The sequence below is a fragment of the Pseudorca crassidens genome, chromosome 2 (genome assembly GCF_039906515.1).
Source record: "Pseudorca crassidens isolate mPseCra1 chromosome 2, mPseCra1.hap1, whole genome shotgun sequence".
In the NCBI taxonomy this organism is placed as follows: Eukaryota; Metazoa; Chordata; class Mammalia; order Artiodactyla; family Delphinidae; genus Pseudorca; species Pseudorca crassidens.
This window is the reverse complement of record NC_090297.1, coordinates 148,433,809-148,505,744: the sequence shown is the minus strand read 5'-3', so window position 1 is coordinate 148,505,744 and position 71,936 is coordinate 148,433,809. Positions and strand designations below refer to the sequence as shown.

At 44.4% G+C, this 71,936-nt stretch overlaps 1 protein-coding gene across 2 annotated transcripts; it reads right to left on the bottom strand.

The window, feature by feature from the left end:
- Positions 1-24,805: 24,805 nt before the first annotated feature.
- Positions 24,806-47,418, bottom strand: CD34 (CD34 molecule). Of its 2 annotated transcripts, none has more exons than XM_067729111.1 (8): positions 47,264-47,418; positions 37,443-37,625; positions 36,559-36,812; positions 35,446-35,526; positions 27,729-27,879; positions 27,440-27,492; positions 26,950-27,114; positions 24,806-26,245 (listed from the first exon to the last, which is right to left on the bottom strand). In XM_067729111.1, the coding sequence occupies exons 1-8, from the start codon at positions 47,340-47,342 to the stop codon at positions 26,060-26,062; spliced, it is 1,152 nt and encodes a 383-aa protein (XP_067585212.1). In that variant the 5' UTR covers positions 47,343-47,418; the 3' UTR covers positions 24,806-26,059. The 2 variants fall into 2 exon arrangements, with proteins under 2 accessions (XP_067585212.1, XP_067585213.1); XM_067729112.1 differs by lacking the exon at positions 24,806-26,245 and adding an exon at positions 26,256-26,399.
- Between the last annotated feature and the right edge of the window lie 24,518 nt (positions 47,419-71,936).

Here is a 71,936-nt window from a genome sequence, read left to right as displayed (position 1 = left end):
CAAAACACCGTGACATGAACCAGACCTTCAAACTGCCACGTTGCAAAATATGACCCATGATATTCTGAAACAATAAAATACACTCAATTGCATGGTTCTTACTAAAAAAGAATCATTCTTAATAATACGTTTCATTTAATTCCTCAGCAACATCAATCCACCTCTTAGATGTGCCAGGCGCTGTCCCATGCTCTGGAAATACAGCAGCGAACACAGACAAAAACCCCTGCCCTCATGGAGCTCACATTCCAGTGGGGAGAGAGAGAAAATCTATGAAGTAACGGAAGTGCACAGTTATGTTAAACGGTGATGGTGCTATGGAGAAAAAAACGCTGCAGGGAAGAGACGCAGAAAATGCTAGCAAGCGCGTGTGGGTAGGCAGGACCCTGAGAAGGTAGTATCTGAGCACAGACCCAAAGGAAGCGAGAGTCAGCTACGGGGCTCCCTGGGGGAAAGTATTCCAAACAGAGGGAACGGGAGGTGTAAAGGCCCTAACACCGGAAATGCCTCGTTTATCTGAGGAACAGCAAGGAGGCCAGTGTGGCTGGAGCAGAGTGAAAGAAGCTAAGAGCAGTAGGAGGGAAGGACACAGAAGCCAAGTGGGGCCAGACTAGGTAGGCCTGCAACCCCAATAAGGCAGCCACTGGGCACATGAGGCTGCTGAGCGTATGAAATGTAGCTGGTCCAAACTGCCACGTGCTATGGGCGTGACGTAGTACAAAAAGAACAACGAAATACACATCAAAAATGAAAACAGTTTTGACATACTGGGTTAGATTATTAAAATTAATTTCACCTACTTCCTTTTCCTTTTAAATTTAGCTACCAGAAATTGTTAAATTACACATGTGGTGGTCCTGTGTAATTCATTATATTTCTATTGGACAGTGTTCATAGGCTGCAGGGTCTTTGCAGACCACTCCAACCATGGCTTTCACTGAGTGCGGAAAGAAGCCACAGCAGGGTTTTGAGCGTGGCAGGCATGATGTGACTTATGTCTCGTGGGATCTTTCTGACTACTGTGAGGACTACAGCCTGTAAGGGGCAAAGGAGAAGCAGGCGAGAGATGATGGTGGCTTGGACCGTGGTGATGGCAGTGGAAGCAGTTCTGACTGGTCATAGTCTACGTATATTTTGCAGGTAGAGTCAACAAGATTTTTTTGATGGACTGAAAGAAGGACATAGAAGAGAGAAGTGAAGCATGACCATAGGCATTTTGGATGAGCAACGGGAAGGCTGGCATTCTCATAGCCAAGATGGGAGACTGAAGGAAGAAGATATTTGCATCGAAAAATCAGAAGTTCAGTTTTGGGCATGTTAAGTATGAAACTTCTATTAACATTCAAGTTGAAATGTTAAGTAGGCAGACAGACACATAGGACTGTACTTCAGGAGCTTGAGCTGGGCTTGAGAAAAATAACTGGGGGTCATCAGCATGTAGATTTTTTTCTAACTTTTCATTATGGAAAATTTCAAACATAAACACAACTAGAGAGAACAGCAGAATAAACCCCCAGGTATCCACCAGCCAGCTTCAACCATTATCAACTCATGGTCAGTCTTGTTTATCTCGCGGGATTACTCTGAAGTGAATTCTAGACAACATCCATACAGGTGGTATGTAAAGTCATGAGTTGGGAGAGGATCACGAAGACAAAGAAGAAGATAGACAGCAGGTGCCCCAGCCCTTCTAACATTCAGAAGTCAGGGAGACGAGATGCTGAGGAGGGACGGCCAATGAGACAGGTGGAAAACCAGAAATATATATCCTGGAAGTCAAGTGAAGAAAGAGCTTCAAGAAAAAGGGTATGACCAGCTGTGCCAATATCGCTGAAGCTACTTCGATGAAGACCAGGGAGGGGCCACTAGACTTAGTAATATGGAGGTCACCGCTGGCCTTGGCAAGAGCGCTGCTGTCCAGAGTGGCTGGGACTAGCCTGACTGGAGGGGTCTGACAGAGGAAGTGAAGGGAACAAGGACTGGAAACTCTTTGGGGCAGAGAAACGGGCAGCAGCTAGAAGAGGTGAGGTCAAAGAAGGCCTTTTTTAAGATGAGAAAAACAGCAGCATATGGAAATGATCCAGGAGAGAGGGGAGAAATGGTGATGCAAGAAGGAGAGGGAGGTGCTGGAGCGACGTCCTGAATACGTCTCAGGGTGAAATTTAGTGCAAACAAGAGGGGCTCCCACAGGACCATAAGTAGTGCAGACAGAAATACAATACATCCAGCTATTTTTAACTTTTTGTGTTTTGTAATGTATATAATGTATTAGCACGGCGATGCTGTATACATACACGCGTGTACACAAACACACAAGGAAACTTGTTCGAAAGTTTTAACCAACACCGGTGCATAATCAAAATAATTAAAGATTACGTAATTAGAAGAAAATAAAAACATAACACCGAACTCTAAACTATGTAGCCTTCAGTAACAGGACATGTATATCATGACATATTCATATATTCTGTATTATTATCTTAACTATATAATAAAAGACCTAGGAAAGGTGAAAGAATACTAGTCTTTGTATCTGGGAATATACTCATTTTTATTAACTAAGATTTTCTGTTAAAAGGCTCAGACACTATAATCCAGGAACTGCAATATAGCTGCATTTGCACTGGAAAAATACAATAAGAATCACGGACCACTCTCAAAATCAAAAGTCACAGTGTCCAAATAAGTCTGATTATTTATTCACAGAGAAATGCAAATCAGTGAAATGCCTTATTAACAAGACAGGCCTGAATTGTACCATTAGATTCTGCTACTGAGGCGGCAGTCACCCAGTACCGTACTGCTTGGCAAAAATACAGCAGGTCGAGAAAGCAGGCCTAATTAGGCAGGTAGCCTAATCATTATGGGCAAAAGCCCCAAAGCAACCGGAAGTCCACAAACACACAGAAACATCCGGCCTGCTCAAAGAACATGCCAGCACCATGGCATGCGCTGAGCTCTTTAACAGTTCTGAGCACCTTCCAGATGTTTTTACTCAACCCCTCTACAGTCTGCCAGTTAAGCAAGCTCTCCACGTGAACTCGCCTAGTTATGAAGGCTCAAGCCCAAGAGTGTCACATGGACACACGCAAAGTCACTTGGTGACACTGCTAGAATCCGTGGGCACACCTATGAAACAGGGACATGCCACAGAAACCACACCTGGCTTCGCCATCAGTACTGAGGACACCACTTATCAACCACATGAAAGGACAGCATGAGAACATGAATACCAAGCCCTAGGACGCGGCAAACGTGTCAGCACAGAAGTGATGGTCATGGTCACCCGACTTGGCTGGGATGAACATGGGGTGGGGGACAACAAGCAGACCCACAACAGCTCTCACGTGGTCAGACTGTAAGCTCCTTGAGAGCAGGGCCCAGCCTGTCTTTTCACCGCAGTATGCCCAGTGCCTGGTACAGTGCCTGACACATGGGAGGCTCCCGAGAAGTATTTATTGAAGGAAGGTAAAAACGACTAGTTACGTTAAACCACAAAGATGAGGAATAACGAAGAATGCTCAAAAATCACCAAATGGTTCAACAAAACTCAGGAAAGCTTTGGATGGCAGCTGAGTGGAGACAGAGAGGCGGCAGCTAAGTAAATCTAAAAGGTAGAATTGCAAAGCATCATTCTTTTCAGAATGAGCATAATCTTTATTAACAGAGACGCTGAGATCAATCATGAACTAAATGAAACACGGGGATCTTGTTTGGAGGCTGATTCAAACAAAACCAACTATTTAAAAAAAAAAATGGCAACAAGCAAGGGAAACGTAACTGAATGGATGACTGGTGACATTAAGAGTAACGGTGCTTTTGCAGGGGGTGATACTACTACTGGGATTGTGTTTTTTAAAATGTATTTCGTTTTTAGCGATTCATCATGAAGTATTTAGGGATGAAATATGATGTCTTGGATCTGCTGTAAAATAATCCAAGAAGGGAGTAAGGAATAAGGTCGATGAATGTACAAATGAAACAAAAGGGGCATGTGTTGATTACAAGATAAAACTGAGTGACGGGAACACTGAAGTTTCTTCTACTCTCTCTACCGTCATAGATATGTGAAAATTTCCATAGTAAGAATTTTAGAAAGGAGAATAACCATAATCTCAAACTCCACTTAATTTCCTTGTTTCTGCCCCAGTGCAGGGAAATGTGGTATTCTGGGTCATACCTGGACATGGTCATTTCGGAGGAGACCTGCAGGACAGAGCTGACAGTCACTGTCATCATCTTCACCTGGGACTCACCTGCTTCAGCTCTGCTTCCACCCTGGGCCTGAGACGCCTCCAGGCTTCCTCTCATGCTGGTTTCTGCTCTCCCGACTCAATCTTACCTTCCCTGCCACTGGCTGGCTTCTTTCTTCCCCAGCCCCTGGCTTTACCCAGTGATGTGGGGCTGGTTACCCACCTCTTTGTACCAGGTCATTCTCCTCCTTTCTCATTGTCCTAAGGCCAACGGTGTCTCTCATTCCCACACGGTCAACCGTTCTACATCCTTTCTCCTTAACAGCACTCGCATAACCAGTCCGTCCAGGTATGTCCATCCTTTGCCCAGATTTGTCACACACACTGCCGTGAGCTCCTCTCTTGCTCCACTTACCTCCTCAGATCCCTCCTGCACATTTCCAGGACACACACCAAACAGGGATGCGTCAGCCAGTTAAACATGTGTGTGCCTGCCATGTGCCGAGCACAGGACCCCACGCGGGGCCACGGCGGTGAACACGACACACACAGATGTGCTCACCTGAAGCTTATGATCTAGCACAGGTTCTACTAAAATTGGTTCAACTGCCCATACACCTTCCAGACCACACTGTGAATCCTTTATTTACCTCTGTATCCTCCAAGCTTCACACAATGCCCAACCCCGAAGAGACCCGTAATAAATCTGTAGTAAACGAGTGTTTCCCCAAGTCAGTGCACTTGTCTAAACATTCGCGTAAACACGTGCAGTCTGGGGTCACCCTAAACGGAAAGGTATTTAGAAAGGATTTCTGATGAAGACCTTTTTACTTTTTTCTTTGATGAGGACAGTCACAGGCCCGGCCTCTGGGGAGAATGTGTGTAGGGGAGGTGAGAAGTAAGGCCCCTAGAGCCAGGCTTACCATTACCAGCTAAAAGCAGCTCTGGGTGTGCTTAGCTTCTGTCTCCTTTGCTATTCGGGGTCGTCTGCTCCCTCCTCTCGCTGCCAGCCTCCTCCCTTCCAGCTGCAATGGGAATAAACCTCAGTTACCAACCCCCTGCCCCCCTCCTGCATGGCTCTGAGCACGCGGTTTCCTCTTGCTACTTCCTACCTCAGCCCTGAGCAGAAGTGACCCAACTGCTCTTCTGCTACTGTTTTATAAAAGCGAGAGCTTGAAATTCATCCTGTTCCTACCCAGGAGTTTCACCGAGACTCCAGCATGAGGCCCGAGTCAAAAAAGGTAGAGACCAGGACACAAGGGGACTCTGTAAGGTTGGCTGTAAGAATCCTGAGTACTGATTCCAGCCCCAAGCCAACACAGACACACACCCCACAAACCCCAGGCTGCAGGGCCTTATTCCGACAGCGGATGAGTGCCAAGTTCAGGCAGACAAACCAGGCTGGGTTGCAGGCTCTCTCTGCAGATGCATCTCCAGGGCCTTGGAACTAAAGGGCATAGTGAGGCCAGAGGTGACAAGGCAAAGGTATCAAGGGAAATATGCTGCAGGACTTGGCAGAACCAACGAGCCTCTCCTTCTCCTCACCAGACACTGGGTTTGGGTTGGTCCATTCTCCTCTGAATAGGCCTGGGAAATGAGAGGGAGGGTGGCTTGTCACACCAAGGCCACAAGCCTTCCCTGATGAGGAATGTAGGTCTCCGGGCTCAAAGAAGTATACGTGTGAGGGACTGCGGGGACAGGCACCCTCCAGGCTTCAGGAAGACAGATGAAAATGAAAGGGGTTTCCCAGATCCAGGCTCACTATCTTTGGGCTGACTCTAAGAATCTACCATCTCAATTGCCACGTCATCCTGTCATAGGATCACAAAGGAAGGCCCAAGGCAGAATCTTCAAGAACCCTAGGAATCTGGCCATAGTAAGCATCCCCAGTGGTGATCCAAGCACTTTTCTGGTGGTCTAGGACAGAGATTAGCAATTTTTTTTCCTGAAGGGCAAGACAGTAAAGACTTTAGCCTTGTAGTCATACAGCCTCTGTTGCAACTACCCAACTGTATCAATGTAGCATGAAAGCAGCCATAGATGTAAACAGTGAACATGTCTGTGTTCCAATAAAACTTTATTTACAAAAGCAGGCATCAGCCCATGCATGCGCTGTAGTTTTCCAACTCCTGGTCACTGGGAAAACCAGCTCTTCTAGCACTCCCAAGCTCCCAAAAGGAACAGGGGCCACCCTCTACTTGGAGGGCTCCCGCCCCCTCTGGAGACAGGGGCCTGCTCTAGGAACCAGGCCTCCATTCCCCCTACTCCCTCCCACAAGACTCCAAAGAAATCTGGGCTGCTGGTTTCAAAAGCCTCACCTGCATCGGAAACCTGAGCAAAAGTGGAAAAAACTTTGGAAATCATATCTGAAGGCTTTAGATCTGGAAGAAACTAGACCCTTAGACTAGACGCTAAGGCCTGGAAAAGGAAGTGACTTGTCCAAGATCAGGTAGTTGGCAAAGGCCTCCTGACTCTGTCCAGGGCTCTTATTCCTCTAGAGTGATGACTGGAAAGGAACCAGAACAAACAGCCTTGCTGGCGGAGGCTAAGGACCTCTGGCACATCTCTTTAGCACATCCCAGGGCCTCTCAGTAATTTATAAGTGAATGGTATAGCAAAGGTCAAGGAGAGAGCTTGGAGACGTAAATGTATATATCTATCTTTCCAGGACATATCCTCCTGGACATAGCTACTAGCGAGAAGAAAACTTAAACAGAAACCTGAACTTCAAAATGGGGTGTGGTTTGGTAGAAGACGTAGGCGTTCATCAGCAGAAACTGGTCCAGCAGTCTGGGCGGGCCCTGGGATAATAAACAAGTACAAGGCATACAGCCTCACCCAATTCTAGGCCGATGCCCCAGGCCCTGGGATCTCTCTCTACACTACCTTCTCAACAACCTCATACCTTCAAGGCTTCATAATACAATTTCCTCCAAACGTCTTCCCAGAACTGACTTCCATCGCAAATTTCATTTGTCCCAGCATAAACATTTCCATCAAGACACTCTGCCTCTGTCTTGGGCAATATGTCTAAAAGCAAATCAAACATGACTACCCCAAATAAGTATGAACCCTGATGTTTCTATTTCTGTCAATCATTAAGGCTCAAAACGTCAGCGCCTTCTCTTCGCCATGTTCTGTCCCCAAGCCAAAGGGGCTCTCTGAACTACCTCTTCCTCTGCATTCTCCATTCTCACACGCTCCACCCTAATCCATCACCTCCAGTCTGGAATATTGCCAATCTCCTGCCTGGAGTCCCAGATTCTGGGCTTGTAACAATGCCAGCTGATCTTCCCCCATATACCCATCCTCCTCTCATCTACCATGATCTCTTCAAGGTCAAAGCCCAGTCCTACTTACTTGTGTCTTCCCAGCTCCCAGAACCTTACCTAACATGGTAGGCACACAAAAAGTGCTGAATGAATGAGTTCTAACTTTCCTCAGGACCCACGACCACACCAGAAACCTCAGGGCCTTCCTATTTCCTACCACCACTGCAAGCCCAGACTGCCAGGTTCTGCAGGCCTTCCATCATCTCACCCACCCTTCCCACCCCAGGTCTTACCATCCCAGGAACAAGCCTCCATCCAGCTAATCAATGCCTGACCCTCCTCGTGTGCCAGTCATTCCTGTATCCACAGCTCTGCCCACGCTCTGCTCACCCTGCCCTGCAATGACGTCCATGCCCTTCCCCCTCCATCCAGTCCAACTCCTACGCAACTGCCAATTACTGAGCTCTGGGGGAGACAGGGGATGCAGGAAGGCGGAAGATGACAAAAAATGGGGAAGGGGGGTGCCTGATATGAACACGCTGGGGTCTCTGATCCCTAGAGCCATCACCCTCCCAATAGGTTGCAGACAATTAGAGAAGGAAGAGGCGGGAGGAGGAGCCAGATTTTTCCACTGAACGAAAGGCATGATTTTCATCACTGCTTCTGTTGCCCTGGCAACCAGGGACAGCCCAGTGGAGAGTACAGTAAAAGAACACCATGTTTATCTTTGCTGTCTGATCCACTTCCCTGTACACCCTTCCCTGACCATCCTCTAGCCCTTAGCCCTGCTCCAAATTTCTTAGAATGCCACCGCCATCCCATCCTTCTAGCCACTCTTGCCCAAAACCTCAAAGGCAGAGTTAATTTCTCACTCTCTTTATCCAACCTTATGTACCATGTATTCTTCCACTGCAACATTCTGGGGGTCATCTCACCACACCCATTTGCCGCGCCAGGGGACCTCAAGAACAAAAAACTGGCCTCAGAGCACAAGAATGGCATCCACTCCACCAGAAGGTGCACTGGGCAAGAACATGAGGAAGGCTGCCCAGCCAACCCCTCTTTCTCGGCCCCAGACAGCTGGGGTAGAGTGGGCCCCTGCTCTCCCATTTCCCCCTCCTGCAGTCAGAATCAGGAGAAGGAGCCAGGTTGAAGCTGAGGGCATAGAAGCGTCCACAGATCCTGACTTCCGCACGGACACAGTGTCTGTGTGACCTGAGAGTGGAGACACAGCACTCGCCCTGGGAGATTATATAAGCGTTATATAACATGGTGGCACCAATGAGCACATAGACGCAGTTGTTGAGTGCCAGGGACAGGCCGAGAGAACCAAACCCAAGGGGCCGGAGGTACAGCCCTCTCGCCACCGATGCCAAAGCAACGCCAGCCAGGCCCTGGCTGCCCCAGCCCTGTCTCTACCTGCTCTTTCCACCCCAGAGGACACAGAGGGAGACTTGCCTGGCTCTGCATTCTTCTTCCCACGCTGGGCAGCAGGGAGGGGCCACAGCACCATCACCACCCTGGCCCAAGGCAGCCTCTGTCCAGCTGCCCTTCTCACAGGGGAGCAGCAAGGGGGCCAAGGGCAGGGGAGGGGTGTGGGCCAGCAGCCCCCTGCTCTCTGTCCTTGCACCAGAATGTGTTTGTTTGGGGAACCAGTGCTGCAGCGGCTCCAGGATTGGCTGGGCCAGCCTTGCCTCTGCTCTGTCATTTGCCGTTCCTCTAAAAAACAAAACAAACAGAAAGAAAAAAAAAAAATTAAGCACATTTGGCAAATGCCGAATCCCACATTTTGGTCTATGGCTACAAACAAAGCTGGAAGGAGGGGGTCCTAAGGACATCACCCTCTTTCCCTACCGCTCCCACCTCCCACCGTATCCTGTCCAACCCAGCACCTATGAACTTAGTCTGCAGGCCTGGAGACTCCCTTTCACCTCCGGACACCGCCCCTCCACCCCCAAGACCTTCTCCCAGCCCCTATCTCTGCAACTGTCTCTGCTGCTGAAGCTTCTGCAATTCGACGGCAGCCCCCACCCCCAACCTCTGCAGAGCGCTCAATGCAAGCGGCTCCCAGATATGCACGAGAGAGCCAGGCGGCAGGCCTGGGGCAGTTCAACAAACTCCCCCACCCGCACCTCCACACCCACTTTATTAATTTGGGGGGGGGACTGAACAGAGACATTGCCCAGTGGCATCTCCGGCTGCGCCTGCCTCGCCCGAGCTAAGCCTCTGGCCTTCCCGCCTCCTCCTCCACGCGCACCTCCGCGCCCCCTGAAGAAGGGGGCAGAAAGAAATACGCATTAATATCACGAGCCTCCGCGCACCATCGCTCGCCCCCTCAACCACCTGTCTCTGCGCTCTCCTCCCCCACTGCCTTCCTCAACTCCGGGCACCCCCTCTGCAGCACAGGGGCACCACGCCCACTGCGGAGCTGTGAAACGGAAGGTGAGGAGCGGGCAGGGGCTCCCGGGCCGGGCCCAGGGGGCTGCTCATCCACCTCCCCCGCCCTGCTGGCCCCGGCCCCAGAGCCCAGGGACCGGCCCGGGCTGCTCCCGGCCCGGATCCGCTCCCACCCACGCGGCGAGGGCAGCTGCGCGGGAAGGCCGCGCCGCAGCGGGGGTGGGGGACGACCCGAGCCCGGCGGGCCCGGGGCATCGTCCCCAGGGGGCCCACCCCTGCCCGGGGCTCTCGGAGACTTCCCGCAGGCCCGGCCGCGGCGCCCCCCCCCCACATACACACACCCGCCCGGGGCCCCGCTCTTACCTCCGGCGTCCGCATCCCTCCCAGGGGACCGCACAACCTCCTCGGCGCCCCCTGAGCGCCCCGCGGGAGGCGCGAGATGCGCAGCCGCTGCGGACTCCGGCTCTGCCGTGGCCGCTTCCCGGGTGTGTGAGCTCAGCCCGCCCGCGCGCCCGCGCTTCCCACGCTCGGCGCCCGGCGCCGCGCCACCCACCGGCCACGGCCGGCACCGCACGCTGACGTCCGGGAAGATCTGCCGCAGCACCGCCGACTGGTTTGGAAATTCCCAGAATTTGACCGTGGGTTTGCAGTGGGGCGGAGGACCCCGCAGGCCGTTCTGACCTCCGGCCTTAGGGCGGAAAGGCTCCCACCCACCCCATCTCTGAGGGAGATTCCAGAGTCTTTGCATAAGTCCCTGAGTTTCCCCTCTGCTTCTCTGACCTTGCCTCCCTTATTTCTCTCAGGGCAGTGGAGACTGGTGAGGGTGGTGACTACTCATAAAATGGAGGTGGTGGGATCAAGGGTGGGCAAAGGGAGGGAAGCCCTGTGAGCTAGCATTTCAAGGTCTCCTTGGGCCTGTCTAGAGATCCGAGGTGTGTGCACCGGACAGTTCTTGAAAGAAATAAAAAAATAAAAAAAAATAAAATAAACGACAGATGCCTCAACCCACCTGTAAATTCTAATTCGGGAGATTTGGAGTACTGTTTTTTAACATTTTCTCGGCCCTAGATCCTTCAGAGAATTGAAAGAGAGCTGGGCCCCTCTCCAGAAAAGTGCACATTCATGCATAAACATAATTTTGCACCGTCAGGGAATTCTCAGACTTCTCAAAGCTCCATGGACCCCAGCTTAAGGAATCCCTCTCTGCCGTACCCAAGATAGCAAGAGATGGAGCTGGTGATTCCCTGTGCCCGCTGCCATCTTTGCTCATGCTGTTTCTTCCTTCAGGAATACCTACTCCTACCACAGTCCCACATTTATGCCTATAGAAGTTCCACATCTCCTTTAAGACCAGCTTGAATACCACTTCCTCCCTGGTTTTCCCATTCAGAAGTGACCTTGGTCTTCTGGGAGCATGTTCTTTATGCCATTTATGGCTATTAACACTATTCATGTGGACCTGTAATTATTTTTGTGGTTGGTTGTCCTATCGCTGCTTCTAGATTATAAACTCTTATAAGAAGAGTTTCCGCTCTGCAACTACGAAGCTGAGGTGGCTTACATGGTATGCCCTTGACAAATAGCTCTTAAATAATCAAAGGGAAGCTGGGATGAGGGAACAGGAGGCCCACTGGAGACCCAGGAAGATGAATGCCCTTGCTCCAGAGGAACCGGATGCCCCTCATACTAGATGTTTCACCATCAACATACATCTGCACCTTGGCACCTGGCAAGCAGAATTCTCAAGTTGGCAGGATCTTTTCATCCATTTCTTCTCCTCTGGGCAAGGCAAACATAATTTAGAGGTCCCTAGGTGAAATTGGGTTACAAGCTCATACAGGATACCCCTGACAAATAGCAGACATTCTACCCCAAGTGTCCCCTTGTTGAATAAGGGACATCACCACCCACCAGTTGCACATGCCAGAAACAAGCTAGCATCATCCTTGACTCCCCCCCCCCTTCCTTTCCTCCATACACATTCCCCATCGATCATCATGTCCTAAATTTATATCAGAGATTGCCCTTCTCTCCATCCCCATGGCCCCATCCCAAGCTCAGACCACCATTATTTCTTGCTTGAATTTCTGCATCTGTCTCCATCCTAGCTGGCCTACCTGCCTCCAGTCTCACCAGGCTCTGATCCAGTCTCCACATCCCAGCCAGAAGGATCTTCCAAAAATATCAACCACTTCTCTGCTGAAAATGTGTAGGCAGCTCTGCTTTTACTAAGAATGAGGTCCCAACTCCTTCACCCAGCTCTCTCAGCCTCCAAGCTCTGGCCCTCAGCTAACCCTCTGGCCTCCTCTCTTGCCCCTTCCCTCTCTCCCTTTGTGCTTCACTTGTACCAAACAACAAGCTCTTTCCCACTATGAGGTGAGAACCCCCTTGCCTGATTTGTGAGGCTATGCCCTACTCATTCTTCTGGTTTCCCTTCTGTCTCTGTCTCCACGTATGTCACCTTGCCCTTCCCCAGCTGTAACATTCATCACAGAGATTGTTCCTCACTTAGATGATGTCCACTTACCCCGCCACAATAGGAGCGCTGCAGTTGTATCCTCAATGCCGGGCACGATACCTGATAGGAACACAAATGTTTACTGCTTACGAGAGGAATGAAAGCTTTGAACATGACACACACAGGGACTCTGGGACAGATACTGTGGTGCTGCAGGATCTGAAAGTCAGATGTGCTGGGGCCAGGCCCACTGCTTTTGAATAATAGCACCACTCACTGTTCTCTAGTGAATTCCAATCTTTCTGGGTCTTCGATTTCCTCAACTGAAAAATGGGGATAATGATACTCAGGGTGCTCTGAGGGTTGCCAGAGGTATATGTGGAAGCACTTTGTAATTTTGAAGTTCTCTCTATATAATAATAGTATTGTATTAACTTCGTTTAATCCCCACAGTAACATTTTGAGGAAGGTGGCTGACATTCCTTTTGTGGAAATTCCCAGAAATAACTCGAGCGCACTCTAAGAATGTCGACGAAATCACCAAACACGATGTTACAGACATAAAGAATGGAGGTGGTGCCTGGCACATAGTATGGACTCCATGTGTGTTAGTTCCCTAAGAAGTACACACGTCAGCATCAGGGCTTAGTCCCCGTGCTCCAGAGTCTTCTGATAACGCAGCGTTTGCCCTGAGCATGTTTGTTTCTCACTGTATCCAGTGCCCCAGGGAACACGCAGTGCACCTGCCCTTCACAGATCCATGTGTGTGGTTATGGGGTCTTTTCTCTTTAAAGATTAAATCATTTTTTCCCCTTTCTGTTCAACAAAGACAACAGCCTTTTGGTTTTTGATAAACGTTCCCTTCCTACTAGCAGGTAGATTTGCCCCAGGCACTAAGCGTTGTGCTTTTAAAACACACACAAGCCCAGCTGTCTGAATCTGCTATGCACTCCAGTCTTACTTCTCTTATCTCCTGCCCCCCAGGGGGCTTGAGTTTTCTCTGCCTTGCAGGCTGATAACATGTGGAAGGAGGAGAACAGTTTTAATTAACAGACTAATTAAGTGGTATAAGCCTTTAAATGCTGATTATAGGAAAGTCGTTCCCCACCCCCCCAAGTGATTGATTTATTTATTGCCCTTGTGCTGCATTATGGCAAAATAGTCAGCTTCTAATTATCTATTGGTTAGTTCAACAGGTCTTTTCCTTCTCTCCCTTTTCCTGTTTCCGCTTGCTAATGGTGGGCACAGGTAGAATGGGAGACCTCAGACCAGGTGATGAGCAGCTCTGAGCAGATGTAAGTGTTGGGATGCTACTGCCACCCCCATCTTGACAGTGCGAGCTAGAATGGGAATGGGAGGTAGGAGGAAAAAGAAGGCAAGAAAATCCTAGCCATACTTGTAGGTTTACCTCCCCATGACCCCTCCCTCATGACCCCTCCCCCTCATAGGCCATAACTCACACACATGTCTGTTGCATTCAAAAACAGTGCAGTATGGAGTTTTAGAGAATGCTCTGAAATCCGACTGCCTGGGTTCAAACCTTGGCTCTCCCACTGGCTAGCTATGTGGTCTAGGCAAGTCGCTTAACCTCACTGTGCCTCAGCCTCCTCGTTTACAAAGTGGGAAGATAATTGTTCCCCCCTAGGATTGTCACAAGGATTAAATGAAACAAGCCGGGTAAAGCACTTAGCCCACTACCTGGCACACGCTAAGCCCGCATACGTGAAATATGATCATCACTCCTACTGCCTGAAATTATTCAAATTACCTGCTACATAGAAGGAATTTGATAAATGTTTGTAGAATAAATGAATGACTATATCATAATTTTCAAATAGATTGTGAGTCCTTGAAGTTCAAAAGGGTGAAGAAAAGAGGAAATTGTCCATTAAATCATAATAAGAAGCTACCTTTAGAGTGCTGATCACAGGTTGGGCTCTGAGCTAATTGCTTTCTGTACATTCTCTCATTTAATCCTTATGTAGGGCTTCCCTGGTGGTGCAGTGGTTGAGAGTCCACCTGCCGATGCAGGGAACACGGGTTCGTGCCCCGGTCCGGGAAGATCCCACGTGCCGCGGAGCGGCTGGGCCCGTGAACCATGGCCGCTGAGCCTGTGCGTCCGGAGCCTGTGCTCCGCGAAGGGAGAGGCCACAGCAGTGAGAGGCCCGCGTACCGCGGGGGAAAAAAAAAAAAAAATCCTTATGTAACCTGATTTTTACCAGCCTTCTTAGAACATGTTTTCCTTAAACAGCCCAAGTCCCCGCACCAAATTCTGTGGGATGTCCCTGTTCCCCCCAAGGATTCTTGGGGGATGGGCTGACATTTTCATGTTCCCTTTTTCTTATGAATTCCTGCTCCAGCTGAATTCAAGGTCATTTTCCTGCCTCGTGATAGTGCATCCTCTCGTCCTATTATTCTCACAGCAAGTTAAACTCTTTCCTTCCTTCTGTCCTTAAAGCTCCCAGAACACAGGGTCATTTTGTGTGGAAGACTTTTACTGCAGGTCAGAGGCACGATAGGACAGTTATAGCACCACTTAGAGCAAGCAATAGCTGGGAATCACCACAGTAAAGCTCCTCAACTGCCCCGCCCTCCCTGTTGCCCCGCCCTCCGTCCTGGCTGTTTTGCTACCCAGAGCCCTGCCTGCAGCCATTTTTCCTTCCTGAGAGCATTCTCCTCCATTTCTCTACCGTTCCCCACCTTCCCCTGAAAATATCAGCTTTCTATAACTTTATCACACGAAGAAATTTAGCTCTTTGTGAACAAATGTCTCCAATCTGGGCTATTCTCAATCTGGGGTCAAAGGAGGAGCTAAGGAGATGGGTGTGTATAGAGTTGCTCAGCTGGTTTTCTCAGCCGCAAAAGTTTATCCCAGTGTTCTCCCCAGCAAATGAGCCGAGCGCCTCTGAGGTGAATCCTGCCTCCCTTAGAATGAAGAAATACGGCAGTAATATTTTTACATAAAAATTGTTTCTTCCTGTTAAACTTGTGGTCATGCTATGAGGTAGATATGATTAAACCCCATTTTTTTTTTTTCCAGACAAGGAGCCTAGGAATGAAAGAGGTTTAAAAAAAAAAAAAAAAAAAAAAAACCCACTCAAAGTCACATACCTTGTATCAGGGCTGGACTCCCAGGTCAGGCCTATCTGATTCTAAAGCCAGGAGGTGGACCACGACACCGTGTGGTCACTTAATGTAGCTCAAGCAGGTCTGAAGTGGTTCTACTCCTAGGGCGAAGCTTTCCCAGGAAATCTTTCTGTGAGGGAGGCCGTGTGGGTCATGGGAAGGTGAATTGATTGACTGGAGGCCAAAGCCATGAAAACAGATTTAGAGCTAGAAATAGCTACCTATCTATATAGGTTCATGTATGAGACCCGAGAGGAGTTGTTGCTATTAATCACCGCTGAATGATTACTATGATTGCCTCAATTTGTTGATGCTGCAATTGCTGAATTTTGCTGTGCTTTATTCAACCTTGGGTAGGGGCTCTCACTCCAGGAAGATAAAGAAGATTTTCTTCTGCTTGTGGAGTGCTGACTCCATACGTAAAACATCACGTCGGTAGCCCATTCTTGTCTGAGAAGTCTGGCCAGTAGCTGAGGCTCTTACAAAGAGTTCAATAAATAGCTTTGAAATGAATGAAAGAATGGCTCTTCACTAACTTTAATTTGTCAGTTCTCTTCCCAAGGCAGGAGGGGTGAGGCAGGCAGAACCAGAGGAAGGAGCGTCCGTCCCAGCTGGGCAGCGGGCTGGGACACCAAAATTGTAATGTTGCAAGAACATCGCTGGAAGTGGGGTGAGGTCACAAAATGAATTTATCGGAACTCTTCCCAGAAAGAGTAATGAATGTAGTTAGAATTCTCTAACAGGCCACTGCAGGCAGGGGCGTACAGATTTTACCGCATAGCAGCAATGTGACCCTGGCTTTCTCATCCCCAAAGTGGGGATTTGGTGTTTATCACAAGGGATTTCCCCCCCAATTAAGTGTGATAATGGAAAAATTCTAGCTTTTATCCTTACTTATTCTTCAGTCTATTATAATCTGGTTTCTACCCTTCCACACTCCACTGATTGCTTTCACCAAGGTTACCAATCACCCCTTTGTTGAAAATTCCATTTCTCTACCACTTGGTAGCATTTGACACTGTATAACAGACCTTCCTCCATGAACTATTCTCTTCCCTGGTTCCTTATGATGCCAGTCTCAAAGTTTTCATGTCTCCTTGACCACCCTTCTAAGTCTCCATTTGAGACATCTGTATCAGTTATCTGTTGCTACATAACAAATTACCTCTAAATTTAGCAGTGTAAAACAGCATTGATTATCTTACATAGCTTCTTAGGGTCAGGAATTTGGGAGCAGTTTTGCTGAGTTGTTCTGGCTCAAGATTTCTCATGAGATTGCAGTCTCATTCATTCATTCTTTCATTCATGAAGATTCTCTCCCAAGCTCTTCCAAGCTCGCTTGCATGGCTATGGGCAGGAAGTTTCAGTTCTTCACACATGGACCTCTGTGCAGGGTTGTTCGTGACATGGAGATGGCTTCCCCAGAGTGATTGATCCAAGAAGAATAAGCACATGTGGCCAAGACCTCAGGAGTGCCATACCATCACTTGTCACACAGACCAATACTAGTCCAATGTCGGGGAGGACCACACACCAGTATGAAGCTGAGGAGGCAGCTCTGGGGGCCATCCTGGAGGCTGTCTACCATGGTAGCCCTCTTGGCTGACCCTAAAAAGTCAGTGCTCCCCAGGGTTCTATCCTCACACCCCCCTCTTCTCAGTCTCCACACACACCCTTGACACCGTGGTGCTCTCCTTCAAGTACTATCTAGATTTTAAAGTCACCCAAGTCTGCATCTCTAGCCAAGTTCCCTCTCAGAAACTTCAGCTTGTACACTACCTATTGGATCCCAAAGGCACTGCTGAGCCCACAGATCCATATTGAACTCATCCTCGCCCCACGAGCCTGTTTCTCCTCCTGTGTTTCCATCTTGAGGATGACAACGTGGTCCACTCTGTTGCCAAAAGAGAAACAGAAAATCATTCTTCACTGCCCTTTTCCCTATCTCTCATATCCAATTGCTGCATTCTTTGTTTTTCATTATTTTCCCCATCTTTTGGCTTCGAAAAATGTCAACCCTCTAGAAAATTTAAGAGTAAAATGATCCCCTATTTACTAGATTACTTCATATAGGTTCACAATTGCTAATATTTCATGCCACATTTGCTTTCTCTCCCCTCCTCCTCTCTCCATAGATATATATTTTTTCATAATAATACAAAGATGCTATTTGCCCTATCACTCTTATTCTCTCACAGATGTACTCTGTGTGTGTGTGTGTGTGTAAAGTTTCCATGTAAATACGGTGGATTTGAAAGTAAGTTGCAGGGAAAAGAATCTGAAAAAGAGTGTATATATGTATATGTATAACTGAATCACTTTGCTGTACACCTGAAACTAACACATCTTTATAAATCAACTATATGCCAATAAAAATTAAACTAAAAAAAGAAAAGTGTAGATAATAAAAGAAAGTTGCAGATATTATGACACTTCATCCCTAAAGAGTTCTGCATGCATCTCCTAAGAATAAGGACATTCATTTCCCTACATAACCACGATGCCAATATTACACCTAAGATTACATCCTCCCATTCTGTCTCCAGTTTAGCCACTTTCCTTCAGGCCACATGTTTCCCTTATCTTCACTAGTGCAGTCACCTCCTAACTAGTTCCTCCTTTGATCCATGCCCCATACTTCTGCCAAAGTGAGCTTTCTAAAATGCAAATCTGATTGAGTCACTTCCCTTCTTCAAACTTGTCAATAGTTCCACATTACCTTCAAAATAAAGAATAGACCTCACATGGCATATAAAGTTTTCATCATCTAGATTCATTTAGAGCAGTACTGCCCAGTAGAAATATGAGTTACATAAGTAACTTTAAATTTACATTTTAAAAGTAGCCACATTTTAAAAAGTTAAAAAAAAAACAGGTGAAATGAATTTTAAAAATGCATATGATTTAATCCAATATATTCAAAATCTTATCATAGCAACATAAACCCAATATAAAAAATTATTAATGAGATGTCTTACTTTAAGAGTTAAAGTGAAATGTATTCCTACAAAAATAACAAGATTATATTTAACAAAAAAACTATATTGTTCCAGTCTTAAAATATGAATTAATTAAAATTAAATAAAGTGGAAAGTTCTGTTCCTCATTCACACTGGCCACACCTTAAGTGCTCAGTAACCACATAGGCTAGTGGCTCCTGAAAGAGTGAATTCTAAAGCAGCAGTGTCATCCAGGATCTCCTGGGGGTCCCCAAGACATTCCCGAGGGGTAACTAAGGTCAAAATTATTTTCATAATAATATTAAATGTTATTTGCCCTCTTTCACTTTCATTATCCCACAAGTGTAGTACAGTGGAGTGTTCCAGAGGCCACAAGTCATGTAATATGACGACAGATTGAATAAAGAAACATATGAGAGTATCAGCAGTTTTCTATTAAGCCAGATATGGAAGAAATTTACCAAAATGTGAAACAATGCCTCATTTCTCCCTAATTGTTTTCTTTTTTTTTTTTTTGGCGGTACGCAGGCCTCTCACCGTTGTGGCCTCTCCCGTTGCGGAGCACAGGCTCCGGACACGCAGGCTCAGCGGCCATGGCTCACGGGCCCAGCCGCTCCGCGGCATGTGGGATCTTCCCAGACCGGGGCACAAACCCGTGTCCCCTGCATCGGCAGGCAGACTCTCAACCACTGCGCCACCAGCGAAGCCCCTAATTTTTTTTTTTTTGGAAAATATAATTATTTTTCATTAAAATGGGTGACATACATTCACTTAAAGAGGTAATTCTTATTTTTAAATGAGTTAATGAATAATTTGAAATGGTCTCAGTTTTACTTTCTGATACAGTAATTATTGATAGATATAATTCTCAAAATCAAAAGTCTTTGAACTTTTGATTACACCTCTCGATGGTGTAAGAGGGCTTTGAGAACAACTGGTCTTGAGCAGGCCTAACTCTCCAGCCTCATGGCTAGTGATTTCCTCTCCTCCCTCATATTTCTTGCATGAATGTCCAGTTCCAGACAAGATGAAGCAGACACACTTCTCCCTATTCCTCTGGCTAAATACTTCTAAAACCAGTGAACATCATATATAAAATAAAAATCTGAAAGGTAAAGAGAAGAAGGTTAGGGACCTCAGGACTCAAGGAGTGACATGTCATCAAGGTAGTATCAGCAGAGACCTAGGGGGGATGCTGAACTTCCACTCTGGTCCAGCAATAATGAGGCACCCCAGCACTCCACAAGTGTCAACAGTTGAATGGGGATCCTGGACTTTTACCCGCACCTGGTGGTAACCAGGAGGTACGTCCCACCCAGTGCAGTATGAAAGGGGCCCTGCTGAAACAGATCCAGAGTTTCATAACACAATACCCAAAGTGTCCAGGACACAATTTAAAATCACCCGTAATGCCAAGAACCAGGAAAATCTCAACTTGAATGAGAAAAAATAATTAGCAGATGCCAACACTGAGACGACAGAGATGTTGGAATTATCTGACAAGGATTTAAAAACAACGATTATAAACATGCTTCAATGAGCAATCATAATATGCTTAAAATAAAGGAACAAATAGAAAGTCTCAGTATAGAAATAAAGTTACAAAGAAGAATCATATCCTTTGCTTGGGCCTTAAAAGAACCACTCACATTTCTGGAATGACCAGTCTCACTTTGTGCCTGGGCCAAGGTGCCTACCTCTCCCTGGAACATCCATATCTCCTCTTCTCCTTTTTAAATCCTGCTTGTCCCTCAGGGTCAGCTGAGATGTCACCTCCTCTGGGTAGCCTTGCATGACTTCCATACCCTTCCTCCTCAAGGCTCCCTACACCACAGCACTCACACTCAATGCTAATTATTCTGTCATCTGTTCCTCCACACCCACCAAGTGTAAAGGCTTGACAGAGGGACTGTGTTTTATCCCAGGCCTTGCATAGTACCTGGCTTAAAATAAGCACTCAAAAAATTTTTGTTGAATAAATGAATAAATCAATGAATAAATGGAAACTCTGCAGTGGCCCTCTCTCTTCTAATGAATAAATCTAAACTCTGTGGTCTGGCATTAAATACTTTACACAAATAGTGATACATATCTTTCTGGTACCCAGCTTCCCTCCATATATCCTACTTTTCTGCCACACTGGAAAACACAGTGTTTTGGAAGTACTTTTTACATATCTGTATCCCTATCTCCACATACACATATGTATGTACTTCTGTCAGCCTCAAATATCCTCACCCATTTTTTTTTTTAAAGAAGATGTTGGGGGTAGGAGTTTATTAATTAATTAATTTATTTTTGCTGTGTTGGGTCTTCGTTTCTGTGCGAGGGCTTTCTCTAGTTGTGGCAAGCAGGGGAGACTCTTCATCGTGGTGCACGGGCCTCTCACTATCGCGGCCTCTCTTGTTGCGGAGCACAGGCTCCAGACGCACAGGTTCAGTAGTTGTGGCTCACGGGCCTAGTTGCTCCGCGGCATGTAGGATCCTCCCAGACCAGGGCTCGAACCCGTGTCCCCTGCATTAGCAGGCAGATTCTCAACCACTGCGCCACCAGGGAAGCCCTCCTCACCCATTTTTGCCATCAAATTCTTATCCATGTTTACAACCCCACTCAGATATCACCTCTCCGTGACCCAGCCCCTGATCTCCCCCACTAGAAGGGGTTCTGCCCACCTCTGGATATTAGGCACCTCATTTAGTCTCTTGTGTTATTTCTCACTTTCTGCCTTGCATTCATTTTTGTTGGTTTGTTGGTTTTTTGGTTTGAATGCACTTGTAGTATTCTCTCCAAGATTTAAAAATCTGTGGGGTTGGGACTTCCCTGGCAATCCAGTGATTAAGACTTTCCTCTTCCACTGAGGTGTGGGTTTGATCTCTGGTGGGGAACTAGGATCCCGCGTGCGGCACAGCCAAAAAAAAAAAAAATCTGTGGGTTCAGGTGAACTCATATTTTGTTCATCTTTGCCTCTGCCACTGAGCCCCTAGCACAGTCCCCTGTTACTCTCTGAGTTTCCATTTCTTTTTCTGAGATCATGGTACCTACTTCATAGGATTTAATTTAATTTTTGATACAGCATCTCAATGTTGGTACAGTCAGTACTCAGTAAGGGTTAGCCATTATGATGATGATGATGATGATGATGATGATGATGATTTGAAGCAATAAATGATGGAGCAAGTCCTATTGGCTCTACCTTGAAAACATCTTTTGAATTCCACTTCATCTCCCCACTTCCACTATTATCGCCCTGATCCCAGCCATGACCATTCCTCTTGATACGATCACTATAGTCTACTTGGTCTCCCTGCTTCCCCTCTCTTGCCTGTCTACCTCTATTCTCTACTTAGCAGCCAGCACAATCCCTTTAAAATATAAATCAGATCATGTTACCTCTCTGCTCAAAATCCTCCAATGGTTTTCCCCATCTGCTAATAAAGCCCAAACTCCTGAGGCCTCAAAGGCCTGATGCGATTTGGCCTGTCACCACTCTTCCCCTCACTCCCTCTGACACAGCCTCAGCCGTCTTCTCGTCCTCCTTCACCTAGAGCTTCTTGCACTTGCCAGAGTTTGCATCACAGGCGCCTGCACTTGCCCTTCCCTCTGCATGGCCTGATCTCTCCCCCACTTCATTCTAATGAACTGTGTTTTCAATTCTTACCTCCTGGAGGGTAACAACCACATGTAGATATCAACCGTTACTCTCAATCTATTTTATACTTTCCATAGCTCTTAATACAACCTGAAAACATATGGATAGATTTGCTTAGATAAATGTGTTTGTTTCTCCTGCACTGGAATTGTAAGCTCCCTGAGGATTTGTTCACTGCTCTGTCCCCAGACTCTAGAATGGTATCTGGCACATGGTAAGTGTTCAGAAGACTTGCTGAATGACTGAATGCTGGCTGTGGGCTTCTTGGGTGTGGGCTGTAGGAATTAGAAGCAGCATCCCGTTGCATTAAATTGCTCAACTGCTACTGGGTTTACGTGAAGAGGAAAGGCGGGATTGTTCCACTTAGAGGAGTTGATGGGGGAGGGGGTGGGGGCAGACCTTTCACAGACAGGAGCACAGTAGCAAACCCCATGGAAGTGGAATTTCCTAACCAAAAGACACTTGCTTGTTTGGTCTGTTTTCTGTAACTTTTGCTAAATACTTTATACGTTTTTAATGCTAAAAAGCTGTGTAAAAAGCTTTGTCTCCTCTAGCATTCCTCACCCCGGTATGAATGTGTTTACTCCACATAGCATATCCTCCCATCCTCTGGCTGCCTAGGTCAGTAAATAAAATCGATGTACTATAATTTATAAGTAACACTGTTGAAACTCTGATCCCTCTGGAGGCTGTAATTTGCCCTTCCCACCCTGTCCCCATTCTCAGCCCACCCCCGTAGTAGCATTTGTGTGTATTCGTGCCGGAAAATTAAATGTTTCAAAGGTTTAAATTTTAAAGGTGTTTGCTATATATAACTGTTCTGCATTATTATAAAGCATTTTCAGCAAAAAAAAAAAGGGCCACTCCATCACCGACCTTTTTATCCAGGCTTAGGGGATCCTCCTCTTTATCCATTAAATGAAAATCTAGCAGAAGATACATCTAGGTATGCTTTTCCATAATGAACTACGTAAGAGTCCAGGGTCAATTCTCCAGGGCTGACTTCAGGCACAGCAGAGTGAACTAAGGTCCCAGGACCTGCCTGGCTGCCCAGGCCTGGGAGAGCACCCATTGATGAAATGCTCCAGAGGTGAAGCCCCAGACCTATCCTGACACTGTCCTCTCCAGCTTCAGGACATCCAACTGGAGGAACCCTGAGGTCCCAGCAGAAGAGTGGGAAAAGCTTCGGATCAGGACACCTGAATTCTACATGATTTGGGCCAGCTACAGCCCCTCTCAGGGCCTTAGTTTGTCTTTAACTGTACCATAGGGAGTCTAGTTCAAAGTATCTTTCAAGTCTCCTCCAGCAGTGACCGTCTATATTTAAATGAGCTTCAGGTGTGGGGCTGCTTAAGGGCAGGGCAGTAGTGGAGAGAAACCCAACATGGAGGCAGTTGAACTGAAGCTGAGCGGTAGGACCCCAGCATGGCCAGCAGGTGGAGCCATTGCCACACTAGGATGCTCACACCAAAGGTGGGAAAGTTTGCTTTTCTAGAAAGCAATGAGTCCTTCAGGGCAAGCTGTCCAGCATGAAAAGAACCAGTCGCCACCCAACCCTCCCCCCTAACACCCCCCCCCCACACACACCCCACCCCCCCCACCCCCCCCCCCACCCCCCCCCACACACACACCCCTTCCTCCCAGAGCCTACACACTCTGACAAACTCGGGGCAATATACCCAGCCTCTGGGCCTGAGGCTGAAGGCGTTTCAAAGACCCAGCTGCCTTTTCTCCTCCTCCCTTGTTTCCTGGGAGTCTGTACCCTGTACCACCAGCCTGACCTGGCCAGACTCTCCTCCCGTCCCTCTCACGGCCGGATGTGTGACCAGACAGAGGCCAACCTGACTTCTCTTTCTGATTACCATCTTCCCTTTGACCAACCCCCAGCCATCACCTTCTAGGGAAACCTCAAGATTTCCTCCCTTTGCCTCCCCTGAGTCCTGGGGAGGAACCTCTGGTTAGAACAGTTGGAGAAAAGAAAGGGGGAAATGGGGGTAGGGCTGCTGAGGGAAAAGGTCTGGCTTTGGCCAGATAAGAATCGAAGGATCCTTTGTTTGGCCCCAACTGCTGCCACCACTGTTGACACACTTAGGAGCGTTTCCTGAAGCTTCTGATTGTCCAACAGCTCTCCCTCCCCCACTTCCTATGGTAGGGGCTGGGGGTGGGGTGTCTGGGCGCTGGGGGTAGGGGGGCTTACAGATGGTTTTGCAGTTAGGCTGCTGTCTTAAGGCAGAGGTGGAAAGCATCCCCTCCAGGAGTTGGCAGCCAGATCTCTAGAGAGAAGTTCCCATACGCTCCTTCACTGTTTTGCCCCCAGCTGGGGATGGGGATGGTGTGACTATAATAGAGGGTGCACAGGCCCGGGCTCCTTCTCTTTGTTTGGCATCTTTTACACATGGTGACCAAAATGTGCCTCTATTTCAGAAAGGTGTTCATGAAGGGTACAGCTCCTAAGTCCTCAGCACCCTCCAATCTGAAGACCCCGGTGCATTTTGCCTGCTTTTCTTTCTGCGACTAGAAACATCAGCTTCCCTGAGGGCATCCCTGTCTCCCCGCCAGAGAGGGGAGTAGTTAGTAGGCTTAGACAAAAAGCAGCATCCTGGTTGGTACCTGTGTCCCCTGAGCTGGTCCCACCTCTTCCCTGGCTAGCCCCTCCCTACAGGGTCCCTGCGTAGTCTGGCCAGGTCTCATGGGGAAACCGCTGCTCTGGTCTTCAGGCACACCCGGCTGGGACAGAACCACAGAACAGATATGTTTCAGTATCACTTTAATTACAGTATTTACACACACCATTTTTTATTCAGGAAAAAAAAAAAATCCACCCCATCTTCCTATCTCTGGAAAGTTCTATTTCCAACCGTCATTGAAACCAGGATCCCTTTTCACCCCTCTGGAATAAAACAGAAACAAAAACAGGACCTGGGTCACTCACAGAAAAGGTGGCTTGTGGTGAGGGTCCTCTGAAGACGTGCTGGGGCCCTGACCACATGGGTTGCAGAGCAGTAAAAGGATTAAGGGTTGGGAAGGCAGAGACAGAAAGGAGTCTGCTGGGAGGCTGAGGCCACAGCTCAACCCAGGAGTCAGGGAGAGGAGGGAGGAAGCCGTTGAGACAGAGGTTAAGGTCAGAACCTAGCCTCCGTGCACGAGTCTTCCTCAGAAGCACACAGGTCAAGAGGCACAGCTCAGAGATCTGGTCCCACGGTCCTGTCCACTCTGAGCCACAGGGAGAAGCAGCAGCCCAAGCAGAAGCTCTGCGTGGCCCCGCAGAGATAAGGGCCAAGCTATGTGCCCTCACCCATTTGTGTCCATGTGTGTGCACGTACCCCAAACACACAGACACAGGACATTGTTCTAAAACTTGGAGGTGGGGGCAGGCAGGGCCTGTGGAGCTCAGGGAACTTGGAGAGCAAGAGGGGAGCTGGTGACAGAATCCACAGTGCCTTAGAGGGGGAATGAGGGAGATGGTTTAAGACAACATGATTTTCTGGCTATATCATTACAAAGGAGCAGGTGAAAGGGGTTGCTTTGGTTTCCCTAAAGTAGAGAAAGAAAATATAACGAAGAAAGAGTAAAAGGCAAAGTCTCCTGGGAGGAAATGACAACCCAGAAAAGCCTGTGCTTTCCCCTGGGAGTTCCTATAATGAGGCAGAGAGGATGGGGAGGGAAGGGGCCCCTGTGTGGAAGCTGCAAGCCCTCAACCCCCCCAAGGAGTTTCTCTGCACCTTGGCTTTCCCTATCACACCTTTACGCAGAGCAGCCCAGAGGCTGGGTGCAGGGAGCTGAATGTGGAAAGGGCAGGAGCTACCTGTCTCTCCCCAAGGTGGTGAGAACCCCTTGGCCTGGAACAGGGCAGGGTCCCAGGAACGGCCTCCGACGGGGTGTGCAGTGGGAAAGGGTGGAGGATAAGGGAGGCTCCCCCAGCAGGGAGACAGCACGTGCTCAGGTGCAGGGAGGGGCTCCTTCCCCAGACTTTGCCCAGTCTCGCCCCGCCCACTCGCCCCCTGTCACAGTTCGGTATCAGCCACCACGTGTTGTCTCGCTGAATGGCCGTTTCTGGAGGTGGCCTGGCCGGTGCCGTTCTCCTGAGCCCCTTGATTCACACTGGCCTTTCCCTGAGCCTCGGGGGAGGCCCCAGGGCCTGAGCTATAGCCCTGGCCTCCACCGTTCTCCGTGTAATAAGGGTCTTCGCCCTAGATGGTGTATAAATAAAGGAGCATTATCTCGTAAGCAGGGCAGCAGGAAGGGGGGGTGGGAGGAAGAGGAAGGGAGTGGGAGGGGAAGATGGAGGTTGCAGCTGCATGTGCAGACTCCTTTCTTCCTGAAGAGCGATCAGGGTTCCAGCTCCTAGAGGAGAAAGGACAGAGGAGAGGCACCACACCGTGCCACGGCAGTTCAAGAGCCAGCTCCCGCCAGAAACTAGGCAGTCCCCAGGGTGCAATAACCTCCCCAGAGAAGGTAAAGGGCCAGAGGCCAAAAGTCAAACCCTGGCCTTGTCCTCTCTCATCCGGAACACGTCAAGAGTAGATTTTCCCTCCATGTGTCCCCTTGTGAGCCACTTGGTGCCCGTGGGCTTTTAACATGCTTGCAAATAAGTGGCTGATTTAGCAGCCTGTTCTGGTTTGTATCCAGCTAAACTATCCCAGGGAAAATAATAAATAGATGACACGAACCATCTGCTACCACAGGGACCAGGGCCCCAGTTAGTGCCCCCTCCCCAATCTGCTATACATTGTTTTGACTTGTCCATGGATACAGTAATGTGAATACACGCATATTCCCTTGTGAGGGCACAGAAGTGCCTTTTCTGGTATTTCTCCTCCCCCTCCATGGCATTCATGGACCTCCCCAGGAGACCTAGTTTCCCGTTTTCTTTGCCCTGGACCCTAGAACTGACCAGCCTTTCTCCTGTGGGGCTCCAACTGCGGCGGTTCATCAGGAAATAGCCCGCGGTGCCCAAGACAGCCAGCAGGATCCCCGAGGTGACCAGTGCAATCAAGGTCTTTCGGGAATAGCTCTGGTGGCTCCCGACGTCTTGTTCAGTGAAGCCTTGGATGCCCAGCTTGAAGAGAAGAGACAAAAAAGAGAGCCTGTCATTTGTGGAACATGGGTTCTAGACAAGGAGCCCAGACCATGCTAGACCCTGTGTGTGGCTCAACAGGGAATAAACCCAAGAAGACACGGACCTCAGGGATTTTCTAAACAGGACTTAAGACCGGAATCTCTTAATTAAGCTGCACTGTAACATTCTGTTTCAAACATAGAAGGGAAAAGGACTATTGGAGAAGGGTGGAGAGGTAGGAAGGAAGGGCAGGTCTGGAGAAGATAATTACTTTCTCCCCTGCTCCAGTGAATTCCCCTGAGACCCCTCATCTCACAGAGCTTACCTCTTTCAGGTCAGACTGGTGCTTTTTCAGAAGTTGGAGCTTGCTGGAAAGTTCTAGAATTAGAAACAGAGGTTGCTGGATCTAGAAGCTGGAACAGCTCATCCTGTACTATTCTAGAAGATGCTCTGATGGTGAGGGTCCATCTCAGGGGGGTCTTTCCCAAAGTCAGCATAGCCCTGCTCCCTAGCATCTGTGCTCTCTGAGTGAAGAGGCCTGATTTCTACCCAGGATCCTCTAACCTCAGGAACCCCTCTTCCTCCCTAGACTTCAAGACAGATGTGCCCCTTACCTGTTCTGTTGGCCAAGACCAGCAGCAGGCAGTGAGGCCTCACCTCAGACTGGGCCAGGAGCAAGGAGCATACCCCGGCCCTGGCCTCACCCTGCTGCTTCCCACACAGGACTCGGGTCAGTTCCTCTCCATTGTCCTTCTTAAACTCCTCCTGGGATGACAGGGAGAAACGGTGAGAAGGAGAGGAGGTTACTAGTATACTCTGAACTGCATCTGGAGTCTCAGGCAATAATTCTGATTAAAGTCACACTGCTACCCTCAAAACAAGAAGAATCCTTTTTTTCTAAAATTCCAACTGAAGAAAAAAATCTCGCAAACTTCTTATGTGCAAAAACATAATAAGATAAAAAGTCCAAAATCTTCCAGAACCAAAAGGTGGTCTTAGGTGGCACTGTAAGATGCCCGAGGATGAATTTAGGAAACATCATCTTGCTGAAGGATTGCCCATGTAAACATATACTATTCAAATTAAATTCAAAAGAAATTACCAAAAACAGAAAATATTAATAATGCAATACTAATGAAGAGAAAATCCTCTGTTTCAAGGTTACAATAGCCCCAAATATTGAAGGAAAAGCTAAGGGAGGTGAGGAATAGAGAACAAATTTATGACTATAGATGCAACAGGATCCTCGGTCCCTTCCCTCTTACTCTCCAAGGGGTCTCCCAAAGAGCATGGCTCAACCTCAAGTGGTGTTCTTGTCTAGTCTTCCATTCCCCTTTCCCACTAGAAACATGGAACCCAGTTTTACATGAGGGCGACAGATTGCTCCAGGTTGCTGACATAGGACTCAGGCACTCAGACTCAGAAGACAAACTCTTGATTATTCTTCAACAGTTGAGTCCCAGAAAAGGGATGAATTGGAATCACTGACTGTGCCCCTCCAGCACCCTGTGCTCAGACCTCCAGGATTTATTTCAATAGCCTCCAAAGGGAGTGGCCTCCCCAGCACAGAAAAGGAATCAAAACCAAGACTTTCTCCTCCGTCCAGATGGCAGATGGCAGGGGAGGAAATGCCTGAACGGCTCTGACAGCTTTCCTGTTAGGGGAAAACTGCTGGGGCGTGTGAGGGGCATCAGAACTGAGCCTCCGTGGAGAAGAAAGCTTCCTGTTTGTGGAGCAAGACTGTTCCTCAGGGCAAGGCCAGAGGGCCCTCCCAGCTTGGAAAGCAGCCTGGGTATTTTCCTACTGCTATGGCCCGAGGCAGGAAAACCCAGGCTCCTTTGCTCCTGCACAAGACAAGGTCAAGATTGGCCTCACGGGGCTTCCCTGGTGGCGCAGGGGTTGAGAGTCCGCCTGCCGATGCAGGGGACATGGGTTCGTGCCCCGGTCTGGGAAGATCCCACATGCCGCGGAGCGGGTGCGCCCGTGAGCCATGGCCGCTGAGCCTGCGCGTCCGGAGCCTGTGCTCCGCAACGGGAGAGGCCACAACAGTGAGAGGCCCGCGTACCGCAAGAAAACACACACAAAAAAAACATTGGCCTCACATCCAGCTTTCTCCTGCCAGCTGGAAATCGAGGCTTTGGGGAGGCCAGAGAGCAGGGCTACCTAACCTCCAGATCACAGAGAGAAGAATCCAACGGTAGCCTCAGAAGTTCCCCAAGAGCCAAGGTTACAGAGAAATGAATTCTCAGGCCACGGCTGCTTCCCCCTCAGGAAAAGGATAGACGATGCAGGTGTCCAAGGAAGTCCTTGGATAGAGGCTCTTCACAACAGCATTTGCTGTGGGGAGTCTGGGCTCCACATTTGATGTGATCAGCTGTCTTCTTCCTTTCTGGGCTCGTGTCCCTTTGGAGAGCCTTGCCTTGCCTCTCCGTGAGCACCTCACCCTCCCCAGCACCGCGCCTTCTGGATGAGGTGGAGGGAAACTCCTGCCTGGATGATTCTGGGCTTCTGAAGTGTCTCTGGTTGACATGTGTCTTGTTCCTGAGAGAGGCAGAGGGACAGGGCTCCTGCATAATCTAAACAAGCCGAACAAGGCGGCACCTCCTCAGTCTGCTGAGTCCTCAACCAGATTCAGCTGTTCTGACAGTGACCACGACCCGAATATGAGACACTGTGTGAAACCCTCTGCGCGTGTGTCAGGTAGGGGGGCGGGGGGGGGGTACCGGTGTGGCAATGAATTCCACGTGATCAGAGCTCTCACTGTATATGCACGGCCATGAAGATAAACGATGCTTCCTATGTCTCAGGCCCTATTTTAAGTGCTTTATGCATGGTGACTCATTTAGGCCTCACACAACCCTACGAGATGGATACTATTATTCTCCCCATTTTATAGATGAGGAAACTGAGGCACAAAGAGACTAAGAGGCAACAGAGCTAGTTACATGGTAAGAACCCTAAGAAAGGCACAGACAACTGCTATGGACATTCAAAGGAAGGTGAGCATACATCTGGTTTGGGGTTATCAGAAACATCCTGAAGAATGGGTAGCATGTATGCAGGAGAAGCTGGCAGGGAAGGGCCTTGGGAGTGGGGGTAGCACCACAAGGAAGCCCAGGAGTGTGTGAGCCTGCGACCTTCACAACCCTGGTTGCCATGAAGAACATGGCTTTCCCCCTTGGATTCCCATCCTTCAAGACTCAATTCCAACTCACCTACTCAGGGAAGCCAGTCCTATCTTCCCTTAGACTGGGTATCAGCCCCTGTTCTGCTATTAATTAGATTCTTTGCAAGTCATGCAACTCATCTGAGTGTCAGGCTCCTCAGCTGAAGATTCAGTGGGGTGGTGACTGACGAGCTGCTGTATGAAGAGTGCCTGGCAAGGTGCCTGGAACCGAATCAGCACTGGATAAATGGCAGCTGTTACTATTACTATTAATAAGAGCAATACCTCGTAGACTATACTGTCCACACGTCGATGTTTAATCACATTCTGCCTTACCGCTACTGTCATTTCTCTGTGACTAGACTAGAAGACTTCTTAGTGGGCGGAGTGAGTGTACATTACATAATTTTGAACCCAGACTGCACGGAGCATAACACCAAACAAATAAGAACTCAGTGAATTGTTGTTCGTCTTAACATCCCAAGTGGTTTGGCTTCTACACAGGGTTCCTCCACCCCTTGTTTAGTTTCTTGGACTCAATTCAAGGGAATTGAGTGCCCAGCCTCCCTCCCACTCTGCAATCCAACAGCATCAGTGAATTGTGTTTGGGCCTGGAGAGGAGCAGGTGGATCCTGAACAAAGCACAATGCTCCTCCGGATGCTTGAAATAAACATCCTCCCCCAAGGGAGGCTGTGGGCAGACATCATGGGAGAGTAGGCAGGAGGAAGCCACAGCCTCACCATTTTGCTCATGAGAATCAGATTGGTGGACCCCTAACTACATCTGCTTGCACATGTTACTTTGTAAAAATAATAATCATAATAAAACCACCTAACCTTTCTAGAGTAGCATTCTCAAACTTTGCAAAGACTCTTAACATGTTAAAGAAGCATATTAAGTATGGGAGTTGGGAGAGAGAGGGACAGGTATTTTTCTAAACGAACGTTAAGATATTTCCCAATGTTAAGATTCTAGGCTAAATCGCCTCTCTCTGTCCCTCCCACCCTCTCTTTCAATAAATGTATTGACTGTGGTGTGAGTTTGACAATGCAGCTAAAACACCTATTTTCATATAGAGACTGGAGTAATTAAAGGACCTGTTAAAAGTCACACAAGTGGGCAGCTGACCAAAAGTTAGGCTGTCCCAGATCTCAGGCTCTTTCCAGAAGACACACTGTCTTCATCAGTCCTCCGTCTGTAAGTTATTTTTTCTGCATGGAAACTGACCTTTAGTGTTGGGGCAGAGGGCAAGGAAAGCGAGGGCTGGGGATATTATCTGGAGGCTGGAGGCAACCTGCCTCCAATGAAGCAAATGTGACAGAACAAGGGTGATGTGAGCTAGCGGAGAAAATACAACTTCTGCATATAAACATATGTGTTTCTGAAGAAAGGTAGTTCTGAAAAACAAACTGGAGGGCAAAGGACTTGAATAGAGATTTCTCCAAAGAAGATATACAAATGGTTAGTGAGCACACGAAAGGATGCTCAACATCATTAATCGTTAGGAAATGCCAATCAAACACACGTCATGCCCATTAAGATGGCTACTATCACAAAAGCAGAAAATAACAAATATTGGTGAGCATGTGGAGAAACTGGAACTCTTGTGCCCTGTTGCTGGGAATATAAAATGGTGTAGCTATTGTGGAAAACGGTATGGCGATTCCTCAAATTTTAAAAATAGAGCTACCATATGATTCAGCAATTCCATTTCTGGGTATATACCCAAAAGAAATGAAATAAGAGTGTTGAAGAGATATTTGAACAGACATGTTCATAGCAGCATTATTAACAATAGCCAAAAGGTGGAAGCAACCCAGGTGTCCATAGGTGAATGAATGGATAAACAAAATGGGGTATGAACATACAATGGAATATTACTCAGCCTTAAAAAAGAAGAAAATTCTGACACATGCTACAACATGGATGAACCTTGAGGACATTAGGCTAAGTGATATAAGGCAGTCACAAAAAGATAAATACTATATGACTTTACTCATATGAGGTACCTAGAGTAGTCAAATTCATAGAGACAGAAAGTAGAATCATGGTTTCCAGGGGCTGGGAGCAGGGGGGGAATGGGGAGCTGTTTAATGGGTGGAGAGTTTCAGTTCTGGAAGATGAAAAGAGTTCTGAAGATTGATTGTACAACAATGTGAATGTACTTAACACTACTGAACTGTACACTTAAAATGGTAAATTTTTATATTATGTATATTTTACCACCATTAAAATGGTTCTTTGGTAGATTCCCCTGGACCAATAGCTATAGCATAAGAGAATAAAGTAATCTCACGTTTTGGAAATTATGTGGGAAACCACAACCACAAAAACTAAATTAACCTGATATTGCAGCGGAGAGAATGAAAGTCAGACATAGGGTGGCGCGTTCTGCTAATGAAGATTCTGAGATGTGGTAACAGGTGCTTGACAGGAGAGTGGGATTGCCTTCCCTCCCTGTGGCTGAAATAGGTGATTTCTGCCTAGAGGTGAAGTATGAGGAGCAAAAGGAGAGTAGTTGGGATAGAAATGTCTACAGAATGCATGTACAGAAGACAGGCCTAAATAATCCCCATTGCAAGAGCTAACAGGTAGGATACTCACTATGTACCAGTGCAAAATGAGTGTCTGGATAGCTGAGAACAATGCATGCATACTTCTGTTATGGGAATATACTAGATGGAAGAGCATAAGAACATTACATAAGTACTCAAGGATGTGATGTTAGAGGAACCCATGTCTTTCATGCTTCTCATTAGGCCTGAGTTTCCCTTGATTAGAACCGCTGTGGTAAGGCTCTCTGACACCAAAGGTACAAATGCAACCTAAGGAAAATTAGGAGACACTACACCACTTTGGAACAGATTGATTATCAGACAAGCATGCAGTAGGACTCAAGGAAAAGGAATCTGGGACACAATCAGGAGCTGTGGCCCAAAATTCTGGAACAAGGACTGCTGACTGAGGAAAATTACCTTGGGAGGCAATGCTGCTTGGGGGCTGGGGAAGAGGAACCCTTAGGAAGACAGGGGTATCGACGGTGGTGGAAGGAAAAGGAAAACAATAGCACTACACAGGTGCTGCCATAGAGTTGATTCATCATGGGCAGTGCAGAAGCCTTCTTTAGGATATTGGAGGAATTGCTATCTTTTCACATCCCTACTTGCAGATCCTCTCCAAACTGAGTAGAGTGCAGACCTTAGCTGTGGCACAGAATAGAGTAGACAGTAAAGACCTCAGAGAGAAACAGACTGCAGGACAGAAAGAGAAGTTATTTCTGGAGTAGCAGTAAGTTTCTGGCACTTGTCTTGTACAATGACCCTCGTTAAATGTGAACTTTGAAGAGCAGTGGACAGACATTTAGAATGAATCCTCTGCAGTTAGCTCTAAATCGTTCGTACAAGGAATTAGCATTCTGGCACAGACCGCTGTGATGCACAAGAAAATAAGTGCTCAACCAAGATGATACAAAAAGAGAGAGAGAAGATGGTCATTTTTCTTGGCTATAATTAGCAAAGTGTTGGGCAAAAAATTTTTTTTAAATGACTAGAGTTGAAAATCAGCGTCAGAAACACACAGAATGTTACTTGTACGTTGTATATTCATGCTTAACTATTTTGCAGATTGCACTTAGTTATTCCATTGTGTGAACCTATGTCTTCAAAATTTGTGGTGTTTTTTAAAATTGTAAGTTAAATAATTTTCTTAGGTATTATTTTAAAAGAGCTGTGAGTCACAATGACCCAACTGATAATCATGAATAAGATACCGATAGTCAGAGTGGACAAAATAAGTAACTTAATGCCCTCTACAGACTACAGTATTTGCTCAGGCTCTTTCTAATCTATGCACGTCACACATCATATATATGGTTCCCTTAAATGGATTCCCACCTTGTAAGAAAACGTTTTTTTTTTCTATGAGTAAATACCACTCTTCCTGTCATCTTATCCTTCATCCAGGAAATTGTTACTGTCAGGAAATTGGATTTACTGAAACAAAGCAAGGAGGTCTGCTATCATCATTAAAAATTAACACCATGCTGTACAGTTTACCAATGCAATAAGACATGAAACTGAAAGAAGAGGCATAACTACTAAAAAGAAGGAGAAAAGCAACATATTATGAGAAATAACACAATAGCTTATGTTAAAAATGAAAAATAATCAGCTAAAAAGCTCCTGGAATTAATAAACAAGTTAAAGAAAATGACTAGACCCAAGATAAATATTAAAAACTCAACGAACTTTCCAATATACCAGAAAAATCAATTGGAATATATCATGGAAAAATCTATATTATAAATAAACCTTAAGAAATCCATAAAACCTAAGGAAAAAACATTTTAAAAACTAAAAAAAGAAGATACTGAACAATACCAAAGAAAACCAGAAAAAAATAGAGGGATTTTAGAGCAGTTCCAATTAAAATTTTAATGGTTTTGTGTTTTTTTTGAATCTTGAATAGGTGTTGCTATAGTATTTCTAAAAGAATAGATGAAAAATGCCTTTCATTTTTATAGTGTAATAAGCAAAGACCTGCTTGACTGGATATTAAAAGTGCCATAATATAAAAGTATAATAATTAAAAAATTTAAAACAGGCCCCCAAAAAAGACAAACTAAACATATAAAATCTCTCTGAAGAACATGCCCTAGGACTTATAAAAACTTAATACAAACTAAAGGAAGCATTCCAATCAATAAAGGAGAGGAATAATAATAATTATAGGGGAAATGGTTATATGGAGAATGCAGCGTTTACAGCAAAAAAATTCTTTGTATATTAAAGAGTTATATGAAAATAATAATAAATAAATTGATATTTTAGGTGACTAGTTTATATTTCATGAAGAATTTCTTAACATAAAAGCAAACTTAAATCTGAATATATATATATATATAATATATATATATATAATGTACAATAGAGGAGGGAAAAAAGTAAATTTAAATAAAATTGTCTTTGCCTTCTTTGTCCACCAGATGGGGCCTCTCACTCCTTAAATCCAGAGCTCAGTATTCAAAGTAGCCTGTCCATGTTAAACTCCCCCACCCTCTCCCAAGTCCCTCAGTCCAAGACTTGCCTTCAGGACATTCAGAAGGAATTTTGGGAAGAGAGGGAGGGGTAAGGAATTGGGGATGGAGGTGGGGGTTTTGACTTACACAGCTGGAGGTCTCATTTAGCTCCAGGCAGATACCTTGGGTCAATTTCACTTCTTTGACTCTGGAACATTTTATTTCTCCCTGTATTTAAAAAAAAAAAAAAAAGTAAATAAGCCAGCATCTTTGCCCGGCATTTCTTCCCCACCTCTTTTCTGGTTTGATTTCTGTGAGATACTCTTTAAAGAGGCTTTAAAAAAAGGGAATTTAAACATTTTGTTAGGAGACTAGGAATTTATGTCATATTCTTCTTTTACCTCACTTCCTAACTCATCAGATAATCAAAACTTTTGTTACTAGCCTGGGCTTGCAGACAAGTAGCTATTTGTGACCTTGGTAAACATTTGCTTGGATGGTACAGAAATGGAAGAGGGGAGGATCTTTTCCCCTTTGAGCTGTTTTCCCTCCAGTGAATTACACACTTGCAGCGAAACAGATAATGAGGTGGCCAGGCAGATCCTGGTGACACTCATTTTCCTCCTGGTCCCTTAGAACTCTCCAGATTTCTATTCTGGCTCCTTTAAAAACAGAAACCAGGCAGATCCCCCATGCCTGCCCCCAGGCTCCATGCCCTCACATTTTCTACTCTTCCTGCTGAAAGCTGTTGATAGTCACAGGCCCAAAGGCTGAGAAAGGCAGGTTGAGCTCAACACCCCTGTTCTGCCTAGTTCCTCACTGCCTCTCTTCTCCTGGCATATCACCAAACCCTCTTGCATAGAGGAAATGGTATTTGCCCTAAACATTTTGGGGAAAGCAGCGCCATTAAGTAGAAGATGGTTTCCAAATATGCCCAAAGGCGAGTGGTACCCTAGTCAAAGATTGGACCAAGAGGTACTGGAAAGAACCACAGAGAATTAGATGGATTTCTGAGAATCCTCTTTACTCTCTACTTCCTAGAAATATAGTACCCACGGCACAGATCAGCCTTGCTACCCAACGCTACCCCTCTCCTCCCTTTTCTATCCCTTCCAGCAATATTTATGCTGCACATTTTTCACGCTAACTCCTATACGACCCAAATTCATTGGTTGGGATAAGCAGAGGTTAAGGGGAAGAGAGAGCTTGCATACATATGAAGTGAGGGGCAATCTGTCATTTTTGGCCTGATTCACCCACCTTGATGGTACTTGGGATAGGAGAAAATGATGTATAGGGGTTAGTGGGAGATGTCACAGGGCTGGTACTATTGTATGGGGAATCTGAGATATTTCCAGGTAACATGCTGGGCTGCAAGGTCATCTCTGAAGTTGTAAAGTTGATGGTGGTAGAAGACACTGTGGTGGCTAAAGAGGTCTGTGACTGGACAGAAGAGTTCATGGTTCCAGGGACTGGGGTGATCCCAGAGGTAGATGTGAAATTGACTGTAGGCTCTGGAATTGACCAAAACAGAAGTGTGAATATATGCGCATTGGCATAAACACACACACACACACACACACACACACACAAACACATCTCAGTTCATTGACACAGGCACGGACTTCAACCCAGAAAAGGGAATTTGGGGAGTTAAGAGTTACTTCATGTCTTAACCCTTACCAACTCATTTCCAGCCAGCTGTTGGAACCATAGCTATAATCATAGAATGTATTAGAGATGCCCTCAGGACTCTGAAACTGAACTGGAAACTGGTCCACCCTAGAGATGTCAAAGACCCCCAGTTTGAACCTGTACACAGTCTGTGCACTTAGAAGAGCTCAGAGATCTCTACAGAGTCCTCATCAGATTTTTATTTTATCACTAAGCTGAACTCAAAGGGTGCAAGGAGCATTATGAATCAGGATCAGCTGCCAGGGTGTTGAGAAAGCTGTCACTACAGGAAGAACTGTCTAGCGCTTACTTCAGGGTACCCTAAGCACGATACTCAAGCCACTATTAAAAGGGGCTTGTATGTTTCCATCTGTGGTGGGAACTAGAGGGTGGGGGTATTTGCAAATAACCTAATGCTTTACCCTAGTGCCAGCAGCATCCTTCTGGGGCCCGAGACAAACACTCTTTACCTGAGATGGCTGCTGTGTTCCCATTGCTGTCCTGAGAGACAGTGTAGAGGCTGATGTTTCCAAAAGTACTTGATATTGTGCTTTCCTGGTTGGGTATAGTTGTAGGGACAGTTGAAGATATTCCTGGGGTAGATGTCTTTGTGGCAGTAGTAGTCAAGTTCTCTGTATTTGTGAACCCAGAGGCTATAGAGAAACAAAGAAGAAATATCAGAACTCAAATCATCCTGGAGCCTCATGGCATCACCTGATTCAATTTCTTGACTTTAGGTAGAATCCATCTAGAACATCCCCTGCCACCCCTGGCAACAGAGCAGAACAAGGACATCCTCCTGGACATGTGACTAATTTCTCACTAGATTTTTCCTAAGGAAAGAGAGAAGGAAAAGTTTGCGTGCACCAAACATCTAGTATAGTATTATTTATAGAAGGGAAAAGTTGCAAGCAACTAAATGAATTACAATAGGATAGATGTTATATGCACTTAACATACAATAATCATTGCAAATAAAAAAATGCAAAAACTATAGCAGCATAAGAATATGAGGCAATGCTCATAACATGCTAAGTAAAATATTAAAATTTCAAATTACACCTGAATAAGTATTGCCGAGATCTAAAATGTGGGAAAAGATGTGCCTCTATTTCCTTTTTAATGTATCCTTCTCTTCAGCCAATGTATTAACTCTTGGAATAATCACTAGATTGACACCATTTCTATGTAATCCTTTAAAAATCTTCTATCCTCCCTAGATTCCCCCATTCCCCAAATCCTTTCATTCTTTCCTTTTATTGAGGAACTGCAGCTAGCAACCACAAGATTTCTTTCGGGAAGCTCCGACCTAGGAATCTAGCTGATGGACTAGAGAGCATAAGGCTTGGTTCCTCAACAAATGTCCTGGGAACAGAGAGCTTAGTCCTGGCTCTGTCAATAACTCTGTAATTTAATGTGTGTGTGTCTCAGTTTACTAATTTTTAAAGTGAGGGGTTATTGGGAAAATCAATGAGATAACAAATGTTAAATTGCTATAGTATAATGTTCCTGGAACTAGTTATTCTCTGAAAATTTTCCTGCAGGTTCTTACCCTTCCATGTTTCCTGTGGTACCCAGCAGTGCCATCCTTAGACCCAGAAAGGAGAAGCTACCTGTCTGGACCCTGCACTTTAGAGCCTACACTCTGTTCCTCTTCCTGCCCTCCCCGTCCCCAAGCTACGAGGAGTCCATGGGGCCAACAGAGGTGTACCCTCTCTTCTAGATCATGTGTTGGGACCAGAAGTCCTAGAACTTCTTGCCCAAATGGCTCTTTGCTCACTTAAGGACCTGCATGGGTCTGTTCTCCCAGTCCCTCCTTCCAAGGGTGAACTGCAGCACCAGGGTGTGTGCCTCCAAGGCCCAAGGGTGGCCAATGGGTGGCTGTTTGCAGGGAGAAGGGTTAGAGCTTAAGATCTAACCCCACCTTGTAGGTGGGGTGTCCCTTGCCTGCATGCAAGATCCCTTACAGTATGGACCAGAGCCATGAGCAAGAAGAAGAGAAGAGGGTAGGCAAGGGCCAAGGACCACCTCTTCCTGCTAAGCCACATTGTGGCATTGAATTCCAAGGCTCTGAGAGTCCTAAATTCAAATCTGGCCTTCCAGGTGGCCATGAAGGTAAGTTTTTCAAGGTAAGAGGATAGACGATATTTTATTTACCATATGGTTGGCCTGATTTATAACTTTGAAGTATTTAAAACCTATAATATGTGGGCCTCCATTGTATTCTTAGCTTGAGCCCTGTAAGTATTAGGGGTAGACTTGGTATTCAGAGCTCATACCCGGCAGTAGCATCCTCAAGGAAAGGCACCTGAGGGTCCCAGGCCACCCTAAAGCTTGTCTCTAACTTTACTGATTGAAACCTAGGCCTGTATTTTACAGAAGTTTCCGGGTAAATAGCAGTGCAAAATGACACCTCTTCTTTTCCTCAGCATCAAGGCGGATGTTAGGCATTAGTTTCAAGGCAATGAACCTGAGGCCAAAAGTCTCCCCTAAAGGTGGTGGCAAGTCTCACTCTCCCTCATCTGCCTCTCTTCCCAGCCTGCTGCAGGTAGGTTGATACTCATGGTGAGTACAAAACTCATATCTCAAAATTATAGGGCAAGTGTGCAGGAGGAACAAGTGATATTACTATCTCCGTTTTAGAGAGAAGAGTTTTGGCCAAGAAGGAAGGCCATCATTCAGGCAGGGCAAGGAGCAATGGGGCCACTGAGGTTTAGCTGACTCTTGAGTAGAAGTAGCAAGAGGGTCAGGGGATCCAAACTGCCAAAGATCAGGATGCATCTTCCATATTTTGGAGAGAAAAGTATGGGCTCCTCTCTGGCTGGGATAGGGGGAAGTAGCGGGGAGGGGGGAGTGGATTTATCAAAATAAAATAGGTGGGGAAGCAGATCCAGTCTTCTTTTGTCCATAAATAAGTCCCTCTCAGCAATCTGACCCTAAGGTATGAGTTCAGTTCAGGGGGCAGGTGGTGGGAACATTTGGACACTGAATTGAAGGACCATCCTCTCAAGGTACCATATTCCAAGGCACCACCGGAACTCCCCCTTGACATCACTCTTCCTGCCCACCCTTTTTTCTTCTTCCCACCAATACATCAATTCTTGGGAATCCCATCTGGCCCAACCTGGCCCAGCCCTCTTCTCTCCCCAGAGAAAGCTGGGCCTGGCTGAGGTGATGTCATGCTTTTGAACCCCCTCCCCCAGGGCCTCCTTCACCCAGACAAACAGTTTTGAACTTTTCCAGATGTGAAGAGAGACCTGCTGCTAGCTCTGAGGACAGACGTGCCTGTTCCAGATGAGTGAAGCAATCCTGGACCCAGGCCAGCTACTGAGCCACTAGGGTCAGGCTCCCGGCTGCGGCTGCCCCCTCCCACCCATCCCGCAGCCAAGAACTGAGGAACAGGTTTCAGGATCCGTCTGCAAATGGAAAGGGAACCCCAATCTCAGATTTATGTGCTGAGCCCAGGGTGAGTGGGGAAGCCTCTGAGACCCTAGAGAAACAGGACAAAAAGGGAAGGCAGAAAGGCAAGGCTGAGCAATGGGGTACATATGAGCTGGTGTAGGGCAAGGGGACACCTTGGCAGAACCCTGGGGGCCCATCCTGACCTACACTGCAGCACAGAGGCTGTCAGTAGAGACTGGAGTCTCTTGTTCTCACAGTCTCTAGGGCTCCCTTTCTCGTGCTCCCATGAAGAGATGGGTCTTGGAGGAATGACATTTATAAGAATCAAGACTGACCACAGATTTGTTCTTATCCTATATTGCCCCCCACACCCATGGCATTAAACCATCCAATACTGATCTTTCTTTATCTAAGCTTCTTATCCCCAACTCTGTATGGAAGTCATAGCAGCCTACCAGCCAGGTCCAAGAGACAAGCGATGAAACCTCCACCCCATTCCACTCTAGACTGGAAGAACAGCCCTTACCCCCAACCCAACAGAGCATTATACTACAATTTAAATTTGAATGAAAGGCTATCTTCTGTTGTTTACTTCTCACTCCATCTTTATTAACTGCGTCTCCCTAAGTACCCTATTTGCCCCTACCTACCCTACTTGATCTCAACCCATGAACGTGGGACAAAAGGGGACAAGGTATCAGGAAGTTAGCAAAATGAGGATTCCAAGAAGCCAAATAGATGTCACAAAATTCATGTTGTAAAAGTCATGCATTTAACTTACAGGTACTTATTTCAGAGGCAATTATTCTTGTTTTACACACAATTCTAACAAACTTGTTTATCTGATATCCTAGCTAAAGCTAAAAATTAGAAAGAGAAGCAAACAATAGAAGCAAACAATAAGGAGAAGCAACAGTTGAAAATGAATAAGCAGCAATAAATGAAAAACAGACATGAGTATCAAAAACCACGCTAGTCTGGAACCATTTATGGTAGGAGTAAATGAAAATATACACCTTCGTAGGCATTAATGATGCCACTGAGTTGCACCATAACCGAATTATTTTCATGATACAACTGAGTCTGAAGGTTAAAGCCCTTTTTTTCCTGATACACTAAGAAAGCAGAAACATAGGTAATATGTTTTTAAAAGATTTCTACCTACAATTAGTAAATTAAAGATTCTTTTAGTCTTTAAAGGGGGTTTACAAATCCTCAGAGATCCAGAAAGTTCTGCTAAGTTAGTTACTAAATTCCTGTACTTTAGGAGAAGGTTTTTTCCCCCTATATTTGGTCTTGTTTTTCACAGACCCTCTGAGTTTTAGTTTGTGCTGGTGCTGTTTTCTTATCTCTCAGTCAGTCAGCACCGTTCTACCCATCCTTTCAAATTCTAGCACCTGGCCCAAGAGGAATTTCTTGGAGGAGATCCTGGGTAACTTAGATACAGTACTAGGAAGAAGGGACAAGCTGGCCTCTGCTGGGAGCCCACAGCCTGCGTTGATGGTTGATGAGAAGACAGGAAAGCCTCAAAACAAAGAGCTCGGGCTCTGTAATTGGACCCTGTTGAAAGGCTCCTCTACCGAGTTCTAGTTGCATGGCCTCGGGAAGCTTCTTCACCTCTCTATACCTCACCTGTAAAATGGAGATAAAAATAGTGCCTACCTCCTTGTTCGCAGGAATAAAGGAGATGGGGGTGTAAAGCAGTTGCCTGTCTGGTAAATGCTCAAGAAACAGTGGTTATCTTTAGGACAGGTCCCTTTTTTCCTGCTTCTCAGAGACCTTAAGACACATATCTCCATGAGCTATCTGGCCCAAGATCATATATGCTGTTTCCTGAGTATAGGTCTTGTCACCTTGGTTACATCATAGGTTTCCTGAGTGCTGGAACCATCTCTCATACTTGTCTGTATTACTCAGGGCACTGAGCACAATCCTCTGAGTTCACAATAAGCACTTGGGTTGAATGGCAACTGCACCAGGAGTGTTCACACTGACCACCTCTATGTAGAACAGTGTTCACACTGACCACCTCTATGTAGTACCATGCCATTCAATGCTATATTTTAAGAGGGAATTTATTTAATTAAGGGAGTGCCCATGAGATGATAACCAGAATTAGGAAAGTTCTAGAAACCAAGTCATATGGTTGAGGGTTTAGTGCTATTTCATCTGGATCAAGGGTTGGCAAGTATAGCTGGTGGACCAAATCCAACCCATGGGCTGTGTGCTGTTTGGCCAGTGAGCTAAGAATGGCTTCTACACGTTTAAAGTGTTGTAAAATAAAACAAAACAGAGTATGCATCAGAGACCACATATGGACTCCAGAGCCTAAAATATTTACTATCTGGCCCTTTACAGAAAAAATTTGCTGATTTTTGATATAGAAAGGAAGAATTTAGGGAGAAAGAATAAATACCTTTCTTCAAGATTCATTTCACTCATTCATTCATTCTTATCTTCCCGAAGCGCCACCAAACAGCATTGTGCGGAGCACAAGCTATGAGAAGATACCTTTCTACTGCTCGGTGTTAGTGTCACTAGAATTTAAATAAATCCCTGCCCTCAAGGAGCTTATAATCTAGTGGAGCAGACGAGAAAGGTTGTTAAGGATTGTCATGAAGAAAGATCAGATTAATTCTGTGAGAGTTTAAGGAATAGAATTGCAGTTAATGATCAGAAGCTATATAAAGGCTAATTCACTGCAGTACAGAAAAAGCTAATAATCATGGGATTTTTTTTTTTTTTTTAATAGAATGAACTACTCTGGGAGATAGTGAGCCACCCATCTTTCCTGGGAGCATTCAGGAAGCATCCCTGCTATGGGTCTCGGTGGGTTTGGGTCATGTTGAACTAGATCAAAGAACTGGGCTGATGCCTTCCTACACTGCAGAGGCTAAACTGAGGTGTGAGCATAAAAAAGTGTCTGTGGCCTGAGTGTTCCCAGGGTACTGAGACTCCCCTTTAATATTCAAATAGCATGTCTTGGCCGACATCCACTTCCTGTGGGACCCCAATATCTTGAGCTTTCCCTGGGGGCTACGTCTCTCCCAGTCACCTCTTTCTCCATTTTCCTAATTGCCACCGACCCCTGTCTCACAGCTCTGTGCCTCTCTGTCCTCAGGCTGCAGGAGTTCTCGTTCTACACTACTGCACCATGGGCTTGCCAAACACCCATTCCTTTATTCCCCCCACCCCACCCCAGAGCACCACTAACAGTGTTACAAGGCCAGTGCGTGTTTACTGAAGGTTTGAGATCATGGAGGGAGATTACAGCACAGCCCAGAAGAGACAAAGGTATAATCTTGAAATCCTAGGCTAGACATTCCTATGCTAAACAGCCGGGCCACACCATAAGGAATTTTCCCAGCCAGGTCTTTTCCACCTTCCACTCACTACTGTTCCCTACTGCTCCCAGCACCTCCCCTCCTCTCTCTATGTTCTCCTGGCCTCTGGAGTCCTTTAGCCTTTTGTCTCTAGGGCCCATCAAATACAAAGTTCTACTTTATTTTATCATGCTCAGCAATTCAGCCTCCTGTCTGCCACTGCACATCAAAGGTTTGTGCAGGAGTCTAGGTTTTTTCAGCCAAAGACTCATTAAGGCGTTTTCTTAAATAATGGAGCTGGCTACCTAGAGATGCTGCTCTGCTAAGAAGGTATCAGTGGTGGGTTCTTTGGGTTATTTTTCCTCTTAAACCAGGAGCAAACTTCCCAATCAAGCCAGAGGTTTTTCCTTTGTATTCCAAAGGGAAGTGATTCATTTCAGTGGTCTCCAGAGTGTAGGTCCTAGGAAGTACACCCTGGTATACATCCCTATTTATTTGTATCACATTCTCTCAAGATGCACGCGTCTTTCTCCTTAGCAAAGTCTAGGGCCTTCGGGACTAAAAATCGTAGATACTGTGTTTTTATTTCTTAGCTGAGGAAGGAAGAGAATGTTCTCATTAGGGAAGTCAAAGCCCAGAAAAATATGGAAATTCTGCCCTGGCGACTCCAAGCATTTTCTTTTGGAGGGTGTGTTTTATTCTTTTTCCACACCTTCACATTTTCAGTTCCCCACACTCGGGGCCATTTAGTGACATCCAGCAAAGTCAGTGGGAGCAGGAGGCCCAGGCACCCTGAGGGTGGAACTGGGTAACCATCCAGCTCTGAAAGTAAGTCCAGGCCCTCCTGCCCAGGATCTAAAGGAAATCAGGCAGTGAGATGGTAAGAAGCGGAATTTGTGGCTCTTTTGGATTTGTTTTTATAAGACTCTGAGCCTGAGTTTATCTGTTGCACTTTGGCACTTCTTGCCCTGAGCTTTTGGAGACAAAGACTCAGAGAAGGAAGGAGATGAGAACTAGTGAATGAACAGGCCCAGGAGGTGGAGCCAAAGGGATAAGAAAAAGATGCCCAGGCTCGTTTTATCAGTCAAACAGGAATGTTGCCGAAGATTTGCATTTGCAAAGGCTATGCCAGCTGGGCTGGCCCTACAAGGGGGAGAACTGGGGACCACGGAATTAGTCAGAGGTCCCAAGGCTGCTCCTTCTTGGTCGCCATGTGGCAGAGAGTCAAAGGGTGGAGTCCTCTCCCCTCCGGAAAATATCTGATAAAATTCTTTTCCCTTTTCTTTTTTCCCCTCTTACACGTAGCCCCAGACAGGATATGGGTGTGGGGTCAAGCAGACACGAAGGACCCAAAGGAAGGAGAGGAATGTGAAGGGTGGTACTTGTTAGGGAAAAAGGAAGGACAGCCTTGGAGGGCTTGGAGGAAACAGATACCCTGGGGCTGACAAATGAGGTTCCCTGATTACCTGAAAGATTTCTCTTTCCAGCTGGTGGTGCGGCAGTGCTACCTGGTGGCCTCTCAGCGCCCACCCTGACTCTGGTCACCACCCAGAGCCACCCCATCTACAACAGAGAAAGTCCACTTTTGGTTGGCTGCTGTACCCAAGCCCAGGCCAAGTTCTCACAGCAACAGAAAAAAGACCTTCCCAGAACAAAGCTCTTTGTCAGGGTCAGTGAGGAGAAAACCACAGAACCCTCTTCTGCCCTAAAGTTCACAGTAACAATAGCACAGAGTTTCTGCAATGCTCCTTTGTTAGCATTTCAAGGTACAGTCACTCACTCATTCCAGTCACCCCACAGTATAATAGAAAATGACTCCTAGTATTATATAAAAACAAACGCTAGAAAGCTCTTGGGGAATGCATAAAGCTACACACTGGCCTTAGCAGGCTGGCAAGATTGAGCATAGGGACCCAGGCCCCACCGCTCATCCCCAAAGCAGAGACACTGAAATTCTCAGCATATCTGCCCAAGGTTTTGCAGAGGTTAAAATCGCCCTCTCCGTCCCCACTGCTGCAGGCCAAGGCGAGACTGAGACTGGCCAGCTGAGGAAATAAGAAAAGGGTGGGCCTCACTGGGCCCAGGACCAGGTCATCATGAGCTGTGAAGCCAAAGGAGAGTGGAGCATCGGATAGGAATCTGAGCCGCTGGTCAACTCACCCCATTGTGAGGTGGAGCCAGCCCTCAGGGCAGTTCCCCATTCTAGGGCTTCAACGGACACCTTACTGACAGCTTTTTCCCTGCCCCGAAGGGCATGTCTGGGGCTGTCAAACAGGTCAACCCAGAGCCTAACTTAGAGCTTTCTCCAGCCTGGAGTCTTTCTCCAACTGGGTGGACCCAAAGGGGGACAGCAGAGGAGACTGAGAGCAAAGAGGCCTAGCTGGCTGGCCCAGGTCACTCTGGGGGGCCATGGTGGGTGGCCTTTAGGATGCAATAAGAGTAGGGAATTGGGAGTCCTAGAGGCCTGGAAGCAGAATCTGGAGCCAAAGGGAGAATAACTTACAATGTTTAAATCCTTCTAAGTGCAGTGAGATGAGATGGAGAATGTTATCCCCAAATGAAAGCAATTAGGAATAAATATTTATTGAGCGCCTACTAATTTTTCTTTTTAACCAAAGTGAGTGCAAGAGCTTAAGAAGTCAGGGCGGATGTGGATAAGCCAAGGAGTGTCCACCAGTTTGCTGATCTGTCCACTAGTTTTAGAACTTGGAGAAGAAGGGCAGGGGAAGAAAACTCCGAAATGTAACAAGTTTGAGTTTGTGCCAGGGTGAGGGGTTGCAGTGGGGAGAGGAAAGCAGGGCACAGAACAAACTCCATCTACCCTGTGCCTTCTCTCCAGTGGCATGGAGAAGAGGGTGTCAGAAGACGGAGTGTAACTTAGCTTTGCGATCTTAAATGCAAGAATATTTTCACGGACTGTTCTTCATTCCAAACTCCCCATGTCACCTAACTCAGCCTGCCTCCTGGGCCTCTGGACCTCGGACCTGGGGCCTCATCCCAGGTTGGCTTCGCTCCGGTTCCTTGAATGTCCAATTCTGACTCCCCCTGTCCTAGTGGTCGGTGGGCACCAACGCTCTCTTCCCAGGAACCGGCTCAGGCCGCAGCTTTCTGAATCAACCGTCAGTCACGAAACTTTCCTGCTTCTCTCCTCCCCTCTCTCCTGGTTCTGGCTCCAACTCTGCACTCTGCACCTTTGGCAACGCGAAAGGACACTGGCATCTTCAAAGAGCTTTACTTTAGAGACACCTCGAGAGAGCCTCATTGACTCTGGGAAGCCTCCGGCGCGACCTCCGATTTACACCTGGGCTAGTTCACGCTCACAGTGTGGTCGCCTTCCCGGCGCGTCCCACCCCCACCCATTCCCAGCGGAGGCACCAGTGCCCATTGGGCTCTGTTCAAGCGGCCCCGGTCCCACCAAGCCAGGAGCAGCCGTGGGCGTGGGGGCACGGGGTAGGGCAGGGGTCCCTTCGCTCCGCCTAACTCGGCTGTGTGCGCTCTGCCTCCGGGAGAGCGTCGACCCTCCCCGCCACCAAGTTGGCCGGGCCGGGCGCGCGGCCCATACTCACGCAGCAAACTCAGCAAACAGAGCGCGGTCCAGCCCCGCGGCATCCCGCGCCCCGCGCGCGCGCCCCTACGGACGAGCATCCTTCCCGCGCCGCTCCCGAAGAGATGCACAGAGCCCGAGACGCTGCTTGGCCAGGCCCGGACGCGCAGCTCCCGCCCCTCCGCCCGAGCGTGGGGTGGGCGAAACTTGCTTTTTCCCCTCCCCTCCCTCTTTAGTCCTGGCACGGCCAACCCCTCTCCTTGGCTGCCACTAACGTGAGCTTCCCGCTTGGTCCCAAAGGCGGAGGACGTTAGGAGGCAGGCTGGGGTTGCCGCTGTCGAGGCCAAAAAAGGTTTTGTGAGGGCCCCAGACGTCTTGTTCAACTTTATATAGAGGCCCCATCTTCTTAAAGCTCGACTTCACTTAACTTTAACCCCTTTGTGTCAGCCTTGCCGGTGTCCAGGGCAGGGGGCAAGTTTCCTCTGATTTTTTTTTCCATTTCCTTTCCTTTTTGCTTTTCTTTTAAGTTTTAAGCTGAGAACAATCTTGCAGATGGAATCTACCAGTTAGGACCTGAGTTTACAAGTGTGAGCATTTTGCTAATCAGGTACAATTTAGCACATGTCAAATCTGAGGCATTTAGTGATACTCTACCAGAGACTATGCTGTGTGTTAATGATGCAGAAAGCCTGAGCAGGACATATAAATGACAGTAATTATTCACTTTCTTTTAATTATTTTTCTTACAAGATCTATTTATTTTAATTTGGAGGGTTATTTCCTGTTACTGTCCCTATTTTCGCACATAGTTTGATCCTGTCACCATCATCATAAAGACAAAGAACTCCCCTAGCACCTGGGGTGCCTTCTCTCCAGTCCTGGGGCTGAGACTCTAGGGGCTTCCTCCTGCTCTCTTATCAGAAAAAAAGACTTCCCCTGACTCCACCCTCTTCTACCTAATTGATCCTGGAGCTGTGTACTCCTCGTGAGTTGTTCTGGTTGTTGGTAAACTGAATTACAGAAACTTTGAACTGGGCAGTCAGCCTAGTCAAGGACTGGATTGGGGAGATGGATACTGGAAGACAGAGGAGCCAGGAGGAGCAGATGACGGCACCAGGTGGGGGTGGGGGCAGGTAAGAGAAGGCACAGTCTTGGAGACTATGCCCTGAGATCCTGAGTGGGATCACATGATTACAAATACCCAGTCCAGTCTCTTCCATGATGTCTGTTCCACAGAGCCAAAAGGGAGAGAGAGGAAAGCCCAGCACTGCTCTTTTCTGATTTACTTCTCCGCAGACCCCCTAGCATTATGAAAGTAGAAGGGTGTCCAGGTCTGAAAGCAACCCGAAACTCCCATTCTGATCATGCTGCCTAACTTTCCTTTGCAGAGGAAACAAAGCCTTTCATCACATAATGAAACCAAAGGCTTCTGATGCAGATTTGGTAGAACATGGTGGTATGGTATGTATCTGTTTCAAAGTGCAAATGGTGATTCAGATCTGACCACACTGTGATCTCAAGGGCCTGCAGATGGGGACGGAAAGGGTTACAAGATACATTTTTAAAATCAGGCTTCTGTCCTTGGAACTCCCAATTAACAGAGAAAAAGAGTTGCCCTCCGCCGACCCCCAGCTCTCTCAGCTCCAGGAGCTGGATCTGCTTAACCCCCAATGAGAGGTTGTGAACAAAATGTGGGGTTGGAAACTCCATACGAAAACCAATTTGGCCCTCTCGGCTCTTCCTTCATTCTTAGTAAATTCGTCTGGTTACTTCAAATGCCCTTTGTCTGCCCTAGCTGGAGCACGAACTTGTCCCTAGCACCTGAATTTCTTAACTAGCTTTGGGGGCAGAGGAGTCAACGCTCCTATGGAACTGAGCTTCTCAAAGCATGGTCTACAGAGAATCAAGGGTAAGGTCTGCGGATCTGCGCTTTTAATAGGCACTCTCTTCTATACACGCTAAAGTTTAAGAAGCCCTGGTATAGAACAAAGACAGGTTAGGTACAAAGTGGATGGCAGACTTCAGGGAGGGAAATAGGAGTAGGAGGCACTGGAGGCTGACAAATCACTTCCTCTGGGAAACCAGAGCTGTTCTTCTCTGGCCTACAAGACTATAGATGACACCAGAACCATGACACTAGGTGATAACTGACCACTCTTTCTATTTTCCAGGGCCACTGAGACTCATGACTCCAAGCACACATGACCTTGCCCTGGCCACCCACAGACTCAGGTTCTGGCCATTGGACACATGTCTGCCCTGGGGCCCCAGCCTTACGTTTCCTCACAGGCCACATAGAGCTGAGCTAGCAAGGGTCTTCAAAGCTCTAGCCTTTTCTGGCTACTCCTCAATGTTTCTGCTCCCCTACTTTGTCACATGAGCTGTTGCTGAAAGAGGATGTTAACTACACCACGCAGGGACTTCCCTGGCGGTCTAGTGGTTAAGACTTCGCCTTCCAACACAGGGGGTGCGTGTTCGATCCCTGGTTGGGGAGCTAAGATCCCACATACCTCACAGCCAGAACATAAAAAAGAAGCAATATGGTAATAAATTCAATAAAGACTTTAAAAAAAATGGTCCACATCAAAAAAAAATCTTTAGAGAAAAAAAATAAACCTACACCACACTCTGTGTCAGATGCAGCAGAAATCTATAGAGTGAGAGGCTCTGTTGGGCCCTGATAGACTTCTAGGTCATGGCCACCCTTACCATTGAACATCCCCCATCCCAGCCCCAAAACACACACATGTCGTATCAATCCATTTAAAATAGACCCTCATCCCATGTCAAATATAACTACTTTGATGTAAAAAAAATAAGGGAAATTATTTACAATTTTTTTGAGTTTTATGATATATTCTTCCTTTTGTTCTTGTGGTTCAAGCTTTATCACATTTATATACTGATATAAGTGCTAAAGAGTTGAATTGCAGTTTACAAGTTGGCTGAGTTTACCTTTTAGAGGCATTTAATAAAACATTTGTTCATTTTGATTTTCTATTTTCGTATTTTGGAAACAAGACTTTTTCCCACATTGCTAACTTGTCTTGGGTCTTTGAAAGCTTTCAGGGTTTGGAGCCCAGTTTGGCAAGAAGGGATGCTTGGTGGTGGAGGTGTACAGATATTAGAGGGAGGCGATGAGAACCTGAGGTCAGAAGTAAGCCCTTTCTGTCCTCTTCCCATCTGCCAGTCTCTCTCCAGTGCTTCCTCTTGGCAGAACGTAACCAGAAACCAGCTGACAAGGGAACCTGGGAGATGTGGCATATAGATTCCCAGCCCTAGGGTCTTGTGGGAAATTGGCTGCATGCAGTGGAAACCTCCCGTGTGCTCTAGGCAGGCTACAGAGGCCACAGACCCAGAAGGCTCAGACCAAATTATGGTAATCAAATCACGAAGGTTACTGAATCTATTTAAAACATACAGCTAGAACCAAGAGGAAAGAGTTGGGGTAAGTTAACCCACTTGCGATGGGTACAAGCAGGGTAAAAGGACCACACATTCTCTGAATCTTGTGTTTTGCTCCAGTAGTGCAGTTTTGAGGACCAGCATTGAGGTTGAAGGATCAGTAGGTGGAAGATGCTTGCAACCAACATATACTTGCTCTATTGGGAGATGCAAGGGCAAGTTGGTCGGGTGGCAGGTTTGTGCACACAGCTCGTAAGTGTTCTTCTGGGCAGCCATCCCTTTTGTCAGCGTTTATGGGGCAGAGCATACAGGGGCCGGAATAATGTCTACCAATAGGTAGACAACTTAGGGATGACCTGGCTGTCAGCCCGAGGAGGCATGCTCTCTACACTTGGTGACTCATGACTTGATTTTTCTATTCCTTTCTACCTGTAAGTAACACTTTCGTTTGGTCCCTTCTTTTTATAATATATTCAATTTATTCTATTTTTGCATGTCTCACAGATTACAAATTTGCTCCTACTTTTAGCACATGTGACTTCTGCCTATGTCTCACAAACCACTTGCTTACTTATCCCCTATAAATAGTACATCTGATGAAATTCACCCATTCTGTCTGCTTTCCTTGTCCTCTGTAGCAGAACTGAATATTCTCACATAATAGAGCAAACACACATTATAACCTGCATTCTAGAGAAGAGTATAGAAGAGTGGGGTTGGTACTGAGAGATGCAGGGTGAATAACTGTCACTAATCCAGGTTCATGTATTTTTTTATACAGAGAGACGCTTGCCCAGCTCTATTTACTGCATAGTCTATCCTTTCCTTACTCATCTGGAATGCCATTTCTGTCATGTGTCAACACTTCATATATATGTGCCTGTTTCTGGGCTCCCTATTCATTGGTCACCATATGTATCCCAGGGCCTTTAGCATTGCCTCATTTACTGCAGCTTCAAATAAGTCCTGATATGGTTAGGTCAAGTGAAAACTCAAATTTTTCTCAGAAAAGTGGCCTGGCTATTCTCGGCTCTTTACTCTTCCATATAGATTAGAATTTGCTTATCAGATTCCTCCCCAAAATAACCTTTTGGATTTTGATAAAAATTTCCCTGTAGATTAATTTGGAGAGAATGGAATCTTTCATTCAGTGAAGTTGGCATAGCTCTCCATTGTTTGGTTCTTCTTTAAAGTTTATGATCTTCCCTGTAGTGGTTTTAATTCATCTTTTGTTAGATTTATTCCTAGGTAATTGACGTCCTCTAATACTGTTGTAAATAGTATCTTCTATTTAATTATTTTTGTTGCTGGTGTGTGAAATGACAGTTCATTGTTTTATATTAATCCTCTATTGAGCTACCTTGTTAAATTCTATTATTTCTAAGTATTTGTAGATTCTTTGGGGTTTTCTATGTAAATGATCATATCAACTACAAATAGTGATAATTTTATTTTTTCTTCTCCCTTTGAATTCCTTTTTCTTAAGTTAATGTACTGGCAAGAACATCTGCTACAAGAATGAAAGATGGGTGATCTTATACATTCTTACCTCATTTCAGATTTTAAAGGGTAATGTTATAATGTTTCCCCACTGAGGACTACATTTGCTTAATTTTTTTATATGTGCTATTTATATCATGCTAAAGAAATTCCCTTCTATTCCTAATTTATTAAAGGAGTTCTTTTTAAAATAATGAATGTATGATGTTTTAAAAATATCTACATCTAATTGAAGAGAAGTATAGCTTTTCCTCTTTTAATATGGGAGTTTAGTGAATTACCTTTATAGGCTTTTGAACATTAAACCAACTTTGCATTAAACCCAACTTTGTCGTGGCTTATCAGTTTTATACACTGTAGAATTTAAGTTGCTAATGCAGTCTTCTATTTATGGCTTTTGTTTCTATATTCATAAATGAAATGGGTCTGTATTTCTTTCTTCATCATTGTGTCATTGTCTGATTTTGGTATTGAGGTTATGAAGTCCTTATAAAGTGAGTTGGAGAATATTTTCTTTTTTTATAGTCCCAGGAAGAGTTTTTGTAAGATGGGGATGATCACATTTTTAAAGATTTGTTAGAACTTTCCTATGAAATCACTTGGGCCTGATATTTAGTGTGGGACCGTTGAAAAATACTATTTCCATTTTTTCTAATTGTTATGAGAGTTCTCAGTTTTAAAACGTTTCCTCTTGAGTAAGCTGTTATTTTCCTAGGAATTTATTTATTTACTAAAGTTTTCAAATTATTATGGATAAAATTCCTTTTATCTTGTTAATCTATACTTTAATATTTAGAGTGTATCTTCTTTCTCGTTCATATCATCACTTTGTGAATAATTTGTTACAAAAATTTAAATTACAAAAGTTTTCAAATTGCATATATATATATATATATATATATATATATATATTTCAAGTGGGGTTGGAGAGTATTCTTATGTTGGGATAACATCCCTCTCTTGCACTTGAGTAGGTGAGGCTGTTCCTTAGAGGGGAGTGAGCTTGGGCTGATCAACCAGTGCAAGCGCCCAAGATAATCTGTTGGCATCTTTCATAGACCCCTTGGGATATCATTAAAGGCAAAACTGTAATGATGTTCAGTAAAGAAGCATAAAATGCAGTGCTTTGTTTCTCCCTTCCTTCGACGTTGGCCCAGGACTGCCATCCCAATTTTGCTTCCTGAGAGACAGGCTTCTCAGTAAGAGAGAAGGACATGGTGTTTCATCTAGACTTGCACATAATCCACAGCTTTTCTGTGCATTGCTATAGCTATTAAGAGCTGGTGATGTGACATGTAAGTGAGGAAAAAGCACATCACGGTGTGTTGCTATTTTGTTGTGGGAAGGAAAAAAGGTCAGGGTGTGAGGGGATAACATGCATCACATCATACTCAATGATCATCTCTGGGTGGTAGAGTTAGGGGCAAATGTCACTTTTTCTTCTTCACGTCTGTGTGCAGCATGGACCTTATTTTATTTTACAATACCTGTGCGTTACTTTTACAAACAAAAATAACAAATAAAGCTATTTTCATTGTGAAAAGGAAAAAGCTGTGGCAATTATTAATTATTATAGTTCTTGTCTTAAGATTTGTTAGGACCTGCATCGTCTGAGGGAGCGGCCACGTGATAGCTGAAAACAGCTTAGCTAAAAGAGTGGATATGTCAGTGACGAGGGCAACTTGGGTAAAGAATTTTTAAGCCCTGGGAAGCAGCTTTCTGAGAATGGGTCAGAAATCCATGGTCTGTGAATGTGAGTGTGTCTGTACTTCTGATATTGCCTCTGCTTATTTCCCTTCTGTCTCTTCTAGACTTTCAATAAATCTTCCTGCAAGTGCAGGCCTATCTCAGCTTCGCTCATGAGTGCTACCAGACAACATTTATATTTCCATTAAAGCCAGAGTACCAAAGCGGGTCCAGGCTACCCTGGGGGTTGGGGTGTAATGGATTCAAGGAAATTCCAACATGAAGGATTTATTTGGAGTAACAAAAGTGGAGCTACTTGGCAAACTGTGCTTCCTCATTTGGAAATTCTCTCTCTGGTGCTACCTAAAGGTAGGAGCAGGGAAGTAATTTCCTTCACTAGAGGGTCCAAGAATTGCCTCAAGGGGCTGGAATCATCTTGCACCCGATACTGCATGTAGCTCATGGGCCAACAGGCTGTAAAATCCAGGAACCTATCAGTCTTTGTCTTTGGAAACCCAAATGGACGGTTTTAATGACATACATTTGATGGAGGCCAAAACAGAGAGGGTGGTTATTTTTAACCTGGGGCTGGAAAGGAAACATCTGTCCCAAACTATTGACTGTTGCACTTTATATAGAGGTCTTTTCTGTCTTGAAATCATCACCTAAAGTAAGGTGGTTGGTCGGGGTCTGACTCTGGGAACATTCCTCCCTTCTCCCTTTTCCCACTGCTTATCTTCTGAGTGAGGCTTATGCCTCGAAGAGACCACCTTGGAGGCAGAAGGTGGGGGAGTGGGTCAAGGACTGCCCAATTCCTGTGAATTTTTTGGACCCCTCCTAGTCTGACATCTTCATGCAAGATGGCCTGCCCTTTAGGGTATACATTTTGCAGACTACCCAGTTGGGGGGTCACTGGAGGTCTTGCGCTGTGAGAATCAGACCTCTGAGTGCCAGAACACTTTCCTTGGCAGTTCTGACTTCTGGTCTCTGAGCAGAGAAGTCGTTCTTTCTTCCAGGTCAGCAAAATCATTCCCTTTCGTTCAAGACATGGCAGCCTCCTGTGTGTCTGGCTGGGGAAGGAAAGGGGCAAGTGTGCCCACAAAGTTGCAGGGACATATTGTCGTCTCAGCAGAAGCATTTTCCATCATTTCTGAGCACACAGAGCAAGGCTGAATGTACCCACAGAGCCTCAGGGTGGATTATGTGATGGGGGCAGAGGGGCAACATGTAGTGCTCTGGTCGAGCACTGCACGGACCAGCAGCGCTGTTTACACAGACCGTGGGGGCGTAAATGGCTCCTCCAGGAGTGGCTGGCAGTGGAGAAGGGGAGGAGCAAGACCAAGTGTGTAGTTGGTTGAGGGGTTCCCAGCCTTCGGTCTTGGAAAACTAACCAGAATAGTGCTGCTGTGTTCTTTCGGTCCCTCCTCTCTCTGTCTCTGTCTGTCTCTCTCAATTCCTTCCTGTTTTCAGCCAAAGACTGGACCTGGAGAGAAACAATTGTGTTTTCCAGATCGAGTAGACAGTTGCCAGGAGAAATGACAAGGGAAGAACAAGAATAAAAGAGACTACATGAATCCACTCCTTCCCTCTGCTGGTGCAGTCCCAGCAGAGCAGTGTCGGAGCAGCAGGGCTTGGAGGGTGTGAAACAGGATTGCCAAATTGCATGAGTCTCTAAAAAGATCCATATGTCTGGGCTGCACCAAGCTTCTGAGCTCAGGGAGGGGCCGATAACATCATCTGCTGGATGGGTGTACAGTTCCCTTCCTTTGGGGAGGATTGGATGTCAGCTTGACTAGATGCTGTTAGACTCGTCATGACCCAGGTTGGGAACTCGGGGTGCAAGTGTTTGGGGTGAGGAGGAAGGGAGAGGGCCAGATAATAGAATAAATAGGAAAGGTAAAGTTTCTAAGCTAGAGTCTGTGAAACATTTAGTAGGAAAAGAGTTTGGAAACCCCAGCATATTGATTTTTCTTTAAAATTTTTTCTCATGCCAGGCGAGTTTTGGGGGAGCCACTGTGCAGACGGATGTCAGGTCATTTGCCTGCTTTGTGGGAAGTCTAGATGCTTATTCCCACAACTCACCCTCCAGAGCCAAGGAAGAGTCACTCTCTTCCTCCTCACGTCTTTAACCTCCAGACTATAGCTTCCTTTGGGGTTGGGGGTAGCAGATGGTACACAGCTGTGGGATGCATCTGGTCTTGCAGGGATCAGAGGAAGGCACAAAGGACAGTTGGAATCCCGGTGGCTACCCTGGAGGCAAGGCTCCAAACATTTGGGGTGGTACCCCGACACTCTACCCAGATCCCATCTTGGACAGACTTCATGTTTTTCCTTAGACCTCCACGCCTATTCCCCACTCTGGCTTCAACTGCCTCAGACAGAGATGATTTTGTGAGAGTGGCCAGGCAGCTGCTTCCCAGATGTGTGTTTTCTCCAGAGATGGCCATATCCAAATGGAAGAACTTTGAGAAGATTCGATGGGGACAGTAGGGTTGGGGCCTGGGAGATTCCTCTGAGCATGTATTGACCTAGGAGAGCTAGTCCAGCAACCGTCTGAAGACCCCAGAGTGAAGCCAGAGGATTAGAACTGGAGAAAGAGTGAGAAGGTCCTGAAGTGTTGGTGATCTTACCCTAATTTTCTTCAGTTTACTGAGGGCTGGTGAAAATGTCACAGAGGGCCCACGTCTTCTGACTGGTATCTGGAAACCTTAGCCCAATCTCATAGCTCCTACAGCCTATGACCCCACCCAACACTGGTTAGATGTTCAGACCCTAAACATCCAGGTGGACCTGAACGAATCCCTGTCCCTCTGTGGGGCTCAGTCCTGGCATCTGTAGAGTGATAGGGGTCAGTGAAGGAACCAAGGCACCTCCTGGCTCTAACTGTACCCAGAAGCTTCCCTCTAAGAGGGAGGCTGAGCCATGTCTGCTGCTGAGGGGACTGAGGGGGTGGCTGGTGTCTGAGCCGTAAGCTGCTGTCGGGTAGGGGGAGCGTGGGGGTCGTTTCCTTGTGTGAGGGGCAGCCAAGGGAGAGAGGGGAAGCAGCCGGAGTGGGTGGCCAGTTCCTGTTTCTGACCCTTGGGGCAGAGTCTGAAGCTCCTGCCAGGCTCCCACACCTTGGCTAAGAATAGTGCAGCTCCTTCCTGCTGGCCTTCAGGCCTCCGGAGCCCAGAGGAAAGAGAGCTGGACTATATAACCTCAGGCTGGGCTGTCCCTTCCGGTGATTCTCTCTGGAGATCAAAGGGCCACTGGGATTGCAGTTCTAGTTTCTGATGCTACTACCTAATAATAGAGCTCTGGTGTGTGGGGAAGGTGGTAGTCAGGCCACCGCTGAAGGCTGGTGGGAAGCAGGAGGTCTGGAACCTGAAAACTAACAATTCTAGGTGCACAGGGTTGGAAGGATGTGCACTTGGGGGCACAGAAGGTTATCAGGGGTCTTCAAGGTGAACTAAGGTTACAGTAGAGAGTGTCTTAAGTGTCTTAGAGTGACTAAGACCCTGAGGGAAAAGGCCTCCTGGTTCTGAGTGACGAGGACCAAGGTGGGCCCTGGACACCCACGTGGATACCCAGCTCCAAATCTGGCTGAAGCAGTTGACCTGAAGACCACACTTTGAGAAACAACCAATGACCGATGGCTTACCAGTCCAGAAAGCAGCTCCCTGCATGACGGGCTGGCCCTGTTTGGGCTCCTGAAGTAACTTTAGGACCATCACTAGGTCCCAATGACTAGGGGGACCATATAATTTAGCATCCAAACATGAGTGTTTCTGACAGTGAAAGAGGATGTTGTTAATAACTACGCCAGGCGAGCAAGCATAATGGAAACTGTCCCTCAAAAAGCAGACATCTGGTTGCTCTAACCACCAGACATTGCTGTGTCTCCATGCTCTTCTCTCTCTAGATTTCTCAATAAGAAGAGTTGAGATGGAATACATAAAAGAGAACTTTAGAAACTGAGGGACCACAGAAATCTAGGGATTATGATCAAGCTTCTCTGTGTTTCACAGGTCCCGTCCTTCATAAATCATGTGGAGGTTAATTATAGCCACAGAGAAGCTGGGCTCTGAAGCTGGGAAAGAAAGGAGAACTTTCTCAGGAAGTCCATTGCTTGGCTGGGGCGGGGGGCTGCCTGGATGGAGAGATAAGCTTCACCAACAAGCCAAGAGCAGCAGCTTTGTGCTTTGGTTTTCTGCAGCTGAAACCCTGGGCTTGTAGCAAACCCCAGAGAAAACCCTTGCATCTTCTTTTACTGCAAAATAACTTCAGCTTCCAGTTAAGTGTCCATAATCTATACAACTCACTTGAATAGACAGGTCCATTTGTTGATTCATTAATGGGCATGTAAGGAACAAATCGTATGTTACATGCCAGCTTCTGTGTTCGTTTCTAGAGATGTAAAAACAGAGCAGTAGTCCCACCTCTTAAGGAACTCTCAATCTAGCAGGGGAAACAGAGGGCCAAATAATTTGCGGAGTGATGGACTAATACTGCTTTGGTAGAGAAACCTGTCCTAAGAGCAGAGCCTCTTTCTCAGAGTCACTGAAGACTTTCACAACCTCCCTTTAAACAGATAGCAAAATCCTTGCTAATGCGATGATGAAATTTACTGAGGGGCATTTTGGAGCATTTGTTAAGGGCGCAGGTTTTGGAGCCAGTCAAACTTGGATTTGGATTCTGCCTCTGCTAACCCACAAATTATGCACTCTTCAGCAAGTTTCTCCAGGCAGATAGCAGCAGTGCCTACTTCATCAAACAGTAGGTCTAAAACTTTAACGTGTACACGAACCACCTGGGGGACGTGTTCAAATGTACATTCACATTCAAGAGGCCCGGGCTGGGGCCCGAGATTCTGCATTTGTAATAAGCTCCCAGGTGATGTTGATGCTGCTGAGTTGAGACCCACACGCTGAGTGGCAAGAGCATAGAATGCTGAAAGATCAAATAAGTGCGGAGCACAGTGCTGGCGAATGGTAAGTGCTCAAGAAATGTGCCCTATTTCTATTCAAGTGAAATACTAAAATGTTCATGGATCTCCATTTAGATATCTCCCCATATATGACATATTATCCTAGTCTCAAAGAAAATTTCTTAAGTCAGGGAAACACTCCTTGTTCTATCTCTTGGGTCCCACACGAGGCCAGTCCTTTACACAGTCTATGCCAATGGGAAAATTCCAGAAGAGAGGAATGGAAGATTTAGAATTTGTTTCTACTATCATCCCCAAATCCTCCTGATGTGAAGGGCGATGGGAAATCTTGTGGAGCTCTCTCCTGCAGAATGGATCTAACTATGGATACTGCAAAGGTATCACTTTCAGACCCGATACTAACAGTAAAGAGAGAAACAAGCATGCAGATATCAAAAACATGATTAAAGTCTAGACATTTTTATGAACTTTGGTGGTTTTAAGATATGCCCCCAAATTTGTTGACACTCCTACCATTGAGAGCAGACTCTATGTCCCCTCCCATTAAAGCTGAGCTAGCTTGTGACTCCTTCCACCAACAGAGTATGATGGAATGGCTGCTGTGTGACTTCTGAGACTGGATCAGAAAGGGCCCTGCAGCTTCCTCCTGTTTCTCTGGGTTGCTTGCTCTCCTGACATTCTCCCTCTCTTGGAAGCCAGCTACCACAAGCTGCAAAGAGAGGCCCGATCTAGGCTCTCTGGTTGACAGCCCCTGTGGAGCCCCGCCTGTCGGTCAGGCACCAGATCTATAAATGAAGGAGTGTCCAGACACTCCAGTCTTCCCAACTGAGGCCCCAGGCCTGGTGGAGCAGAGACAAGACCTTTGGGCTGAGCCCTGACCCACAGAATTCACGAATATAATAAAATACTTGTTTTATGCCAATGCGTTCTGGGGCAATAAATAATTTCAACTATATATATATATATTTTTTAATTAATTTATTTTTTTGGCTGTGTTGGGTCTTCGTTGCTGCATGTGGGCTTTCTCCAGTTGTGGCGAGCGGGAGCTACTCTTCGTTGCGGTGCGCGGGCTTCTCATTGCGGTGGCTTCTCTTTGTTGTGGAGCACGGGCTCTAGGTGCACGGGCTTCAGTAGTTGTGGCTCATGGGCTCAGTAGTTGTGGCTCGCGGGCTCTAGAGCGCAGGCTCAGTAATTATGGCGCATGGGCTTTGTGGCTCCGTGGCATGTGGGATCTTCCTGGACCAGGGCACGAAACTGTGTCCCCTGCGTTGGCAGGTGGATTCTTAACCACTGCAACACCAGGGAAGCCCTTAAAAAATATTTTTATTTAGAATAAGAAAATATAGATAAGGTGTTTAAAAAAATTAAAGTTTATCTTGAACACTTATTTACAGGTAGTAAATATTTTTTTCTATAAAGTTAATAATTCATTTGGTTTTAAAAAGTAAACATCAAATCTCTAACAAATTAAATTTAAATCCCATGATTAACTATTATGTCACTAGACGAGGAAGAGTAAATAGTGGGAAAAAAAATCATGCTTTGGAATCTGGATTTGAATTCCAAATTAAAAACTTGCCAGTTGTGTGGAAGACAGATAGGTTTACTTTTCTATGTCTCATATCAATAATATATTAAATATTTATATCACTTAATAATATAGTAAGTGGGATAATAATAAAATGAGAAACTAAGCAATCTGTGGTGGGGAAGACAGGAAGGTTTCTGATGAAACTGCCCCCTAAGTTAATCCTTAAAATGAGTAAGAAGGGCTTCCCTGGTGGCTCAGTGGTTGAGAGTCCGCCTGCCGATGCAGGGGACACGGGTTTGAGCCCCGGTCCGGGAAGATCCCACATGCCACGGAGCAGCTGGGCCCATGAGCCATGGCCGCTAACCCTGTGCGTCCGGAGCCTGTGCTCTGCAACGGGAGAGGCCACGACAGTGAGAGGCCCGCGTACCGCCAAAAAAAAAAAAAAAAAAAAATGAGTAAGAATAACTAGGTTAGATATTCTCAGACTTTAGAATTTCAAAAATTTCTGAAAAATTTTGGGGTAGATTTAGGAGGCAAAAGACTTCAAAAAAAGCAGTATTCTAAAATGTGTGTGAAAATTTGAAGAGGCAATAATAGCCAAGCCAATCTTAAAGAGAAATAAAGCTGGAGACCTTATGTTAGTCTAGATCAAGATGAATTATAAAGATACAGTAATTAAGATAGTGTGGTTTTGAACCAAGGATAGACAAACTGATGAACGGAACAGATAGAGAGTTCAGAAATACTCCCACATGCATTTGGTCTCCTGATTTATAACAAAGGTGACAACTCAGAGGTTGTGAAGAACACAGCAGCAGAACAGAGAGGTGTGAGAACCAGGAAAGTAGAGCATCACAGAATCAAGGGACGAAAGAGCTTCAGGGAGAAGGAAGAGATCAGCAGCGTCAAGGACAGCAGAGGTCTATTAAACTGGAAGGTTATTTTGAATTTGACTTTTAAGCAATTGTTGAGACCAGAGTGTGAGCTCTTCTGCCAAAGTGGACAGGGACCGGATTGCAGTGGTTTGCAGAGTGAGGGGAAGTGATGGGTTAAAAGAAAGGAAGTACAGGCTGCTCTTCCAAGAACTCTGGTAAGAGGGGAGGCAAGGAATTCACAGCAGGTAACTGTGATAGGAATTCATTTTTTAATTTATTAAGGATAGCGGAGGCTTGAGTATGTTTGTAAGCTAAGGAGACTGTGAAAGTTGAGAGGAAAAATTAGAACATACATCCCACTGAAGATATATTACATTGATAGAGGAAATTCAGTGTATTTCTGGGGAGAAAAGAAGATTAAGAGTTGAGAATAACACATGGATATACTACATTTTATGAGTCTTTAAATGTCTCCAGAAACTATTACATTAACATTTCAGTTTAAAATAGGCCAATTCTTGGACATCCTCAGTTATATCTCAAAGGCCTTTTAGCTGCTTAAAAATATATTTTGAAATATTTCAGGCATAAAAAAGACTATAAAGAGTAATGTAAGGAACTTGTGAGCCTCCACTCACCCTAGGAAATAGAACATTATTAATACAGTTGAAGACCCCCTTTTGTACCATTTGTGTGTATGTGTATGTGTGAATGTAACTGTGAGTTTTAATACATTGCTGGCTTCTGTTTGCTAGCATTTTGCCTTGAATTTTGCACCTCTGTTTAGCAATAGGTTAATATGTTATTATTCTTTTTCTTACTGTCCTGGTATACTTTTGCTTTAAAGTTGTATTAAAAATATATAGTAAGTTGGTTAGTATTGCTGCCTCTTTGTTTGTTATCTGGAAGTGTTTGTATAAAATTAGAACTTTTTGCTTCTTAACTGTTCTATAGAACTCACCACTAAAATGTCTGAGTCTCGTGAGTGATACTGAGTATGTACGGGGGTCAATTTTTAATGATTCATTCAATTTACTTAATAGTTAGAGTCGTGTGCCGATTTCCTATTTCTTCTTGAGTCAGTTTTGGTATGTAATATTGTCCTTTTCATCTGTTTTTAAACTTAAAGAGATATAATTGTTCTTATTATTCTCTTAATATTTTAAATTATCTCATATCTATAGTTATGAATGATTTTTAAATCCTAATATTATTTTCCTTCTTTCTTTTTAAAAAAATAAATCTAATCAGTTTTAAGATTTTCAGAAATACCCACTTTTGGCTTTGTGTGCATTCTGTTGTTTTTTTGTAATTTGTTAAGACTCTTAGCTCATTAATTTCCATTCTTTCTTATTTTCTAAATAAACATAAAAATCTGTAAAATTCTCACTAATAACAACTTTGCTCCTTACATATATCTTGATATATGCTATTTTATTGTCCTTTGAATTTATGCATTTTCCAATTTCTACCTTGGTTTGTTTTTTGATCCATTGAATTTTCAGAAGTTTGTTTTAGAATTTTTCAAACATATTGGGTTTGTTATGTTATTTGAAAAATAATACACGTAATTCCATTTCAGTCAGAAAACATAGTGTCAATGATATGACAGCTTTCCCACTTATAGAGACTTGCTTACCAGCCTAATGATACAAATTTAATTTTCATAAGTGTTCCATGTGTGCTTGAGCACAATGTGTATTTGCCAAGGGTTGGATTCAGAGTTCTATATACAGCCTTTGGAATAAGTGTGTTAATTATGTCATTCAATTCTTTTATTTCTAGCTAATTTTCTTACTGCTTGATTATTTTTGGAGGGAATTGTACTAAAATTTTCCACTGGGTAGGTGAATTTTGCTCTTTTTGTAGTTCTATCAGTTTTTGCTTTATATATTTGAAATTGTATTATTAGATATAGAAAAGAATAGAATTTTTATATTTTCATGGTGAATAAAACATTTAATCTATTTAATCTTTAGTAATGCTTTTTGTATTGAAGTGTGTTTTGCCTGATATTAATGTAGCTACATGAGCTTTCTTTCTATTAATATTTGCCTGAAAGATTTTTCTTCATCCTTTTACTTTTGACATTTCTCTGTCTTTACTTTAAGGTGTGCCTTTTGTAAACAGTATAAAGTTGAATTTTCTTAAGTCCATTTTAATAACCTCTGCCCTTTAGTTGGTAAGTTTTCAGTCCACTTACATTTATTATGATTTATTTCTATCATCTTATTTTATGTTTTCTATTTGTACTACTTTTTCTTTTTTTTTTCTCATTCTTTTAGATTTGTCGTTTTTCTTAATTCCATTTTTTTTTTTTTTTTCTTTTACTAATCCTAAACTTGAATCTGCTCCTGTCTGGACTGGCTGTCCCCAGTGCCTGAAGCACAGCTCTCCTACTAGGCTCTCCCTTCACCGTCACCCCAGGGATTCTCTTGTCCTCTCCTGTGCTGGATTCCCTGTTTCCTGTGCCCCATCTCCCTCTTTCTTAGTTTACTCCCTCATTTGTAACAGGCACATTCTTCACCAACTTTCTGAGAATCGACATACTAGAGGCAAACTTTTTCATACCTTATATGTTTGAAATTGTCATTATTCCACTCTCACACTTAGTTTAGCTACAGATAGAATTATTGATTGTAAACTGGTTTCCTTTATAATTTTGAAGGCACTGCTCCATTGACATTTAGCTCCCAGCGTTGCAGTTAAGAAATTCAAAGCTATTCCAATTCCCGATCTTCGGATGTAACATGTTTTCTCCCTGGAAACTTGTAGGATATTTTCTTCATTCCTTAGTACACTGAGAAGCCTTAATGTACCTTTTGTGGGCTATGTTCAGCTATAATGCTGGGTTCTCAGTAAGTCCTTTCTCTCTGGAAACATGTAACATCCATTTGGGGAAAATATCTTGAATTATTTTGTTCTTTCGATGTTGGACTTTAAAACAAGTCCTCTGGCTTTATCCTTTCAATAATATTTTCCATCTCGTGTTTTTAATCCATTCTGGGTGATTTTCAACTCTTTTATTACATTTTTAATTTCTACTAGAATTTTTTTTTTCCAGTGTACTTTTTAATTTGTTTTCTAAATGTTGTTTCTTTTTTTCTTTTTGTTTTTTGGCATTTTATTTTTGTTTTATGGGCATAATGTCTTCTCTTATTTCTCTGAGGATATAGGGGATTGTTCTTTTTTATTTTTTTAAATTTTCTTCTTCCTGCATGGTCTCCATTTCCTCCAAGTTGCTTTTTCTTCTTCTTCTTCTTCCTGTTTGTTTATTTGCTTTTTTGTTTTGGTTTATGTCATTCATGACAGAGGCTTTCTTTGCTATCTGATATGAGTGGGGCACCAGCAAGCTGATTGTAAGCTGTGAGAGAGAGGGTTTGGTTTGTCACCTGTGGTCTCTACTGTGGGAGTGCTCTGGCTGGGATGTATCTTTGGAGAACCCAAAAGATACTGGCATCAGTAGCGTCAGACCTTCCCTCTTGTGTTTGTCAGAGGCCCCAGAAGATTTTCCATCCTCCTGCCTAGAGTGTTTAATCCTAGCTACCTGCAACCTGGGAATTAGTGGGAGAAGTGAGCTGGGTGAGCATTCCACCATTCAATTCATGCCCCTATTTTCAGAATGATTCACTTGCCCTGAACAAGGGCTGGTGTCTGACAGTCTAGAGACTCTTTGTTTTATATCCTTCAGTCACCAAATCTCCAGGCATCTTGCTGTGGTTTAGAAGGGGCAGTCTCTCATGGTATGGTAGGATGGGACAAGGGGGGCAGGATAAAAATTTGGGAATCTTCAAATTTGGGGTTGCTTCTTCAACCAAATTGATCTTCAACCAATCATTTCATTTTTAAAAACTGTATTTTATGTATAGTAGTTTGTATTTGTTAACCCCATACTGCTAATTTGTCCCTCCTCCCTCCCTCCCTCTCCCCTTTGGTAACCATAAGTTTGTTTTCTGTGTCTGTGAGTCTGTTTCTGTTTTGTATATACATTCATTTGTACTATTTTTTTAGAGTCCATATATGAGCAATATCGTATAGTATTTGTCTTTCTCTGTCTGACTTATTTCACTAAGCATAATATTCTCTAGGTCCATCCACATTGCTGAAATGGAAATATTTCATTATTTTTTATGGCTGAGTAATATTCCATTGTGTATATATACATATAACACATCTTCTTAATCCAGTCATCTGTTGATGGGCACTTGGGCTGCTTCCATGTCTTGGCTATAGTAAAGAGTGCTGCTATGAATATTGGGGTGCATGTATCTTTTCAATTAGAGTTTTTGCTTTTTGCAGGAGTGGGATTGCTGGATTGTATGTTAGTTCTATTTTTGTTTTTTTAAATAAACCTCCATACTGTTTTCCATAGTGGCTACATCAATTTGCATTCCCATTAGCAGTGTACAAGAGTTCCTTTTCCTCCACATCCTCTCCAACATTTGTTATTTTTAGACTTTTTGATGATAGCCATTCTGACAGATGTGAGGTGATACCTCATTGTGGTTTTGATTTGTGTTTTTCTAATGATTAATGATGTTGAGTATCTTTTCATGTGCCTGTTAACCATCTATATGTCTTCTTTGGAAAAAATGTTTCTCTTCAAGTCTTCTGCCCTTTTTTGATTGGATTACTTGCTTTTTTGATGTTGAGTTGTATGAGTTGTTTATATATTTTGGATGTCAACCCCTTGTCGGTCACATCGTTTGGAAATATTTTCTCCCAGTCTGTAGGTTGTCTTTTTGTTTTGTTGATGGTTTTCTTTGCTGTGCAAAAGTTTTTAAGTTTAATTAGGTCCCACTTGTTTATCTTTGCCTTTATTTCTTTTGCCTTGGGAGCCTGACCTATGAAAATATTGCTACAATTTATGTCAAAGACTGTTTCACCTATATTTTATGGTGTCATGTCTTACATTTTGAGTTTATTTTTGTATATGGTGTGAGGGAATGTTCTAATTTCAGTGTTTTATGTGTAGCTGTTTAGCTTTCCCATTTGTTAAAGAGACTGTCTTTTCTCCTTTGTATATTCTTGCCTCCTTTGTTGTAGATTAATTGACTATAGGTGTGTGGGTTTATTTCTGGGCTGTCTATTCTGTTCCATTGATCTATGAGTTTCTTTTTGTGCCAATATCACACTGTTTTGATTACTGTAGCTTTGTAGTATAGTCTGAAGTCTGGGAGGATTATACCTCCAGCTTCGCTCTTTTTTCTCAGGATTGCTTCAGCAATTTGGGGTCTTTTGTGTTTCCATATAAATTTTAAGATTTTTATTCTAGTTCTGAGAAAAATATCCTGAGTATTTTGATAGGGATTGCATTAAATCTGCAGATTGCTTTGGGTAGTATGACCATTTTAATAATATTGATTCTTCCAGTCCAAGAGCATGGGATAGCTTTCCATTTCTTTGAATCATCTTCAGTTTCCTTTATTAATGTTTTATGATTTTCAGCGTATAGATATTTACCTCACTGGTTAAGTTTATTCCTAGATATTTTTAAGTTCTACTTTGCCCTGCACTTCCTAGAGATTTTGCACACCAATTCTGAGCTTTTGGAGGCTTTTTGAAGTAAAAATTCTGTTGTTTCTCAGTTTTCCTTAAGGCTGGTTTAGGACTCAGTCTTCTAAGGATCTCCTAGTCAATTGCCACTTTTCCATATGTTTGCAAACTTCCAATATTTTACCATTACTGATTCTTTCCTTCACTCATTGTTCTTGTAGTTTGTTCATTAAAAATTCTCTTTGTTCTAGTTTTAGTTGAGCTTCAGAAAGGTTACCAGTAAATGATGTATTCGTCCTCCATATACACCCAGGAGTAGAGTACATTTTTTCTGATTCTCCTTCACCAAGAAAATAGTCTTTATGTTTCCACCAACAGTGCTTTCCAGGGGTCTCATTTCCAGTCCCACATTGAGGGGAGACTTGGCAATGTGGTGGGAACTTGATGATTGGAAAGAAACATTTCAATCCAACATGAAAAGAAATGGGAAGTTGATGTTTCCTCAGCCAGAAGCTATTACAATTAAATAGTGTTTTGCTAGAAAATTCTGAGAGCTTTGTGCTGACCACTGGAACAGGGAGGGATAGGGATAACTAGAGATAAAGAAACCAGCTAGGAACAACCACAATGGTCCATGGACCAGCTATGGCTTCCACACTCAATTTTTTTTCTTTTAGGGAGCGAAGAGTTTGTAAAGATATCAAAAATTTCAAATGTATTTAAAAAAAATTATTTAGGATTCCAACTTTATTTCAACATCACAGGACTGCTTTGAAGTTCTGTTTGGAAATTATCTAGAGTCATATATTTGCCAAATATCTCTAAATAACATAAAAATATTAAGTTCTTTGTAGTTTAAAAGACCTTTCTAGATAAGAAAACTCTAAAACAGATTTGTTCATAACACCATCTAATTCTGTTTTCACTCTGTGACCTCAGGCATCCTGTGTTAAAAAACACAATTTATTCCTGAAAATATTTTGGATATTGAATTTCAAATAGCTTGAGCCCATATTTTATGATTTTTAAGTGAGAAAAAATTTTAAAAGCATTTCCTGAAACCCCAACCAATTTCCCCCATTTACCCCTAAAACCCTCTTAGAAATCTATATAATAATCCATGGAGGATTTCTGAAATATAAAGATAAAGGATTTAAAACAAAAATTGCATTTAATGAACTCATTAGTGAGTATAGACTAACACTCTGCAACCATGTTGTTCAATAGCCAATACGTATTATGTTTTCCTTTCTACATGCTTAAGTTTTCTATTCATTCTCTTTCTCTCAAAATGCTTTTTCACTCTCAACTCTCTTTTTAGTGATTGGGTTTTTCTAGGCCTCTTTGGTTCATGTACTTGGTTCACAGGCTTTTCCACTTTCTTAGAAGGCATTTTCACTTAACAGTGTGGGGAAGATGATGGCAATAACACACAAGTTTAAACAATGCAATCAACTGTGCAAGCAGGAGAGAAATGTCTTTCAGAGGAAACAGCTAAGATAGACTGCAGGGCATCCTGAGTCCTCTTGCCCAGACTTGTGTCCAAATGATGAGTTTTTACTGGCCCCAGCATGCAAATACTTTATAGAAGGTTTTCAATTAGAGTAATGTATGTAGGGTAAAAATGGTTCCAAGTCATTACAGGGAATATTTGGAGAGTGAGAATTCAGGTAATAAATGCAATGTCTGTATTATGTCCTGTGTACCCACTGTCTTTTCTAAAAAAAAAAAGGCCTAACAGTAAAAAGGTTTTTATAATTAAGAAAACAAATTCAAACACAATACAAAAATACACAAAAATAAAACCAATTGTATTTATTTAATTTTTCATGGTTTGCATTCTGTCTTCTGATTAGACAACAAACCTCTTTGTGGAAATGACCTCATTTTATAATTCAATCCAACAAATGATGCTAGCTACCTACATGGTGGCAGGCACTGCGCTAGGCAGAGAACTGATTATGACACAGACAGAGCACCATGGCTGAGTGTGTAAACTTGCTCAGAAAGTATTTGTTTCCTCCCAGTTTCCATGTGCATATTCTATGTATCTTCCACCAGGTAAATGGGTTATTTCTCCATAGAACCCTACCTCCCCAAACAAACAAAACCTTTTCCTAACCATGCCAAAGTGGCAAACAATCTGATCATTTATGCTGATATTCCTCCAAAATGTGATTATTAAAATAAGAGCATGAATTATTAGGTCATGACTAAAATCACTAATCATGGTGTATGATTCTTGTATATTTGAGAGAAAAATAGAAAGAAATAAAAAATACACAAGGGCAAATTAAATATCCTTCTCCTATTAAACTTCAATTTTAATCCTAATCACTTCTTCACCTGACCCCACTTTTCTTATTTTGCAAAAACAACCTTTTACTTTCTTAGATGAAGTTTCCAGTGTTAAAAAGGGTCTGAGAAGCTCAGAGTTTCTCCCTTTCTCTGCTTCAGGGCTTCTGACAGATCTGGGGTCAAAAAGCCTGTAGCGATTTACTCACACTAACTAGGGTAAGGGCATTCTATTTCACTCCTTGGGTCTCTGAATAGACTCTGACGTATTTTAACGGGCCAGATAGACTTCCAGAGGAAATCTGGCTTTAAGCTTCCAGAACTGACCTTCCTCTTTCTTTTCTTTTTGTGGTTAGAAGAGGAAAGAGCAGAAAGACAATGGCAAACACTGACAAATGCTATATATCCAACAGGGCAAAAAGTTCTCCCAGTAGTCAGGGGACCTGTAATTCACCCAGGCTGACTCCCTCCCCTCCTCGCCTTTGAGGCACCTAAGTGCAGTATTTATTGAGGAGGCAGTTTGCAGACTCCCCCGGGCCACCACTGCCTGATAGAAATGTATTGTAAGTCACATATGTAATTTAAAACTTTCTCGTAGCCACATTAAAAAAGTAAAAATAAGCAGGTAAATTAATTTTGATAACATACTTTATATAACACAATATACTCAATCATATAATCCATATAAAACATATTAATGAGATATTTTAGTTTTTTCTCTTCTTACTAAGTGTACTTTACACTTATAGCACACCAAATTTTGATGCTCAGTTTTTATGAGGAATAGGTGAAGTGTATGATTTTATGTAATTCACAGTTGGAAAAATATATTTACATATTTAAGGTGTTCCAAACATAATTAAATTTTTCCCTTAACTGAAAAATCATTGTCCTTTTATACTTGCAACCACATTGACAAAACTGGTCTATCTTTTTAAAAGTAATTGCTTTGACTTCAAAGCAAAAGATATCCATTTCAGATTTATGTCTAAGTTTAGTAAATTCATTAACTCTTGTGTTAGCTCAGTATTTTTAACATTAAACTCAAAATGGTATTGACAGATTGAAAAGCAAGTCTTTATCAGTATTGAGTTCTTCACGTTTTTCTCATAGTGCTGTAGTCAATTTACACCTAATGCTATCAATTACAATTAAAATTGTCTTCATATTTACGCATATAAGAAAACTGTAAAATCATTATTAATTAATCATATGATGAAAAGTTTCAATTTCAACTTAAAATCTTGTATTGCTCTAGCTAGGTCACAGATAAGCTTTTCTTTTTCTTGGAACTTCAAATTTAGCTCATTCATATGCAGTGTGATATTAGTGTGAGAATGTAAATCACACTGCTGTTTTTTCTTTCTTTGATTATTGGATATTTGGCAAATATTCCTTTATTTTCAAGAAAATATTGAATTAAAGTTAACAGCACAACAAAACTCTCACAACTCGACCAAAGAACATTGGCAAAGAAGTCATGAGACCATTACATTCACTGTCTTTTATTTCTTTCAACAGTTCTATTCGGTTGTAATGATTCATTGTATTAGCATATATACACTGAATAATTTTAACAGCTGTATCCATGACAAATTTCATGCAGTCTGCTTCAGAAAATTGAGCACAAGTATTTGTAAGATGTATCATACAGTGAAACAAAGACTTAAAGGAAACATCATTTCCTTTTTAAAAATTCCAATAAACTGGGTTTTTGGCCTAACACAGGTGAAAAACTGTTTGTTGTGTTAGAAACTAATTTTTTAATATCTAGCCAAAATTCTTCTTTGACATGTAAAATATTAAAAAATATGTATACCATGAGTTTGATGTTTTAGGCCATGAATGGACAATATTTCTTGTAAATTAAAAAATCTTTGGAGACATAACATACCCAAAGTACTAATTGGACAGTGTTTTTTATATCTTGTGATATAAAGCTATAAAGCTAACCCTACCCTCCAAAAATTTTTTTTGCAATTTTTCAGATTTTGAATCAATTGATCTTTGATATTGTTAAAAAGATCTTGTATTTTATAAGCAATAGTTTTGGTAGCTTAATTGAAGTTCTTACTTTTCATGAAATATCTTTTTAGTATTTTCCTCTTAACTTTCTAACAAAAATTTCTCTAATTGAAAAAATAGTTTCTTTTACCATCTCTCTATCTAAAAATTTATGTGTATGTGTATATGAAAATCAAAGCAATTTTATATCTGGTCAAAGTGACAAGCTCAGATTCTATTAAAAGTCTTAAAAATTTGGGACAACATAGATAGATCTGGAAGACATTATGCTAAGTGAAATAAGTCAGTCACTGCATGATTCTACTTATATGAGATATCTAAACTAATCAAACTTGTAGAAGTAGAAAATAGAATGTTGGTTGCCGGAGGGTGGGAGGAGAGGAAAATGGGGAGTTGCTGTTGAACTCATATAAATTTACAGTTATACAAGACAGATAAGTTGTGGAGATCTGCTATCCAACATAATGCCTATAGTTAGCAACATGGTATTGTGCACTTAAAAAACTTTGTTAAGAGGGTAGATCTTGTTGTGTTCTTACACACACACACACACACACACACACACACACACAAAGGGACACAGCGAAACTTTTGGAGGTTATAGACATGTTTATTACCTTCATTGTAGTGATGGTATCGCAGGTATGTATACATATGTCCAAACTCAACAAATTGAGTACATTAAATATGTGCAGTTTTTTTGTCTTAGATATTTAATTCTGATTTCAGGTAAATAATTTCATCAATTCTTTTTCAAATATTAGAGGAAATGTATCTAATTCAGTATGTATTTTCTGAAAAGTCTCTTAACATCATATACTTTATTATCTCTAAAATTTTTTGTATAACAATCTTTCTTATTTTGCTCCATGTCAACAAATTACAATGGTCAGTCATTGTGAAATTTACAATATACATTTACCAATCTTTTTTTAGAGTTCCCATGAAAGTACCA

Bases quoted from the DNA above. Each gene is read 5' to 3' on its own strand.
- CD34 (XM_067729111.1), bottom strand. From the start codon at position 47,342: ATGCTCGTCCGTAGGGGCGCGCGCGCGGGGCGCGGGATGCCGCGGGGC. The intron at 35,527-36,558 runs GTGGGTGAATCA...TTTTAAATACAG, and splicing joins CTATCCCAAGTACCATCAAG to GGAGAAATAAAATGTTCCAG. The intron at 27,115-27,439 runs GTAAGCTCTGTG...CTTCTCTTCAAG, and splicing joins ACCAGTCTGACCTGAAAGAG to CTGGGCATCCAAGGCTTCAC.